The sequence below is a fragment of the Chelonia mydas genome, chromosome 18 (assembly GCF_015237465.2).
Source record: "Chelonia mydas isolate rCheMyd1 chromosome 18, rCheMyd1.pri.v2, whole genome shotgun sequence".
Classification (NCBI taxonomy): Eukaryota; Metazoa; Chordata; order Testudines; family Cheloniidae; genus Chelonia; species Chelonia mydas.
The window spans coordinates 5,517,652-5,588,124 of record NC_051258.2 but is presented as its reverse complement, the minus strand read 5'-3'; the positions used below and the strand labels follow the sequence as shown (position 1 = coordinate 5,588,124).

At 51.6% G+C, this 70,473-nt stretch overlaps 1 protein-coding gene and 1 long non-coding RNA gene across 6 annotated transcripts in view; one reads left to right on the top strand and one right to left on the bottom strand.

Moving 5' to 3' along the window:
* LOC122463288 overlaps window positions 1–8,519 on the top strand; it is an 11,437-nt gene extending 2,918 nt beyond the window's left edge. Inside the window, exon 2 of the long non-coding RNA XR_006286486.1 lies at window positions 5,141–8,519. This is a non-coding gene — a long non-coding RNA (uncharacterized LOC122463288). The remainder of the gene's footprint in view (window positions 1–5,140) is intronic.
* A 13,726-nt stretch (window positions 8,520–22,245) lies between these two features.
* Window positions 22,246–68,276, bottom strand: FBLIM1 (filamin binding LIM protein 1). 5 transcript variants are annotated; one of them, XM_043531875.1, is made up of 9 exons: window positions 68,150–68,276; window positions 46,701–46,815; window positions 43,571–43,865; window positions 40,237–40,412; window positions 35,246–35,372; window positions 34,133–34,299; window positions 32,936–33,114; window positions 31,897–32,014; window positions 22,246–26,282 (listed from the first exon to the last, which is right to left on the bottom strand). In XM_043531875.1, the coding sequence occupies exons 3-9, from the start codon at window positions 43,848–43,850 to the stop codon at window positions 26,169–26,171; spliced, it is 1,161 nt and encodes a 386-aa protein (XP_043387810.1). In that variant the 5' UTR covers window positions 43,851–43,865; window positions 46,701–46,815; window positions 68,150–68,276; the 3' UTR covers window positions 22,246–26,168. The 5 variants fall into 5 exon arrangements, with proteins under 5 accessions (XP_043387810.1, XP_037737189.1, XP_043387809.1 ...); XM_037881261.2 differs by lacking the exon at window positions 68,150–68,276 and adding an exon at window positions 58,995–59,088; XM_043531874.1 differs by lacking the exon at window positions 68,150–68,276 and adding an exon at window positions 58,769–58,944 and having other exon boundaries at window positions 35,246–35,501.
* Between the last annotated feature and the right edge of the window lie 2,197 nt (window positions 68,277–70,473).

Genomic DNA, 70,473 nt, shown 5'->3' with positions numbered 1-70,473 from the left:
ATAATTTGCTGCCGAGTAATATGCTTGCATAACAGACTGCATCGATTTAGCCGTGGTATTGAAACCAGTACTCTTTAAAAGCAAATCACATTACTGTGTATTCAGGTGACATTCATGCTTAGATATATCCCATTCCCGAATCCTCCTGTTCATGCAGGTTCAACCTCTTTATCATTTTTTTAAAGGGGAAATATTGAAAAGCAGGATTTTGTATTTTTACACTGCAATTGTGATACAAACCAGCAAGGCAGAGAAAAGGAAACTTAGAGCTACTATGTTCACCTTTAACTCAGGATGTTTGTGGTCCTTCTCCCCCGCAACAGCAAGATGAAGCTGCCTTAATTTTTGATTTTTTCGCATTCCAGTTTGGACCACAACATGAACATATGTAACAGTCCCCAAGTGGGAGGATGTTTTGAAACAATGCGAGGGGGAAGCACAATGGTTATGCTGAAGCAAAAATGACTGATTGTTAGGGGAGGGTGGATTTTGCAGACACACAACCAGACAAAGGACACATTCTCAGCGCTGTGCTTTTTGTTTTTATGGTGTGTTTGAGGCCTGTAACACTAAGAAGCCTCACTAACTGAGAAGCTGAGATGAATGCAGGTTAGATCATTACAAATTCCTTTTGGGTGGGAAGCTTAGGGGTCAGATTTAGAATCACATGTCAAATTCAGCAAAGCTGGCACTGTGAAATGTGCAATCTCTCGCTGCACTGGTAATTGGCCAGAGGGAAGATTCAGTCTGGAAGGGAGATAGTATTTCTGCCTCTCTTCTCCCTCAGGTTTTCTCTGGCTTTAATTCCAATCCATTGCACCATTATAAACTCCAGCAGTGAGAACTTGCATATTGAACTACTGTTTCAGTGGACTTGCCAGATACCATGGCCTTTCCCCTTTTTAGCCGGCAACACTCACTTCTGATGCTGTGCTGGCACCACTCCTGTAGGTGGAGGAGTAGCCAGTTTGCCACATTCCCCTGTTGCAGTTTCCACCCACAGACCTGAGTTACTGATTCACTGGCATAAGTCACTACTGACTTTATCCCTTTGTGGTATAATTCTGCGAAGCAGATTTCCATTACAAACAGCACCTGAAAGTAAATTATTAAAATGGAAAGAATGTTAAGAATGTGACTTGCTCTCTACTGTTTATTCTTTGTTTGCTTATCACCTTTCTCTCAGCTGATAGAAGCAAGGTAGTTAGTTTCTAGTCCATTTCTCTTGCCAGTTCTGTTCAGTTCTGTTCCATTATCACAGTGGTACTGAAACGTTGGGGTTGCAGAAGCCCCCGGATAACGTTTATTTGTTGCAAAAAATCCTTTTTCTGCTGGATTTTTCTTAAAAAGTTAGTTTAATTTTAAATGTCAATTATTGGATGTTGATTGAAAAGCTCTTTTAAAAACATTTGTGCCAAGTTTCACCAGCCTTTGTCCCTCTGCTAATGACTTAAAGGCCAACTCACGCTGCTGGAACAGTACTAGTAGCAAATGGGGCTCTACACAGACCTAGTGCAATGAATGCAGTCCTGCACAGACCCAGGGGTCTGCAGTCTGCAACACCAACACATTTAATACCACACGGCTGATCCTGTTCCTGTGCAAACCAGTGGAAGTTTTTCCACTGATCACACCCTCAATATTAAGCTGGAGTTAAATATTTGTTATTTTCCTCTGTCTGGAGAGAAATAAACAAGGTTTATCGATTCTTTCCTCTTATGGTTGAACGGGGGTCGGGGGAGAAGGGGGCCCTGCACTGGAAACATCGCCAAAATGACAGTGGCCAATAACAGGTTTGCCTATGTAATGCCTTTAATTTTCTCGTGTTCTAAACTGCCCTTACAATCTCTGCTCCTGATCCTGGATCTGGGCAAGCAAACCCCAATGACTAAAATGGGGCTTTGTGTGGGTGCGGAGGAGGGTCCACCAGCACGTATCCAGTTTCAGGATCAGGGCATCTCTCAGGATCCAGTTGCACTTATCTTTTTCATGGCAAACTATCAGTTCTTGCAAAGGAGTGCTGTGGATGAGAAAGAACGTGCACTTTCAACACTGCCCTTTTGCAAACATTCACAGCAGGCTGTGTAAGTTACACCAGTGTCATAGTCACGGCCCTGTGGACTCTGCAGCATACGCAGACCAAATTCCATGGCCACAGCCCCTAAATTCCACAGCAGCAGCCTTCTCTCGATGCTGCAGCAGAGTTAATTTATTCTAGCACCGTGAAATTCCCATCCCTCCCTCCCCGCTCCACATAAACACGCACAGCTGTGGCCCAGCTGGAACCACTTGGAGATGAGCCCTTTGTGGATGTTTTTCAACTAGGACTGTGTGGATGGGTTTTTTTTTTGTGCTGTGAGCAGCCTAGCCCTGCACCCCGGGCCTCAGCTCCCAAGAGGAAGCTTAAGACTTCCCCTCCTGTTCATCCAGGAAGGGGGAAGCTTGTAGCCAACTTGAGTAGTTCACCTTCCTGGCTGTCTGGACCTTGGCTACTGTATTGTTCTCCGAGGCTGCCTGTCCTGGTGGCTCCCTCTGCACCTTGGACTCAGCTCTGGCTCCCTCCCCGCTGCCTGGCTCCATGGAACTGTGCATGCTCTAAAATCCACTCAGTTTCCCATTCTTGGGGAGGCTGGTGAGCAATAGGCAGGCAAGGAGACACAAAGCAAAGTGACGGGTTCTTCAAATCCCCCAGCAGAAATGCTGACTCCGACAGAAACTTGGGAAAATGTCAGATTCTATAGCTGTAGAAATTCTGGTGGCCACAGAGGTGGATTAAGGTTTACTGGGGCCTCGGGCACAAAGAACATTTGCCCTCCTGACCCAGGGGGGCTGTAACTGGGAGGCCAGGCCTGCCCACTTTTTTACATGGGCACAGTAGCCTGGGGCAGGGGCTGCACTTTGTGGTGGGGTGATCAGCTCCCCTGCAAGGCACAGCCCCTGCTAGTGGCACCAGCCTCTTCCCAGTGGGGGAATGAGGTGGGCCTTAGCCCCCACTCACCTTGGGGCCCCTTCCCTGCTCGTCATCTTCCCCCGAGGCTCCACCCCCTGGCCACGCCAGAAGCCGGAGCCGGGCCGTGGTAAGAGCCACCCAGGGAGCCCGAGCCTCTGTGGTGAGCCCTGAACCCTCCACCTGCCACCTCCCCTCCCCCGCTGCTACACAGGTCTCAGCTCTCCTGCTGCTGCCCCCAAATTGGTTGGGGCCCCATGGGCCCATGTGTTAATCCGCCACTGGGTGTCCATGGGACTCCAACTGAGATGAATGGAGCAGGTCACACCTCTGAGGGCTGTTGCTTCAGGCTGTCCGCTGACTCAGGCAGGTGCCACTGCATTGGTTTACACGACTCAGTTCCTGTTTTCAAGGTAATCTCTGCAATCCGAAGGGCAAGAGAGGCAAACAAAGAAAGCAAGCTCAGGTTCTGGAACCCAGGTCTGCAGCAAAGTGTGAGTGCCACAGCCAATTCCCCAGAATTGCAGAATACACAGAGCCCTGAAAACAGTGTTCAGGATCACAATACTGTACAGTATGCAGCATGCAAAAACGTACACACCAGCTTGTCTTGCTGCGTCTGAGTCATCCCATTGAACAAGGCAGCGAAGAGCTGTGGAGGGGGCCAAGGGGAAGCTCTTGGAGAGCATGGCTAGGCAAGAACAATCAGAAAAGGGAACTGAGCTGGTGTCAGCCCGAGGGACTTTGGAATCCCAGAGGTGGGACCCTGACGGTGCCACCCCAGCCCTTGTCACAATCTCTGGATCCAGGGCTGTGCAGGGGTGACTCCCCTTCGGGGGGAGGGATAGCTCAGTGGTTTGAGCTTTGGCCTGCTAAACCCAGGGTTGTGAGTTCAATCCTTGAGGGGGCCATTTAGGGATATGGGGCAAAAATTGGGGATTGGTCCTGCTTTGAGCAGGGGGTTGGACTAGATGACCTCCTGAGGTCCCTCCCAACCCTGATATTCTGTGATTCCTCTCAGGGGCCCCTGAGCCATGTGTGCTTGGGGAATTAGGCCATTCCGGGAAGGAGCCAGCCCCAGGGACAGAGAAATGCCCAAGCTGGCAGGAGCAGACCCAGAGGCACCCTCAGTAGATGTCGCAGCATGGGCGGGGGAGAGGGGGGAGAGGATGCAGCATTGCAGGGAGATGCTGCAGAGGGGCTGTCAGACACTCAAGATGTCATCAGGCTGGATATCCTCTCCCTAGCGCTGATGGGCTGTTTGCGCCGACCCTTCCTGAAGTTCCTGCCCTACTCAGCCTCACTCCCCCTGCCCGGCATGTTCCCCAGTCCCTCTTCCCCCTTCAATGCGCCCGGCCTCTCCCTTTGTCTCTCTGGTTCGTTAATCCGCCCCTGTCCCTGCCAAAAAAACCCTCAAATCAATAAATAACCCACCAGGTGCCCTGCAAAAAAAAAAAAAAATCATGACACTGATTTTCTGTTTGCAAAATACCATTGCTCGATCTGCTTGTATGCACTGTCCCTTTCCCCGCCACCCATTGTCCCTCTACTCCTCCGCATTTGTACAGCACCTAGCACAATGGGGCCTCGTTTTCAGTTGGTCCCTAGGTACTGCTGTAATATGAATAGTACAGAATAATAATAAAGGGCTTTTCTGAATTGAGGCCTAGGGGAAGCAGCCAGCTTTTCAGAAATACTCAGCAGCACCTACTGGTCCTTATCTAAAGCCAGTGAAGTCAATGGAAAGATTCCCATTAATTTAAAAGAACAATGGAGACCTCTGGGTTATAAGCACCATTGAAAAACAGGCCAATTCATTTCGGGGCATGGTCAGGGTGGGGGTTGGGTGCTGCGTGCTTTTGAAAATCTGGGCCTAAGCGCTTAGGCCGCTGTATGCTTTTTCTGAATCATAATAAAATCTTTAAAAAGGAGCGCCCTCTTTTCATGTGAAGGGAGCCCAGCAGAGGGAAGGGGAACTGCTCCAGACAAGGTAATGAATGGGTCATCCGATGAAGTGAGCTGTAGCTCACGAAAGCTTATGCTCAAATAAATTGGTTAGTCTCTAAGGTGCCACAAGTCCTCCTGTTCTTTTTGCAAATACAGACTAACACGGCTGCTACTCTGAAACCTGCAACAGTAACAGAGTCATAGGTCACACTCAGCTGTGTTCACATATTTTAATTTAATTTTCAGCATTGGATCGATATTACTTCACACTGACAGCTTGCAGCCCAGACACCTGTCTTCCATTAAACCTCCGACGCGGCTCGAGCAAACAAGGAAGCAGATGAAAGAAAAGTACTGGGGAGTGAAGGAGGACTTGGAGTAATGGAATTTCCCTGTCGATGTTAAGTACAGCTCCGTACTGCTGGCAGGTCGCATGGCTTTTGGGTTTTGCCAGATCAAATGCAAATGGTTTGGTCTTTGACGCAACAGAGAGGAGCACTGGGTTGTCCATGTGCTGGTAAAATGTTTGCTAAACCACGTACTCCAGTCCATCACTCCACCCTGATTACTGTGCCATGCTGTATGGATTTCTCTAACGAGGCCCACAGGATTTCTTGTGGGCATGATGCAACGCGGAGCAACTGTGACTATTCTGCCTAGAGGGGTTTGCACATATGCAGTTTCACTGTCATCTCTAATCCTTAGTTCCAGTTTGGGATTCCAAGACACTTCAAAGGCTTATTTTAACACATGCTGCTTCTGCTTCACTTTTCCATCCCTTATGGAACCCGCACTTTAGTTCAATCTTCATGCTGCACAAGAGATGTGAACACTTCCCCCATGAAGGTTACAAAGCTTTTTAATGTAAGGGGAGGAGCGTGAGACGTAGGTCCTAAACCCTTTCATTTTCCCATTGCTGGCATTAAAAAACTTTGTGGGGTGAAAGTCGGAACCTGTTGAAGTCATTGACTTCAACAGGGCCAGGATTTCACCCCTGGATTTCTCTTCCAGACAACAAGAGCTCTGGGGCCTGATCCTCCATAATGCTGCACCCCGTGCCATCATTTACACCCCGGAAAAGAGTGGCAAATCAGAATGGTAGCATTTTGCAAAGCTGTAATAAGGTGCAGGGCAATGGAGAATCTCTAGAGCAGTATGTTTAATTGGCCTTTGTGGATTCCAAAAAGCTCAGACTGTATATTTAGAATACATTTATCAATAGTATATAAAGAGTTAATAATTAATAACTATTAGAAGCATAAAAAGTATGTTTTATAGTTAGAAGCACAGCAGTACAAGGTGCTACACAAATGTAGCTGCATTGGTCCCAGGATTTGAGAGAGACAAATTGGTGGTGGTAATATCTTTTATTGGATCAACTTCTTTTGGAGAAAGAAACAAACTTTGGAGACACACAAAGCTCTTCTTCAGGTCTGGGAAAGGCAACCAGAGTGCCAGAGCACAATACAAGGTAGGATAGATTGTTTATCATAAAGGGGTAACACATGTTGCAGGAGACCATGTAAAATGCAATGCACAGTAGCACCTCTGCACTGCAATCACAGGACAAAGGAGGGTTAATGGGTTACAAATGGTTGTAATGGGTTGTTGCTGAGTCCATGTTTTTTAGAGTGTAGCAGAATTGAGTTTAAGCTCCCAGGCTGGTCTTTTGAAGTTGTTGAGCAGGTTTGCTTTGAAGACGACACTGACCGATCAGAAACGGAGTGATTATTTTGTGAAAAGTGTCTGCTCACGGGTGATAGGGCATTTTTACCTTTTATTGTTTTTCCCGTGTGAGTTCATTTGAGAGCATTCATTCGAGGTGCAAAACCTGCAGACATATCTCCACTGCTATGATGATCAACACCCCCATAACACACCCCTCAAGACCCATGGGTTCTATACATGCCTATCACGACATGTGATGTACCTCCTCCAGGGCCTCAAATGCCCCAACATGCATGTGGGTGAAACCAGACAATCACTAAACTCTCAAATGAACCACACAGAAAAATGGTAAAGACAATTACTTGTGGGTGAGCACTTTTCACAATCCCTCTGTATCGTCCTCAAACACCTTCAAAAGATAAGCCTGGGAGCTTAAATTCATAACTCTGCTAGACTCTAAAACAACATGGACTCAACCAGAGACAGTGGCTTTATGGCTCATTACAACAATTTGTAACCTACTAAACCTCCTTTGCCCTTTGACTGCACAGATGCTAATTGCCCACCTCATTTTAAGTGGTCTCCTGCAACATGTATTGTGGTTAACACTCTCTCCCACCTTGTATTTAGCTGTAACACTCAGGTTACCTTTCCCAGACCTGAAGAAGAGCCCTGTGGAGCTCGAAAGCATGTCTCTTTCACCAACAGAAGCTGGTCCAATAGCAGATATTACCTCCCCCACCTTGTCTCTTTTATGTATGGTTATAAGTCATCGTTATAAGCAACCTACTGACCTGTTGGACTTGCTGATTAACCAAGTATTAAAACATCTATTAATAATAATTTATTACACCTTTACTCACTATTTATAAATGTACATTTAATATAAAGCGTGATCCAGAAAAGACCACTTAAAGGGACACTGTCAACTCGAAGTCTAACTTTTTTTTAAAAAAAGAGTAAAGAATTTAAAGGATTATCCAGTGCTCTACCTGCCTCTGAGTCTTGCCAGGTTTTTGTTTGTTTGTTTGTTTTACAATAATTTTCTAATTCATTCCCCCCCCTCCCTTGTTGCTGTGTGGAAGCCCCACACAAATAAAAAAGGGACTCTGAATGTGCAGGGGCAACAGTGCAACTTGATTCTACAGAGAGAGGTGAAATGCATAAAGAAACCATGCTGGGGGTGAAAGAAGATATTAGAGGGGGGAATTGTCTGTCACAATCATTTTAATTGTTATTTGGAACAACAGAAGGGAAAATGATTGGATAGCGATGTGATAGCTTTGATAATATGCAGAAATCAAACTGACAGCTGTCTGTCTCCTCCATAATTTAATACACAGTACATAAAATATTAGAGAAACGTTCCTAGAAAAATCATTCATCTGCGTACATAACCAGTGCTTTGACTGCAGTTTATGGTTATGTAAATCAGAAGAGAATAACTTATGCTTTCGCTGACCCCTGGTGGCTATGAAAATAATTCAGGGTTGATCAAAACAAAAATGCATTTTCAAAACAAAAAACCTTTTAAAAACAATTAAATAGCACCTTTCCCCCTGGAAAGCTCAGAGAGAAAACTCTAAGCCTACAATCACGGAGGCTGGAACAATTTTTACAGTGGGGGTGCTGAGAGCCATTGAACCAAACTGTAAACCCAGATATGATGGAAACCACTTCCACCAGCACCAGTTCCAGAGGGGCAAGAGCTGGTTTGGAATCTGACATTCTATTCTGTTCGATAGGTTCTTAGCCCACCCTCATTGCCACAGTATCTAAGCATATTCCCATTGTACATTAAGGATATGTCTACACCACACAAAAACCCTCAGCAAGTCTCAGAGCCCAGGTCAACTGCCTTGGGCTCCCAGTGTTCACGCTGCAGTGTAGCCATCCCAGCTCAGGCTGGAGCCTGGGTTCCAATACCCTCCCCCCCTCACTGGGTTTGAGAGGCCAGGCTCCAGCTCAAATGGCTATTTTAAGCCTCACAGCACCAGTCCCGGGAGCCTGAGTCAGTTGACCCAGGCTCTGAGACTCTCTGGCACAGGTCGTTTTTTGCTGTGTAGATGCACCCTATGCTACTAACGTCTGTTCTGTGTGGTTTGTTCTCTCGCACTCTCATAGTCTCCCTGAGGGGGAGAATTGTGTGCACAGTGGAATCTTTTGGTGTGGTACGTTGGGGTTTTTTTTTCAGTGGGCACGCTGCTCTGTGTGATATTGGAGAAGGCAGGCTGGAGGAGTGTGCCTTGCACTTGGAATGGAAGGGGAGGTGGTTCAGGTTGGTTCTTAGTTACTGGGGGAGTTTGTTCGACAGTCTCGAATCAGCCCCCAAGAAAGCACCGTCTCCTGCGCATACAAGCTTTACCCTGATGGTAGAAAGTTCCATCGTACCTGAAGAATGGCACTGTCGACCACAGGTCCTCATCCCAGTGTTTTATGTTCTTTTAAATACGCTGGGCCCAGGTCACTGAGGGCTGGGAGACAGGGGCCTCAAGCTGGACTCGCTATAGGAAGCCAGAGAGAAGAGGACAGGTCCGATGTGCTTGCAGTACCTCCTTACATTGCTAACGAGACATGAAAATCAAGCATCTCCAAAGCCAGGGTGTTTGTGAGCACTCTCCCCACCGTGAGTGAAAGGAAAGTCACTGAGACCAAGCAATCCGCCTTGAGACAGGAATTGGAATGAGGAGATTTATGGTAATGCTTTAGCTTTGACCAGGTTTGGAACATACCAGTGAGCGTAAATGCTTTGGGGCAAGGATTGTCTTTGTTCTGGATTTGTACAGCACCTGGCACAACGGGGCCCTGATTGAAGCTTGTAGGCATGAGCACAGTATATAAATAATAATAATTCATTCTACTAAAAATATGTTCTTTGACATGGCAGCACAATTTACTGCAGCTTACACATGACTCTAATGCCGTCTAGTTACATGTTACCGCAGCTGGACTCTATACATACAATTTCAGAGCACAAATACAAGAGAAAGACTATTTGATTTTGAGTTCTCCAACTGCCCCATTTGCAAGCAATGAATCCAATCAAAGTTCAGCTGGCATCGAAATAAATGTAATTTACTGTTTGTTTCTTGAAAGGCCAGTGTCAGTTAGGAGAACATAGTAGCCTACATACCAGTATCTAATTAAACACATTATTAGCGAGAGGTAGAAAATATGCCCCAGGCTAGAGTTGGTAACAATGTTTCTACTAATTCCTGTGCTTCCCAGGGGACTGTGGTGAGGGCTGCACTATAGATTTATAGAGAAATGATGAGGGATAAACTTTTAAGGCCAGGCTAATAAAAAAAGGAACACCAAACACTCGTGGAATACAATTCTAGCCATAATCCGGGGCAGATGACTAGTTGGTGTAAACTGTCAGCACTCTATTGAAGCGAAAACAGTTCACAGCAGCTGGGAGCTGCCCCATGGACTTACATACAGCCAGGTATCACCACCCTGACTCAGGTGGGTGAGACTTTCTAGTGGAAGAGATCCATAGACCTCAATGGGCCCACTCAGGGAGGTGTCGGGGGGTGGCGGCGATTTCCATAACAAAGTTCCAGGAAGTGTTACCAGATTTGCCTGTTACTTTGGGGTATGCTCATTTATTAGGATTACTCTTCTGGGTGGTGGTGGTGGTGGGGTTCTGTAATTCTGTCAATGTACAGTTTGTGTCTGAGAGGACCGGATTAATCAGTACTTCCAAGCTGTCACCCTCCTAGGCCCCAGGTTCAGCACATCCCTGTCCCCACGTTCACGTTACATTTGTTCTGGTCGTAACCGCCTTGATGAGCAAACCCCACAGGATTTTTGGACGCTGCAGGGATCTTTAGCTTAGGTACAAGGAGCGTTGCTGCAGAGTGAATGAGGAGGCCAAAAAACACTCACAAGGTGGGGGAGAGAGCGAGAGAAGAAACTGGCTTAACCATGAAAGTTATTTATTGCCAGGTAATGACCAAAGGGGAGCCAAACAAACAAAACAGTTATCATATTAAATCTCGTAAATTTGATTATAAAAGTCAGGTTTAGAAAACTCTAACTGATCACACAAGCCAGGGTCAGAAGGCTACACCTAGAGAAAGAGAGAGCTGGGTTCTCACCACTCTGTGAAGCTTGAATTGATCGGGGGTCCCAGGTGGTGCTGGTAGCTGAGGGTCCAGAGTGCTGGAGACAGACAGAGCCCCCAGCCCGATCAGTCAGGAGAAGATGAAGTCCCAATGGAAATGATGCAGATTTTGGATCCAGGCATCAGAACACTTACTTGAGCATGGGTAACGGTTTTTGTAGGGAAAGAACAATGGTTCAAGGAAGAACACGAGATTTGTTTATGGGTAAACTGACGGCTCAAGGGAGTATACCAAAGTTGTTTTGTTCAGGCTAGACAATAGGAACTGATTATTCCTGGCTATGGGCAGTGCTCCTGCCAGGGAGCTCACAATGCAATTAGGCAGCTTCAATATTTTGGATACCAATAAAGGATTTATTACTAGAATTGGTCTGATAACTACTGAGCTGGGTGTGTGCAGGCATGGGTTCATTAACATCTGGAGCAGAAATCCCCCATCATGCAGTGCTTCCCTGCTTCTCTGGTCCCAAAGTTCTGTGCAGTTAGAATCATAGAATCATAGAATAACAGAGTTGGAAGGGACCTCTGGAGGCCATCTAGTCCAACCCCCTGCCCAGAGCAGGACCAATCCCAACTAAATAATCCCAGCCAGGGCTTTGTCAAGCCTGACCTTAAAAACTTCTAAGGAAGGGGATTCCACCACCTCCCTAGGTAATGCATTCCAGTGTTTCACCACCCTCCTAGTGAAAAAGTTTTTCCTAATATCCAACCTAAACCTCCCCCACTGCAACTTGAGACCATTACTCCTTGTCCTGTCATCTGCTATCACTGAGAATAGTCTAGATCCATCCTCTTTGAATCCACCTTTTAGGTAGCTAAAGCAGCTATCAAATCCCCCCTCATTCTTCTCTTCCACAGACTAAACAATCCCACTTCCCTCAGCCTCTCCTCATAACTCATGTGTTCCAGTCCCCTAATCATTTTTGTTGCCCTTCGCTGGACTCTGTCCAATTTCTCCACATCCTTCTTGTAGTGTGGGGCCCAAAACTGGACACAGTACTCCAGATGAGGCCTCACCAATGTCGAATAGAGGGGAAAGATCACGTCCCTCGCTCTGCTGGCAATGCCCCTACTTATACACCCCAAAATGCCATTGGCCTTCTTGGCAACAAGGGCACACTGTTGACTCATATCCAGCTTCTCGTCCACTGTAACCCCTAGGTCCTTCTCTGCAGAACTGCTGCCGAGCCATTCGGTCCCTAGTCTGTAGCGGTGCATGGGGTTCTTCCGTCGTAAGTGCAGGACTCTGCACTTGTCCTTGTTGAACCTCATCAAATTTCTTTAGGCCCAATCCTCCAATTTGTCTAGGTCCCTCTGTATCCTATCCCTACCCTCCAGCGTATCTACCTCTCCTCCCAGTTTAGTGTCATCTGCAAACTTGCTGAGGGTGCAATCCACACCATCCTCCAGATCATTTATGAAGATATTGAACAAAACCAGCCCCAGGACCGACCCTTGGGGCACTCCGGTAGATACCGGCTGCCAGCTAGACATGGAGCCATTGATCACTACCCATTGAGCCCGACAATCTAGCCAACTTTCTACCCACCTTGTAGTGCATCCAGCCAGCCCATACTTCTTTAACTTGCTGACAAGAATACTGTGGGAGACCGTGTCAAAAGCTTTGCTAAAGTCGAGGAATAACATGTCCACTGCTTTCCCTTCATCCACAGAGCCAGTTATCTCATCATAGAAGGCAATTAGGTTAGTCAGGCATGACTTTCCCTTGGTGAATCCATGCTGACTGTTCCTGATCACTTTCCTCTCCTCTAAGTGCTTCAGAATTGATTCCTTGAGGAAATGCTCCATGATTTTTCCGGGGACTGAGGTGAGGCTGACCGACCTGTAGTTCCCAGGATCATCCTTCTTCCCTTTTTTAAACAGGGCACTACATTAGCCTTTTTCCAATCTTCCGGGACTTCCCCCAATCGCCATGAGTTTTCAAAGATAATGGCCAATGGCTCTGCAATCACATCCACCAATTCCTTTAGCACTCTCGGATGCAACGCATCTGGCCCCATGGGCTTGTGCATGTCCAGTTCTTCTAAATAGTCCCGAACCACTTCTTCCTTCACAGAGCGCTGGCCACCTCCTCCCCATGCTGTGCTGCCCAGTGCAGTAGTCTGGGAGCTGACCTTGTTCGTGAAGACAGAAGCAAAAAAAGAATTGAGTACGTTAGCTTTTTCCACATCCTCTGTCACTAGGTTGCCTCCCTCATTTAGTAAGGGGCCCACACTTTCCTTGGCTTTCTTCTTATTGCCAACATACCTGAAGAAACCCTTCTTGTTACTCTTAACATCCCTCGCTAGCTGGAACTCCAGGTGTGATTTAGCCTTGCTGATTCCATTCCTACGTGCCCGAGCAATATTTATATACTCATCCCTGGTCATTTGTCCAATCTTCCACTTCTTGTAAGCCTCTTTTTTGTGTTTAAGATCAGCAAGGATTTCACTGTTAAGCCAAGCTGGTTGCCTGCCATATTTACTATTCTTTCTACACATCGGGATGGTTTGTCCCTGTAACCTCAATAAGGATTCTTTAAAATACAGCCAGTTCTTGCCTTGGAATCTCTGTTCTCCATTCTGTCTGCTAATGGCGATGCCTCCTTGTCCCATCTTCGATGCAAATGAGGTTACCGGAGTTTCCTGAATCCTGTCACGCTTGTCCGGAGGGGTTTAGGTGAGTCTCCCACCGCCTTTTCGTTGCTCTTTGTAAGTCTGTCTTCTGATTGGCTTTGGTTCCAGCGGAGGTGAGGGGGTGCCCTTCATGAGTCAGACAGGCTGGGTACTGTGCCCTGGTTCCCTAAGAACACAGAGCTGACAAGTAACAGAAGGTAGGTCAAGATTAAAAAGAGAACCTGCACGTGAAACAGAAACTGGAGTTGGCCCTTTTTCCCTTTTTAACTTCTTTGCCACAAAGCAGGGGCTTGGTCCTGCTTTGAGCAGGGGGTGGGACTAGATGACCTCCTGAGGTCCCTTCCAACTCTGAGATTCTATGATCTTTCAAAGCCACATTTCTGAGGCTGCTGCCCCACCTGCTCATGTGTCTTCCTGCAAAATCCACGCACACAAGGTTCAACAGCCCTGATATTTTTTTTTTTAAACAATTACAGATCAAAGTTGTCTCAGGTGCTCCCTGCAAAGCTGAAAAGTCCACAGCCCTTGATGTTTTTCTTGGCAAGTCACCGCCCACTTCTCAGTAAGCACCATGCCTTAAGTGACGCAAGCCTTGAACTAACTTTTGTGACTCACACTGCCCGGGCATTATCCTTTCGCTTGTGTTTTGTAACACACTCTGACCTTTTGCCCAGAGCTTTTATGTCCAGAGATGCAGGGACCCGTGCAGCGCTCAGCATGCTCTCAGCAGCAGGGCTGGGATTGCTGGCATGGACAGGGCTCTGGGTAGCTGCTGGCATTTTCACCATTGGGCCAATTAACCTCATTCATAGCGAATCTGAACAACACAGGTATGAAAATCCCAGGAGTCACTAATACCTTGCTCACAGTAGGGTTCTCCCGCTGTCTGGATCCTGTCAGGGCCTTCCCACAGAGCCGGAAGTCCAGGTTACCTCTCTCCTAGGTCTTCCCTTCCTTATTCCTCCCTGAGCCTGACCCACTCTCCAGGTGTAACAAGGTGGGCCTGATAGAGCTCTTGGGCTCCAGCTAACCCCATCTTGGCCAGGGTGGGGTTCAGACCTGCCCATTTCACATTGTTGTATTTTCACTTTTTGCCTTGGTTTATTTTCCCAAAAAGAAAAGGAGGACTTGTGGCACCTTAGAGACTAACCAATTTATTTGAGCATGAGCTTTCGTGAGCTACAGCTCACTTCATCGGATGCATACTGTGGAAATCGCACAAGACATTTTATACACAGACACCATGAAACAATGCCTCCTCCCACCCCACTCTCCTGCTGGTAATAGCTTATCTAAAGTGATCATCAGGTTGGGCCATTTCCAGCACAAATCCAGGTTTTCTCACCCTCCGCCCTCCCACAAACAAACTCACTCTCTTGCTGGTAATAGCCCATCCAAAGTGACCACTGTCTTCACAATGCATATGATAATCAATGTGGGCCATTTCCTGCAGAAATCCAGGTTCTCTCACCCCCTCACCCCCCTTCAAAAACCACACACACAAACTCACTCTCCTGCTGGTAATAGCCTATCCAAAGTGACCACTCTCCCTACAACCTGCATGAAAATCAAAGTGGGCCATTTCCAGCACAAATCCAGGTTTTCTCACTCCCCCACCCCCATACTCACACAAACTCACTCTCCTGCTGGTAATAGCTCATCCGAAGTGACCACTCCCCCTACAATGTGCATGATAATCAAGGTGGGCCATTTCCAGCACAAATCCAGGTTTTCTCACCCCGCCCCCCCAAACACACACACACAAACTCACTCTCCTGCTGGCAATAGCTCATCCAAACTGACCACTCTCCCCACACTGTGCATGGCAATCAAGGTGGGCCACTTCCAGCATAAATCCAAGTTTAACCAGAACGTCTGCGGGGGGGGGGAGGAAAAAACAAGGGGAAATAGGCTACCTTGCATAATGACTTAGCCACTCCCAGTCTCTATTTAAGCCTAAATTAATAGTATCCAATTTGCAAATGAATTCCAATTCAGCAGTTTCTCGCTGGACTCTGGATTTGAAGTTTTTTTGTTGTAAGATAGCGACCTTCATGTCTCTGATTGCGTGACCAGAGAGATTGAAGTGTTCTCCGACTGGTTTATGAATGTTATAATTCTTGACATCTGATTTGTGTCCATTTATTCTTTTACGTAGAGACTGTCCAGTTTGACCAATGTACATGGCAGAGGGGCATTGCTGGCAGTCTCTACGTAAAAGAATAAATGGACACAAATCAGATGTCAAGAATTATAACATTCATAAACCAGTCGGAGAACACTTCAATCTCTCTGGTCACGCAATCAGAGACATGAAGGTCGCTATCTTACAACAAAAAAACTTCAAATCCAGAGTCCAGCGAGAAACTGCTGAATTGGAATTCATTTGCAAATTGGATACTATTAATTTAGGCTTAAATAGAGACTGGGAGTGGCTAAGTCATTATGCAAGGTAGCCTATTTCCCCTTGTTTTTTCCTCCCCCCCCCGCAGACGTTCTGGTTAAACTTGGATTTATGCTGGAAGTGGCCCACCTTGATTGCCATGCACAGTGTGGGGAGAGTGGTCAGTTTGGATGAGCTATTGCCAGCAGGAGAGTGAGTTTGTGTGTGTGTGTTTGGGGGGGCGGGGTGAGAAAACCTGGATTTGTGCTGGAAATGGCCCACCTTGATTATCATGCACATTGTAGGGGGAGTGGTCACTTCGGATGAGCTATTACCAGCAGGAGAGTGAGTTTGTGTGAGTATGGGGGTGGGGGAGTGAGAAAACCTGGATTTGTGCTGGAAATGGCCCACTTTGATTTTCATGCAGGTTGTAGGGAGAGTGGTCACTTTGGATAGGCTATTACCAGCAGGAGAGTGAGTTTGTGTGTGTGGTTTTTGAAGGGGGGTGAGAGAACCTGGATTTCTGCAGGAAATGGCCCACATTGATTATCATATGCATTGTGAAGACAGTGGTCACTTTGGATGGGCTATTACCAGCAAGAGAGTGAGTTTGTTTGTGGGAGGGCGGAGGGTGAGAAAACCTGGATTTGTGCTGGAAATGGCCCAACTTGATGATCACTTTAGATAAGCTATTACCAGCAGGAGAGTGGGGTGGGAGGAGGCATTGTTTCATGGTGTCTGTGTATAAAATGTCTTGTGCGATTTCCACAGCATGCATCCGATGAAGTGAGCTGTAGCTCACGAAAGCTCATGCTCAAATAAATTGGTTAGTCTCTAAGGTGCCACAAGTCCTCCTTTTCTTTTTGTTTATTTTCCCAGTTACTGGTTTTCCTTTTATGTTCATGAGTGAACGGCGGCTTCTGGTGGGGACCTGCAGACAGCTCAGCTGACGCACCTGAGCTTGCTTGCAACCGCTTTCTTGACTGCGAGCAGCTTTTAAAAGTGACTCCTCCCCCAAATCACAGCACTTACAATACGTCTGCAATGGCTGGCGACTCTGCCACTTGGGGAGGGTGGGGAGGGGAAATTTTCTCTGCAAAGCAGCAGTTAGCGTTCTCTCTGTGCCATTAGATCCCTATGGCAGGGGGGCTGTCCTATGATCCTTAGTCCTTCTCTCAGCCCAGTACCATAACCTTTGGGGGGGGGGGCACGTGGGAACACAGGGGCCACAGGCAGAGCAAGCCTTACCACCGCTCTTGACAGATGTGTCAACCTGGCCAGAGGCAGCAATTCTGAACAGCTGAGGCATTTACGTGCAGTGGGGGTAAGGCAGCCTAGTCCCTACCTGTCCTGGCACCACTCTGCGCCCTGGAAGTGGCCAGCTGGTCCGGCTCCTAGGTGGGGGTCCACGGGGCTCCGCACGCTGCCTCTGCCCTGAGCACCGGCTCCGCACTCCCGGCCAATGGGAGCCGGGGGGGCAGTGCCTGCGGGCGAGAGCAGTGCGCGGAGCCTCCTGGCTGCCCTGCCTAGGAGCCGGACCTGCTGGCTGCTTCTAGGGCACAGCACGGAACCAGGACAGGCAGGGAGCTTGTCTTACCCCCGCTGCACCGCTGGACCAGGAGCCGCCCGAGGTAAGCCCGTGCCCCAACCCCGAGCCCCAGCCCTGAGACCCCCAAAACCCAGAGCCCCCCCTGCACCCCAAACCCCTCATTGCTGGCCCCACTCTGGAACTCGCATCCCCAGCCCAGAGCCCATACCCTCTCCCACATCCCAACCCCCTGCCTCAGCCCAGAGCCCCCTCCCATACTCTGAATTTCTTGGCTCCACCCCGCAGTCCATAGCTCCCTCCTGCATCCCAAACCCCTCATCCCCAGATGCTGCACCCCCAGCCGGAGCCCTCACCACCCCCAACCCCCTGCCCCCATCCGGAGCCCCCCTCCTGCACTCCGAACCCATCAGCCACAGCACGGAGCACCCTCCTGCACCCCAAACCTCCTCATCCACCCCAAACCGCCTCATCCCTGGCCCCACCCCAGAGCCCAAAACCCCAGCCAAAGCCCTCACCACCTCCTGCATCCCAACCCACTGCCTCAGCCCAGAGCCCCCTACCGCACCCTGAACTCCTCATTTCTGGCCCCAGCCAGAGCCCTCCCCCCCTCCTACACCCCAACCCCATGAGCCAGCCTGGTGAAAATGAGCGAGGGTGGGGAGAGTGAGCAACAGAGGGAGGAGGGATGGAGTGAGGGGGCGGGGCCTCAGAGAAGGGGCGGGGCATGGGCGGGCCCTCAGAGGAGGGGCAGGGCAAGGGTGTTTGGTTTTGTGCGAGTAGAAAGTTGGCAAGCCTAGCTGCTCTGTTAAACTGCCACATCCCTGCCCAGCAGTGGCTGCATTCCAGGAACGGGTGATACCTCTGTACAGCTAATAGAAGGTGTCCAGACCCTTCAGGATAAAATGCACTATTATTACGGACAACCTGCAGAGCACGATTTACAATACCCTTTGTAGGAGTGCGTGGCTGCTTCTTCCCATTCGTCTTGGAGGGAGGCCATGCCCCCGCACTACACCCTTCTACTGGAGGCTGGACTCCATGCCTGGGTGAACAGTCTTACCCTGAGGCAAAGGGGACAGTGGGGTTTTGTCCTGAAGAGAGACCACGGTCTAGCTGAGGTAGTTATATGGGGCCCTTTAATGGATTTGTCCTCCTAACAGCTCTGGCTCTTCGTGCCACTGTCCAGGTGAGGAACGGAGACGCTTAGGGTACGGCTACACTGCAATAAAACAGGTTTCAGAGTAACAGCCGTGTTAGTCTGTATTCGCAAAAAGAAAAGGAGGACTTGTGGCACCTTAGAGACTAACCAATTTATTTGAGCATAAGCTTTCGTGAGCTACAGCTCACTTCATCCGATAAAGTGAGCTGTAGCTCACGAAAGCTTATGCTCAAATAAATTGGTTAGTCTCTAAGGTGCCACAAGTACTCCTTTTCTTTTTGCAATAAAACACCCGCCGCTGACCGGTGCCAGCTGACGGGGGCTCACGGGGCTTGGGCTGCAGAGCTGTAAAATTGCAGTGTAGATGTTCAGGCTCAAGTCCTGGCTCTGGGACCCTCCCCTCTCACGGGGTCCCAGAGCCTGGGCTCCAGCCCAAGCCAGAACATCTACACTGGAACTTTATAAATCCCCTCCTCCCCGCACAAGCCCAAGTCAGCAGACATGGGCCAGATGCAGGTGTTTATTGCAGTGTAGACCTACTCAGAGAGGCTATGTGGCTGGCTCAAGGGCACAAAGAAGCCTGTGATGGAACAAGGCCATGAATGCAGATCTTTAAAACCCCAGGCTAGCACCCTAACCACTTGGCCATCAGGATTCTGGTTTTTGGCTGAAACCAAAGCCAAACACTAACTTAACAACCCTTGTACATTTTAAAGAATCACTGTAAAAAATCCAAACCGTGAATAAATAAGTAAATAAAAATCAAATAAAGAGAGAGGGCTTTTTCCCATCGTCCATAAAAGCTGTATAAACCCCTGTCAGTTCTCGCCACACTTCCTGGTTGTGCATCAGAACAGGATTGTCAGATGGCTTCTTTCTTTTTCAGTTTGGTTCCAGTGTGGGAACAGAGGAAGCGCACACTAAAAGTGACTGTTTCACCTTCAGTTTTATTTCATTGCTAATTAAAGAATCAATTTCTCCTCTAGTTTATGTCATCATGGTTAAAATAAACGTCCTAAGCCCGCCCTCTCCCCCCCAAAACTATGCCTTTTTCTAGGAAGTTACAAGGAATGCAAGTGGCCAAGTAAACAATGAAAATGACTAAAAACAGAAAGCTAAATCCAGGATCCCTAGTTAGCGCTTGGTTAGAGCTGTGAATGCTGCTTCTTTTATCTTTGTAATTAGAGGGTGGAGCAGATGGTGGAGACTTGGTTTAAAGGGATGTGTGCATTTTAAAAACCCGCAGTCCTGCGTGTTGCCGGGCGACTCCTGAGTAGGGTAATGTTTGTTCAGATGGAGCACGGAAGGAGGAAACCAGTTCTTCAGAAAATGGCCATAAGTTAGAACAAGGTTTGCTCGGTACTTGTTCTCTGTATGAACTATAACAAAGTCAAGCTTAGTAAACTTCAAAAAGGGATTGGCCATTTATAGGGGGACCAAGCATATCCAGAGTTATCACAATGAACCTTGGACGGCATATTCAACTTCATGCTTCAGGGTTTAAGCCAATCTCTGTTAGATTAGGATGAGAGCAGTGGCGTGGCTACTGCAGGGGTTTGCGCCTTCCTCTGACATATCTGGCAATGGCCGCTATGAGAGCCAGGATGCTGGAACAGACAGACCTCGGGTTTGATCCAGTCTGGTGACTCCTGTTCCTAGAGATGATAGATGCTGCCAAAAACATCAGCTGTAAAGTGCTACCAAATATTACTATTGTGGACAGCATGTGGCAAACTGTGGCTGAATACATACAACCCTCCTGATGTACGTATTCAACTGCAGTATCGAACGCAGGACCTTCAGCGCAAGCGCATGCATACATGCACACACAACCGAGGCAAAATAGCCACCAGCTTATGGCTGCAGATGCTTCCCTCCCAGATTGCCAGGGTTGTTACCAGGAAAGCAGGGGCTGGTTCGAGGTAGCCCGGCAGGCTTAAGGCAGGGGACTATATAGAGACAACTATAGCTCAGGGAAATGGCCTCCGTTTTTCATAACTCAAGCCTAATGTGCTGTGCAGAAAAAGGCATTAGACCTTCCTTCTCGGTTCTGACACGCTGCTCTCACTCTCCTGGTCCCCATGTATCAGCTGCTTCCCTCACTGGAGGCCCAACACTACCACACAGCGGAGGCTACACGTTGTCTCCCTTTTGTGCAGAGTAAATACCGGGGATCCCTTCATTCCCAAAGAAAAGTGTGCTCCAGTCTTCCACTGACCTTTGCTTCCAGCACTTGCTGTTCCCCAGCCCCAGCTAGCCCTGGTCTGACACTGCTCATCCTGCTCCAGCTGCCCTGGATATAGCCAGGATTCTGTTCTGGAGGTGGAATGTGTCCAACCAGTAACCCTGTCACTGCCTTTCAGGATCTACAGGACAGTGCTGAGATGCTCTCTTCTCAGCACAGGCTGAGGGTCTGTCAGGTGGCATCTGAACGGTGGGAGACTTCGACTGACGCTGGCTTTGTACGAAGCCCCTTTCACTCCTACATAACGCAACCTTCTTTGCATTAGCCGTTTGTCACCCTGCTTATCTTCCAGCCCCGAGGCTGCACCAAACTCTGCTAACACAGCGCTTGAAAGGGCCATGTCAGATGCAAAGGAGTATACTGGCCCTTCAAGAGTAGAGGGGCCCAGAAGACCCTGTTCCAGGGAGCTGGGATGAACAAAGGCCCAGGAGAAGCAAAAGAGAGGAAGTGAACCTGGGGAATTGGGAGTTGGGGAAAACCCACAGAACACTGCTCCTTTACCAGCCCAGCCTCAAGCCCCCTAGGAGCGGGGGGCAGCCGATCAGGAGGAGGACAGCAAATAGACTGTGTTCTCCCTCAGAACAGGGCAGATGCTGGTGAGAGAAGGAAGCCAGAGCCCGACAGCTAAACTCCAGGAGACAGCTGAGAAGCGCCCCTGTGAAGCACAGGCTGTGGCAAGGGAAGAGCTTTGCATGGCTGGCAGAAGAGCCAGACCAAAGGGAAAACAGGACACCACACACGGCCAGCCCGAGGCTCCCACCCCCGGCCCGTGCAGGGTCGGCCCAAGCCACTCTTCCGAGTCCTTCCTCTTGGGTGGGGCCGGGGTTGCTGCTCACCCTGCCCCCCGCACAGTCCTGTGTCCCGCTAGGGAGTACACCCCGCTTTTTTTGCAAAACGGGACAAATGCCCAGTTTTGCCAAAAAAGTCGGGGCTGCTGGGACAGGGCTTGAGAAAGGGCCTGTCCCAGCCCAAGCGGGTTGTATGGTCACCAGAGCCAGATTTCAATAGCAACCTTTGGGCTGCAGTGATGGACTTCACTGGGGGGCCTGTTGGACACTAAACCAGCCTCCCGCAGTGGGCGGCAGGACTTACAAGAAAGGCAGCGGGGACTCTGACGAGGGAGGCTGCTGCAAAGGGAACTCTGGCCATGAGGGACAGCCCAGGTCAAAGAAGCCTCCTTCTGCTGACGTTGCTGATGAGGGACAGAATGGCAGGAATACCTACAGGACTTCAAGCAGGGACTCCAACCCATAGCCTGGACATGTCAAGCTGTAGCATTTACCTTTGAGCCCGAGAGCAGAAGTTGGAAATGAACTTTACCTGCTAAAACCATAGGGCAGCTGGTAAGAAAGTCCATTGCCAGAAGCATGGGATGTCTGCCACTTGCATACAGAGCAGCTGCTCACATTCTGGAGTCATTTCCTTGCTGCCTGCCTTCCCAACAAGAGTCACGTGTACGAAGGAGATGGAGGAGGTGCACAGATGCAGCTGGGATGGTGGTAGGTTTTTTTTTAAATTATGTTTCAAGAGGAAACTACTTTCCCTGGGATCATTTCAGCAGGGATCATGCTTTTTTTTTTTAAACAAATCCATTCGAAGCAAACCATCGGGCTTCTTACCTCTTTTTCTGAAATAAGCCGCTGCTTGTTGTGACTGGGGAAAGGCAGCTGGGAGGTCACCGTTTGTCTGGAGGAAGAAAGGATTCCCTCTTCAGTGTAGCTTGTTCTTCTCTGCGGTCCTGTCTACATAGCAAAACCATACCACATTGAGGGGAAGGGGAGACTCTGTTAGAACGCTCCAAGGTCCTCACAGCTCTGAGACACGGTTTGACCTTGTCTGTGGCTCTGACCCCAACCCATTTTAATGGTGTTACCAAATCATACAACATGCCTGTAAGATTCAAGGCAGAAAATTTGGTAACACAGGAACCTACAAAAAGCAAGACAACGGCCTGTCAGGCCGAACAATGTTGTCTCACTGTTTCCTTGTGCTCCTCTGTCCGTCCCTGTTATTTCTTAGGCCTTCTCCTCACTGAGAAGAGAAGGGATCACCCAACAACATTAGTTCTCTCATGATTAAGCGCCTATTGGAGCCAAGGCTCTGGAGCTTTTAAGCACACTTCAGCTAGGCCAGACACAGAGTGTTGTCCTCCCCTAGCTTCATCATGGGAAAAGCTCACCAGGGCCTTGTCTCCACTAGCTAGGGGGCATTATCTCGCTGGCAGTGATGACAGAGCCTCATGCTTAGATTCTCAGCTCTTCGGGGCCGGGACCATCTTGTTCAGTGTCTGTACAGTGCCCAGCACAATGGGATTCTGGTCCATGACCGGGGCCCTTGGTGCACCACAGTACAGATACTAACCAGTATCAACAGTTGGTCTAATCTGCAAAGATTATCCATGGCTGTAGCTGGGCCCTCCAACACCGATGCAGCGTACACAGCATCTCTGCCCCATTTCAGATGCTGTGACCCGAATCAGAGCTGCTCCTGTTGATGAGAGCAGGGCTCGGGCAGTCCTGCCCTGACTACTGTGGGCATGGATTCCAGAGAGGGAGTGTCTATAGCACAGTAAGGCTAGCACCTTTCTTAAAAAGGGAGAAAAATGGCTACCTGCACCGGCACTGGAGTGCCTGTAAAACTGTAGAATACAGGTGACCACTGTTTAAACCCTGGTTCCAATCCTGGTATAGACAGGACTTTGGTGCTAATACACTGAGCAAGTACCCAAACCACCGCCCCACTCCCCACTAGCAAAAGAAAGGAAAGAGCGTTGTCCAGGGTCCGAGTGCTCTGGAGCTGCTGGCAGAAGCTCCATCAGTTCCAAATTCTCACTTATTCCTTTTGTACTGTAAAAGCTTGTTGACACAGGGATGCTCAGGAAAGGTAATCCAAAAAAGTGAATTAAGATAAACTGAATTCAGGTCTCTAATTCTGAAAAGAGCGTCCACAGGGTTTTAATGTGGGTTTAACTAATCCCCTTCAAATTCACACCTTTTGTTTATTCGGATTAATTTTCATGAGTGTCCCCAGAAGAAGCCCTAAATTTAATCAGTTTTCAAAAATAAAGCCCCAGGGAAATGAGCATGTACAATTGTTTTCGGTGAGCGGAGACTTTCCCTGCCAATAATTTACAGTTCTTTTGTGGGGCTTCCCCAAACGCCAAAGAACTCCACAGCCATTTCGCTCAGGGAGCACTCCACTGCCTATCAAAGCAACTTAATTTTACAGTGTCACTGCTACTTATGGAAAGTGATCATCACAACCAAGGTCCCAAGCTCTTTTCTCTTGAGGAGTGTTGACAAGGACAGGAGAGACGGCGCCACTGAACGGAACCAGCTAATGGTCCTGCCTAGAATGCTGGATTCTCTTGGCGGTTAAGCCCAGCGCAACAAGTGTGGTCTCCTGGCCTCTCTGTTTAGCCTGAAGCACAAAGCCAAGGGGACCCCACGGGAATGAGGAAGGGCTCTTTAAGAGGCCATGCATAGCACTGCTAAGATTCTTCCTTTCATTTAAGTCTCTTTTCAGATAGCCCCTACTGCTCCCCCTCCATGATGTGCCACTGGTTAAAATCCCGCCACGAAAGGAGAGGAGAGGCTGGTGGAGTTCCATCTTGCACCAGCTGTTCTTGAGTAGCTAGTGCTCAAAATACCCACCAAAGAGCAAACTGTGTGCCTTTGGCGGTGTAACGTGGGACACCGCAGGTAATTTTCCAGGGTGAGGATACCCCCCCAAAGATGGTACATTTCCTGTCCCACCCATTTCAAATGCCACTCGTTTAACGTTGTGCTATATGGATCCATACACTCATGGCAGCACCCACCAACAATCGCCATCCCCAAGCTCTTATCTAGCGCTTTTCATCAGTAAAACTCAAAGCGCTTTACACAGGAGATCAGTCTCATTATCCCCATTTCACAGATGGGGAAACTGAGGAACAAAAAGGCAAAGTTACCCAGCAGGCAAGGGACAGTTCAGACGAGAACCCAGCTCTCCTGATGCCCAGCCCAGTCCAGTGCACTACCCACTCGGAAACACATCCATCAGGCTTACCAGGATCTTTTTGGCCTAGTGGTACTGCTCTCTTCTTTGACTACAGTTGAGAATGGCGTTTTGATTTAAATAGGGAAACAAATGAGCTGCTCCCCTCTGAGAGCACCCCCATTCCCACAAGCCAGAGGGTTTATCCCAGGCGAGGGGAAACGGATGTTAAAATACTGGCAGCCCATCAGCTGCTCTCTCTTAGTTGGGGATCTTGTATCTGGCATCATTTCATGATGCTAGCAAGAAAGACACGTGATTGGCCAGTGGCAGATGAGAGAGAATCCAGCGTCTTGGCTTGTTTTATGGGAAGCTGGTGGGGCTGTGTATTTGTCAACTCCTTAAACAACGCTGAATTCTTTCCACTCCCAGCCCCCAGGTTGTGTCATGACTCACAGTCCGCGTCCATGCACCACAGAGATGAAACTGCACATCCAGTAATCCCCGGAGTCAATTCCAGAACCGTGGCTCCGGCAATTCTACGTGCACAGAGCCAGCGGGTCGTCCGGCGCAGATCTGCAGGCAGCTGCATCTGATATCTGTCACTGAGTCGCTGCAGCATTTCAGGAGACACAGTCTCAATTAGGGGCTGATCCTGCAGCCTTCGCTCCCTCAAGTTAAGACCTGAAGGATCAGGCCTCAGGTTGCCGCTGGTACAGTGTCATTTTCAGAATGCATAGGGGTGTTCAGCTGCTGCTCTACAAACCTCTTTGGCACACTGCTGGGTCATAATTCACAGCACTATCGCAGGGTGCAGTAAAGCAGAAAACTGTGTGTATATATATTTGACCTGGCTCTGTGGGTAAAAGTCACTCACGGGCAGGAGATCAGTAAAAACTTAGGCACCACTTAGGTCTTACGTTAGCCCTATTTTGAGGGTGCACTGGGGTGGCCTTCACGCGGTTTTCGCATCGCTGTCCCACTGTGCGTGCCCTGTTCCCTGCCGTGCTCCCAGAGCTGACAGCACAGTGCTCTCCCCCAGCCCCTCTGCTGTTTAGTAAGATCCCCCCGAGTCTTAACTTAAAGCAGCAGGGGCGTTATTTACACGGTGAGGAGACAGAGCCCTACCTGCTTTGAAACATTATTTTAATCAATCTCCCTTGTCCCATCAGCAGCTGCTGGTTTGGTGGGGTGTCCCCCTCATCCCATGCACTGAGCCATTTGGGGGCAGAGGAAGCCAGCTGGCGTCGCCTTGGAAGATAAGCAGAGCCAGTCTGGAGGGAAAGAGAGAAGAAGAAAGTCCCACTGCCACCTCGCAGGGCCGATTAGGAAGCATGCGTGGTAGGACCTTGCTGCTGAAGCTCAGAGCTGCTAATATAGTCCTACCATAAGAGACACAGTCAGGACAGAAAGTTGGACATTTATGAACGCAGAGGATAAGAACACTGATGCCGTAGTAGAGAGATTTGGCCCATCTCAGCCATGCGACTGCATCCACAGTTTTCTGGGGAAGCCCGCCGGGCTCTCTTAGCAGAACGATTCATTCTTCTGTTTGATGTGACAGGGCTTGCAGAGGATGTGGCTGTCCAAGGGGTAGCAGCCGTTCTCTGCTGGCTCGGTGGACAGGGGAATCCTGCAGTTCTGTGAGGTAGAAAGCACGGCAATCGAAAGTCAGTCAAAAACTCAGTCATTTCTAAAGCCCCAAAGCATCACAGGAATTTCTTTCTGATGCTGGCCACAGGCTACTTCAGTTTTGTCACTTTCATTCACTTGGAACTCCATGAGCGAGCCCCATTGCTTCCAATACACATAGTGCTCCAAGCACCTTCTCCTGCGGACTAGCTATCTCATCCCCCACGTCTGTCAGCTTCATCAGCCTGCTGCATCCTCGTCATGACACCCAGACTGTCAGGCCAATGAGATTCTGCCTGGGCATGAGAATCTGGGCCCAAAACCCCTCCTGCACTGGAGGAATTCAATTAAACCCCGTGGCAGGGAGGCCACAGTGAGGAGGCAACAGATGAGCTGGTCTTGGAACACACCACCTCCAGGGGCGCACTCCACGCGCCCAGCCGGGCACCCGCCACCTCCAGGGGCGCACTCCACCACTAACAGTCACTGAGGAGGGCATAGTCCTTTGGGGGATACAGTTTTTAGAGGAACGTGCCACAAACAGAGAGAGTAGGGTAAGTACGATAGGCAGTAGGACACTGTAGGCCTGATTCTGATCTCACACTTGTGTAACTCCATTGAGTTCAGGGGAGTTACTCCTGCCTCCTTTATCCCAGTGGAGGTGAGAGAGAGGAGAAGCCATTCCCTGTGTCGGCAGGGCTGCTCACAGAAGGGGACTCAGTAACTAACTCACTGGTTGGATAACAATGAAAGACTCTGGAACGAAGACCAGGAATCCCCCAGCAACCTGAGGAAGGAGATTGTCGGCCTGGGTAGAGACCGTCGAATCGTGGAAGTCAACGAATGGCTACGCAGGTGGTGTCGGAGAGAAGGCTTTGGATTCTTTGACCATGGGATGGTGTTCCAAGAAGGAGTGCTAGGCAGAGACGGGCTCCACCTAACGAAGAGAGGGAAGAGCATCTTCGCAAGCAGGCTGGCTAACCTAGTGAGGAGGGCTTTAAACTAGGTTCACCGGGGGAAGGAGACCAAAGCCCTGAGGTAAGTGGGGAAGTGGGATACCGGGAGGAGGCACGAGCAGGAGCGCGTGAGAGGGGAGGGCTCCTGCCTCATACTAAGAAAGAGGGGCGATCAGCAGGTTACCTCAAGTGCCTATATACAAATGCACGAAGCCTGGGAAACAAGCAGGGAGAACTGGAAGTCCTGGCACAGTCAAGGAATTATGAGGTGATTGGAATAACAGAGACTTGGTGGGATAACTCACATGACTGGAACACTGTCATGGATGGATATAAGCTGTTCAGGAAGGACAGGAAGGGCAGAAAAGGTGGGGGAGTTGCACTGTATGTAAGAGAGCAGTATGACTGCTCAGAGCTCAAGTATGAAACTGCAGAAAAACCTGAGAGTCTCTGGATTAAGTTTAGAAGTGTGAGCAACAAGGGTGATGTCGTGGTGGGAGTCTACTATAGACCACCGGACCAGGGGGATGAGGTGGACGAGGCTTTCTTCCGGCAACTCGCAGAAGTTACTAGATCGCAGGCCCTGGTTCTCATGGGAGACATCAATCACCCTGATATCTGCTGGGAGAGCAATACAGCGGTGCACAGGCAATCCAGGAAGTTTTTGGAAAATGTAGGGGACAATTTCCTGGTGCAAGTGCTGGAGGAACCAACTAGGGGCAGAGCTTTTCTTGACCTGCTGCTCACAAACCGGGAAGAATTAGTAGGGGAAGCAAAAGTGGATGGGAACCTGGGAGGCAGTGACCATGAAATGGTCGAGTTCAGGATCCTAACACAAGGAAGAAAGGAGAGTAGCAGAATACAGACCCTGGACTTCAGAAAAGCAGACTTTGACTCCCTCAGGGAACTGATGGGCAAGATCCCCTGGGAGAATAACATGAGGAGGAAAGGAGTCCAGGAGAGCTTGCTGTATTTTAAAGAATCCTTATTGAGGTTACAGGGACAAACCATCCCGATGTGTAGAAAGAATAGTAAATACGGCAGGCGACCAGTTTGGCTTAACAGTGAAATCCTTGCTGCTCTTAAATACAAAAAAGAAGCTTACAAGAAGTGGAAAATTGGACAAATGACCAGGGATGAGTATAAAAATATTGCTCGGGCTTGCAGGAGTGAAATCAGGAAGGCCAAATCACACCTGGAGTTGCAGCTAGCAAGAGATGTTAAGAGTAACAAGAAGGGTTTCTTCAGGTATGTTAGCAACAAGAAGAAAGTCAAGGAAAGTGTGGGCCCCTTACTGAATGAGGGAGGCAACCTAGTGACAGAGGATGTGGAAAAAGCTAATGTACTCAATGCTTTTTTTGCCTCTGTCTTCACGAACAAGGTCAGCTCCCAGACTACTGCACTGGGCAGCACAGCATGGGGAGGAGGTGACCAGCCCCCTGTGGAGAAAGAAGTGGTTCGGGACTATTTAGAAAAGCTGGACGACCACAAGTCCATGGGGCCGGATGCGCTGCATCCAAGAGTGCTAAAGGAGTTGGCGGATGTGATTGCAGAGCCATTGGCCATTATCTTTGAAAACTCATGGTGATCGGGGGAGGTCCCAGATGACTGGAAAAAGGCTAATGTAGTGACCATCTTTAAAAAAGGGAAGGAGGAGGATCCTGGGAACTACAGGCCAGTCAGTCTCACCTCAGTCCCTGGAAAAATCATGGAGCAGGTCCTCAAAGAATCAATTCTGAAGCACTTAGAGGAGAGGAAAGTGATCAGGAACAGTCAGCATGGATTCACCAAGGGCAAGTCATGCCTGACTAATCTAATTGCCTTCTATGACGACATAACTGGCTCTGTGGATGAAAGGAAAGCAGTGGACGTGGTCTTCCTTGACTTTAGCAAAGCTTTTGACATGGTCTCCCACAGTATTCTTGCCAGCAAGTTAAAGAAGTATGGGCTGGATGAATGGACTATAAGGTGGATAGAAAGCTGGCTAGATTGTCGGGCTCAATGGGTAGTGATCAATGGCTCCATGTCTAGTTGGCAACCGGTATCAAGTGGAGTGCCCCAGGGGTCGGTCCTGGGGCCAGTTTTGTTCAATATCTTCATAAATGATCTGGAGGATGGTGTGGATTGCACCCTCAGCAAGTTTGCAGATGACACTAAACTGGGAGGAGTGGTAGATACGCTGGAGGGTAGGAATAGGATACAGAGGGACCTAGACAAATTGGAGGATTGGGCCTAAAGAAATCTGATGAGGTTCAACAAGGACAAGTGTAGAGTCCTGCATTTAGGATGGAAGAATCCCATGCACCGCTACAGACTAGGGACCGAATGGCTCGGCAGCAGTTCTGCAGAGAAGGACCTAGGGGTAACAGTGGACGAGAAGCTGGATATGAGTCAACAGTGTGCCCTTGTTGCCAAGAAGGCCAATGGCATTTTGGGATGTATAAGTAGGGGCATTGCCAGCAGATTGAGGGACGTGATCGTTCCCCTCTATTCGACACTGGTGAGGTCTCATCTGCAGTACTGTGTCCAGTTTTGGGCCCCACACTACAAGAAGGATGTGGAAAAATTGGAAAAAGTCCAGCAGAGGGCAACAAAAATGATTAGGGGACTGGAACACATGACTTACGAGGAGAGGCTGAGGGAACTGGGGATGTTTAGTCTTCAGAAGAGAAGAATGAGGGGGGATTTGATAGCTGCTTTCAACTACCTGAAAGGGGGTTCCAAAGAGGATGGCTCTAGACTGTTCTCAGTGGTAGCAGATGACAGAACAAGGAGTAATGATCTCTAGTTGCAGTGGGGGAGGTTTAGGCTGGATATTAGGAAAAACTTTTTCTCTAGGAGGGTGGTGAAACACTGGAATGCGTTACCTAGGGAGGTGGTGGAATCTCCTTCCCTAGAAGTTTTTCAGGTCAGGCTTGACAAAGCCCTGGCTGGGATGATTTAGTCGGGGATCGGTCCTGCTTTGAGCAGGGGGTTGGACTAGATGACCTCCTGAGGTCCCTTCCAACCCTGATATTCTATGATTCTATGAACCATTCCAGAGCTCTGTATCTGCCACAGGGAATTGCTATTGAGATTACAACTTCCCAGGAAACAGATCCCCTGATCCTGTCTGTACAGTCCCACCCATCCGTGGATCTTTACACTCGGGGAACGTAAAAGCATCCAGGGCTGCTGGCCCGGCAGTGTTACAGGGTCCAGCGTAAGTGTTTTTTCCCCGATTCCCCCCATTCGGCAAAGGAAGGGATTTTTTGTAGTGAAGGATGATGATGTGAGGCCTGTGGCCTTTCTCCAGCTGCGAGGTCAGACCCTGCCCAGCTCCATGTGGAATGGCAGGGACTAGACACCGCTGCATGTTCACAAACCCCAAGAGAAGGCCTCAGCAAAACAACCAGGACTGAGATGGATTTCAAGGCGGGTGCAGCTGGGCCTTTCAGCCTCTGAGCGGCCTACAGGATCCTGACTTATTTAGTGACCTACACCCTACCAACATGGTGGAGGAAACGACACATCCTAAAATCCCCTCCATAGATCCGCTTGCATGTTTGATCCCTTGCCCCCATGCCTCTGTACGAAACTCAGCACTCCAGTCCATGCCTATCTGGTCCAGAGCTGGACTCAGGAGACACTCTGTGGTGACAGCGGGCAGCCCAGGCTGGGTGAGTCGGTCTGGGACCGAGAGAGAACCACAGGGCTGATCTCTGTCCAGCAGCCTCAATTAGCCCTTTCTCTTCATTACAGCTGAGTCCCGTCTCATTCCTAACATTGCACCCCCTTCTGTTAGACTGTGAGCAACTGAGGGCAGGGATCTGCCTTGTTAGTGAAGTCAGCTCTGGAGGCTAGGCTCACTGTCTGCATCTCTGCTCCAGGGAGGAGAACGCCCGACAGGTCAGACTGTCAGTCACGCTGGGAACCAGAAAGAAAATTCACAGGGAAGAACCAAATTCTTTCTTTTGGTGCCACATCAAGGAGGGAGAAAAATTATTCTCCTTAACCTCTGAGGGTAGGACAAGAAGCAATGGGCTTAAATTGCAGCAAGGGCGGTTTAGGTTGGACATTAGGAAAAACTTCCTAACTGTCAGGGTGGTGAAGCACTGAAATAAGCTGCCTAGGGAGGTTATGGAGTCTCCATCATTGGAGATTTTTAAAAGCAGGTTAGACAAAACACCAGTCAGGGATGGTCTAGATAATACTTAGTCCTGCCATGAGTGCAGGGGACTGGACTAGATGACCTCTCGAGGTCCTTCCTGTCCTATGACTCTATGGTTTATTACTGGACCAACTGGCTGTGGTAACAGCATCTGTGGTATTACTGCACTAAGTGGTCGTGCGGAGGCTGGTAACAGCTATTTTCCATTGTGCAGGGATTACAGAATCCCAGATATCGGAGAGAGGAACATTACCTCCATCCCTTTGACGGGGCGGCGCATTCCAAAGTTTGTCCAGCCCTGCGTCAAGCATCTCACGTGATGGAGCTGCCACTGCTTCCCTTGCAGAAGACTCCAGAGGATCACTGGTCTCACTGCTAGGATCTCTTTCCTGGCTAGGAAAACCTAACTGTAAACCCTGTCATAGCTCTCCGAGAACCCAGGGAGAGAACCTGTGTTTGTGGAATAAAGTTCTGTTTGCTGCAGATAAAAAATCCGCAGCATCCCAGTAGGACCTACCTCACACCGATAGCAGCTTTCATGGAAGCTTCGCCCCATGCATTCTATCCGGTAGGCATCTTTCCCCTCCTGTGGGATGATGGGTGTCTCACAGACGCTGCAGATGGAGGCGTACTTCCTGATGAAACAAACAGCCAACCCCTTATGCCACAGCAGTTGCCATGCCAATTAGCTGTAGCAATTCAGAGCACAATTTAAAGCTAGATCCATGTTACTTTACGCTGCTTCTGTATTATTGCATGTGAAACGGAAATGGCAGAGCCTCTTTCCGCACTGGTTAAGGATGAGACAGACTGGAATGAGCTGGGTGCCAGGTCAAGCTAGCCAGTAAATCACTTGTGGCCCTGTCTCTGCTCTCCTTTACGCTAGCTTTACAGTGGTGTAACTCCAATGACGACAACAGCGGCGTGAATGAGAGGAGAGGCAGACCCTGGGTGTTTAGGAATACTGCAGTGTGAACTAGCCGGGGGTGAATAGTGGGGACACTGAACCAAAAAAAAAAAAAGTCAGTCCTGTACACAAGACACAAAGTGAAGGACGCAATCCTGCAAACCATCCCTCCAACAGAGGGCCGTTACTCACCCTGGTGGAATCGCAGGGCCCTTTGCAAAGGGGATGTAAAATGCTACCACTGGGCTGAATGGAAGATTCTGATTGGCTGTCACTCACCCCCACTTTGCCCAGGGGAATAACGACTCCCTGAGATGCACAGTGGGGAAGGATCGGGTCTATTGCACCTGCAAGCTCGGCATCCAACCCTGCTTCCATTGACTTCAGTAGGAGAAAGAGCAGCATACTGAGGAAGCACTCTTGATGGCAAGGAGCGCTGTTGAAGCTCAGGGGATTAATTGGGTGAGTAAAGGCTACTTGCCGGAGGGAAGGTTTGCAGGATCGGGCCCTTCAGGTTGTCTCACGTGCACAAGATTTACCTTTTGAACAGAATCAGGCCCTCTGAGCTGAAGAGGAGGCTAGCTTAGGTGCAGAGTGATTTCGCTCTAGCTTTCTACCCCTCTGACATGCCACTTATAACATATCACACCTGTAGAAATCATCCACGCAGTGCACCTCGTTCTGGTCATTCATGGCAAAACTCTCGTCCCCTATGCTCCGGCCGCACACGGAGCACATGAAACACTCGGGGTGGTACCCATGCCCCAAGGCGCGGACGATGTGCTCCAGGATCAGACCCTGGCACTTGGCACATTTCTCCAGCGTGTCCTGCGGAAAGGAGAGAGGCAGATAAAGTGCAGAAACCGGAAGTGGATGGTACCATTCGCCCCTTGCTGCATCCCCAATGCAGCCCTCGCCTATGCAGTGAGGGAGGTCTTCCAGGCCAAAGAGCTGGGAGGAACCAGAGTTCAATGCCGTGCGTGGTCTCAGAGACCTTCCCAGCACAGTGGTAGAGCCATTCATGCCTCTATGCTAGAAGCTGCCTGCTAAGCCCCATGGCCCTATGGGCACCGTAGCCAATGGAAGACTGCAGCATTTGCTGCTTCGGAATGAACAAATGGCCTTCTGGCCTGTAACAGTGAGAATCCCTGGCCTTCCTGTAGCACTTTTCAGGTAGGTATTTCCAAGCCCCTTCCGAAACATTCATAAATTAAGTACATATTGGCTCCATTTTGCAGGTTAAAGTTCAGGCCCGGACATGAAGATCCAGATTGCCAAAAGCGGCCTGGGTCAGGGCTGGCCAATGGCACGAACCTTCAGCCTGATTTTCAGAGCGCTGAAGCTGAAGACACACTGAAAACCAAATCCGGGGTGCCTCAAGCTGAGCTGCCAGAACTGGAGGTACGTGGCACGAGAGGCCACTTTTGGAAACGCTGACCTACACAACTTGCTGTAGGTGGCACTGAGCCGGGGTCAGAGCTGGGGATGGAACATGGCAGGCCTGACTCCCAGTCCCCAGCTCTCAGCACCAGGCACGTTCCCTGCTTTAGATCTGCTTGGGACTGATCCTCAGACTAATCTACCCCTCACGACTCCTCCTGAAGAGCCTGGGAGTTGAGGCCACCCCTGTACAGACCTGTGTCTGAGCCAGTATCGGTGGCATTACAAAGGTGGGTCTTCCCAGGGTAGGGCACTTCTGTATCTGAGGGACCCTTGCAGGTCGGCTAGTCTTGCTGAACTCTGAACCCCTCCTACTTTCCCAGGGGCTCCCTCGGAAGCCGGATTTGACTCCCGAGAACAGAATGACATTGGCCTCTTGGGACGACCAGGAGCCAGTTGCGCTGACCTTGTAGCAAGAGTTGCACAGTGGCCGGCCCTCTTTCTGGTAGTAGCGCTGCCCCGCTAGCTGGCCGTGGCACGTCCGGCACGTGAAGCAGTCTGCGTGGTACTGTTTGTTCATGGCTTCTATGGTCGGGGTCCGGGGGGCAATGGCTTTGTGACAAAAGGCACAGACTGGAAAAAAGAACCAAGTCACTTTACTATGGCCAAGGAGCTCCCACTGGACAGTAAATCACCAGGCACCTGCCAGCCAACCAAACTCTGCAGAGAGCTCACCGAGGGGGCCATACTGGCACCATGGGGATAAAGCCAGGCTGCAGGGCTGGTCTTGTATATTTTGTAGAGGGGGGGAGGATCACCTAGGAATGCACCAGTGTCTTCAATCCCCCACCTCCTCCTCTCCTCCAATCACGGGCCCCAGCACCAGCCAAGCTCCTCCCCCACCAGTACTCCCCCCATTGTGAGGTTCCTGCTACTCCCCTTCCCATCCCCAGGCTCCCAATGCCCCCTCCCCCAGCAGCCTTGCGGCCACTCCCAGCCCTGATGCTGCTGGTTCCAGTGCTTGCTGGGCAAAGACTGGGCACACTGCCCCCTGCACAGGGTTATAATTAACATTTGCCTTCGAGTAGCACCCAGAGGCCAGAGTCGGGGCCCTGCTGTGAGGGTGCTATACAAACACGTCGGCCCATTCTCCCTGCAGCTTCCCATTCACACCGATGGCCTGGATTCTGCCTGAGAAACTCCTCTGCTTAAATGTTCCGTGTCTGGGGACAGGAGAGTGCTGCTGGGAGCTAGCAAAAACCGATCCTTCCATTACCGCACGATCTGTCCTTGCTAACAACCAGGTGAATGCAGCCCCACTGAAGTCAGAATTGAGCCCTTTAGGGACAGTTGGGATCTGGTAGACGGAGCATGAAGCTGGGGATCCTGGCAACCTGGTGTTGACTCTGGCGCTGACTCACTGCGTGGGCTTGGTTAAGTCACTTATCACCATACCTCAGTTTCCCCATCTGCAAAATGGGGATAGTAAAGCACACGGAGCTTTGCAAAGCATCATAGGATCTATGGAGGTCAAGCGCTGTCAAGGAGCGAGGTATTATTAATGGACTCTGGCAGTTACCTGTGGAAATGTCTCTTTCCAGGTGCCCATTCACGTTCTGTTTTGGCGCCTGGTGCTCATCCACTTGCTCCAGACTGGTCGGCTGGATTTTATGCTGCCTCGGTTCTGCTGGGAACGTGGAGGAGGCCTGATGAAGAGGAAAAGAGGCATTCTGAGCTGGGGCGGGCATCTTGCTGAGGCTTTGCGAGGGCTCCCTTGTGCTTTGGTGCAAACCCAGCTGGTCTAAGGCTTGGCTAATGACTGCAGCATTCTGGACCTGTGACAGCAGGTGGAGGACAATGGGGTTTGAATCATGCTGGCTCTGAAGACTGCCAGTCAGACACGCCAGCAAGGCTCCGGGGACATAGTGAAGGGCTCGAAAATTCATCCCATTTTATAGGAAAACCTCTTCCTGGAGAATAGCGACATTTACACTTGTAATGACAGTGACCTTTGGCAAGAGCTTTGGGATCTGCTGATGACAGTGCTAGCTACGAGCCAGGCGCTGTTACTGCCATTTACTATAGTAACACACAGCAGTGCCATCGGGCCGGGCACTGCACATACACACAGGGAGAGACCGTTCCTGCCCCAGAGAGCGCAAAGTCTAAATAGCCAAGACAGACAAAGGGTAGCAGAAAGCAAGTATCATTACCCCCCATTTACAGCTGGGGGAACTGAGGCACGGTGCAGGTTTTTTTTTTTTTTTAAATGACTTGCCAAAGATTGCACAGGAAGGCCAGTTGTTGAACCCAGCTCTCCTGAGTCCCAGCCCTGCCCTCGCCACAAGACCATCCTTCCTCTCATCTCAAAAAGTCACTGAGTCCCAGTGGCCACAGATTTGCATTGACAGTACAAATAACTACCATAAACAGACAGAACTTTCTCTTCCTTGGGGTAACCCCACTGACTTCACTGGAATTACACCAGGGTGGCTGGAACCCTTCCTGTCTGGCTCTGTGTTTTATTTCTGCCGTTTATAACAATGCCAGCTCCTTTATGACCGACACTATATATTTTTGAAGCGCTCTTGGAACCTCTGCTGAGATCTGCCAGCCCAGGCTTGTGGCTGCTTCTCAGAGTTCGTACACCGGGACATCGCTGCATCTTGTCTGCATGTTCGGACGTGCTGTGATGAAACTCCATTGGGTCAGAGAATCGTACCGTAGGGCTGGATGGAACCTCGAGAGGTCAGCTGGGCCAGCCCTCTGGGCAAGGCAGGATTAAGTAAAATTAGACCATCCCTGACAGGCATTAGCAGTACTGGGTTTACAATGGCGCCAAGCCCACATTCAGAAGGGGCCCTGGCACCCAGACCGTGGCCCTGCCCCCCTTGGCCTCTTCCCCTGAAGGCCCCGCCCAGTCCTCTCCACCCCCTCCCTCTTGGCTCCCTGCTTGCTCCTTTCTGCCCCCTTTCCCCCTGTGCGAGCGGCGGGCAGGGCCTTGGGGGGAAAAGGCCAAGTGGGGGCAGGTCCTCGTGGCAGAGCGGGGCCACAGTCCAGGTGCCAGGGCCCACAAACAATGAATCTGACCCTGGGCATTAGTCTAGTTTATTCATAAACCCTCCAATGATGGGGACTCCACAACCTCCCTAGGTAACCTGTCCCAGTGCTGGAGTTCTGAAGGGTTCCGAATATCTAATCTAAATCTCCCTTCCTGCAGATTAAGCCCCCATCACCTCTTGTCCTACTCTTGGTAGAGGTGAAGAACAATTGATCCCCATCTTTCTAACAGCCTGTAACCTATTAGAAGACTGGTATCAGGTCCCCCCTCAGCCTTCTCACCTCTAGACCAAACACACCAAGTGTTTCAACCTTTCTTCATAGGTCAGGTTTGCTAAACCTCTCATCATTTCTGTTGCTCTCCTCTGGACTCTCCAATTTGTCCACAGCTTTCCTAAAATCATGATACAACAATGTTCTGTGGGCTCAGGCGTTTACTGGTCACTGCTCCAGCAGAGGGGACCTGGTGTGGAGGGATGGAGACAAGGCCAGTGCTGAGAGCAGAAGGCGCAGGGTGAGCAGGAGAGAGAGACAAGCTTGGCTCAGGCAGTCCACAGGGCCTCGCGAATGCAGCATGCAAACAGCAAACCATGCAGCGGCCTAGTTGGCAATCTCGGTGTATGTGCAGGAGCTGATCCCAGCTGGACTATAAGGTGGATAGAAAGCAGGCTAGATTGTTGGGCTCAACGGGTAGTGATCAATGGCTCCATGTCTAGTTGGCAGCCGGTATCAAGTGGAGTGCCCCAAGGGTTGGTCCTGGGGCTGGTTTTGTTCAATATCTTCATTAATGATCTGGAGGATGGTGTGGATTGCACCCTCAGCAAGTTTGCAGATGACACTAAACTGGGAGGAGAGGTAGATACGCTGGAGGGTAGGGATAGGATACAGAGGGACTAGACAAATTGGAGGATTGGGCCAAAAGAAATCTGATGAGGTTCAGCAAGGATAAGTGCAGGGTCCTGCACTTAGGACGGAAGAACCCAATGCACAGCTACAGACTAGGGACCGAATGGCTCGGCAGCAGTTCTGCAGAGAAGGACCTAGGGGTGACAGTGGACGAGAAGCTGGGTATGAGTCAACAGTGTGCCCTTGTTGCCAAGAAGGCCAATGGCATTTTGGGATGTATAAGTAGGGGCATTGCCAGCAGATCGAGGGACGTGATTGTTCCCCTCTATTCGACATTGGTGAGGCCTCATCTGGAGTACTGTGTCCGGTTTTGGGCCCCACACTACAAGAAGGATGTGGAAAAATTGGAAAAAGTCCAGTGGAGGGCAACAAAAATGATTAGGGGACTGGAACACATGACTTATGAGGAGAGGCTGAGGGAACTGGGGATGTTTAGTCTGCGGAAAAGAAGAATGAGGGGGGATCTGATAGCTGCTTTCAACTACCTGAAAGGGGGTTCCAAAGAGGATGGCTCTAGACTGTTCTCAGTGGTAGCAGATGACAGAACAAGGAGTAATGATCTCTAGTTGCAGCGGGGGAGATTTAGGTTGGATATTAGGAAAAACTTTTTCTCTAGGAGGGTGGTGAAACACTGGAATGAGTTACCTAGGGAGGTGGTGGAATCTCCTTCCTTAGAAGTTTTTAAGGTCATGCTTGACAAAGCCCTGGCTGGGATGATTTAATTGGGGATCGGTCCTGCTTTGAGCAGGGGGTTGGACTAGATGACCTCCCGAGGTCCCTTCCAACCCTGATATTCTATGATTCTATGATCCACCGTGAGATAGGAATCCAGGAGCTTGGGATGGCAGAAGCAGTATGTTCACTGGCTGGAGAGAAAGAGCCGGCTGCTCTCTGCCTCGGGTGCCCAGGAGAGGGGCAGGTGATTGCTTAGCCACACAAAGAGAGATGGCAGAGAGCGCCCCATGACAGAATCACACTAAACAGCCGCATCCTTCAGGCACTGTTATTTTTGGGCAATTTCACTGCCGAAGACGGGGAGGGAAGGGGGGAAGGACATGAATATGCAGCTGACTGGACCTGTATGGGGGAATAAATGGCTCCCCCATTAGCAGGGATACGCTCAGGTCTTCAGAGCCAGGGAGTTTAATGAGCAGCACAAGACCCATATCTTCCAATGAGAGATGGTTGCTATTACCCTGCGGGCGAAGGCTGGGTCTGCCAAATCAGCACAGCTGCAAGGCAAATCTTGTGGGGTTTATCAGAGGAACAAGTGGGTCATCTCTGGTAAGATGTTAGGCTGGGAGGGATCTGGACAAAATTTGTGACTTGAATTTAGTGCTGATGAAAGCGAGGGACTGGATTAAGCCAAGAACAGCGCAGGTTGGACTTCCCTCAGTCATAGAATACCAGGGTTGGAAGGGACCTCAGGAGGTCATCGAGTCCCACCCCCTGCTCAAAGCAGGACCGATCCCCAATTTTTGCTCTAAATCCCTAACTGGCTCCCTCAAGGATTGAACTCACAATCCTGGGTTTAGCAGGCCAATGCTCAAACCACTGAGCTATCCCGCCCTCCAACCCGACCCAGTCCCCTACTGTTCCACCCACAGCTCTGCCGACGCCCCCGAGTACCAACCGCAGCGCAGGCAGCTATGCTGGGCCTTGATCCCCGGCAATGCTGCACGCTCCTGGGGGTAGTACGTCCTCCCCAGAGAGCGGGCAGCACAAAGCCGCGATGCAGCGCTCTCCCTTCAGCGTGAAGACACCTTTGTGGCGCTTGGTTCCAAAGGGTCTGGGCTGAGGTGACTGGAGGCTCCTCCCCCTACTGCAGAATTTGGGCTGATTTAGCTGAACGTGAGTGAAACCACCAGAAGGTCGGCTTTCTGGTGCTTCTGTTTTGTGGACACACACGCGGGCTTCTCCACAGAGCATCTGCCATTAAACCACAGGCTGGGCCAGCGTCAGGCCTTTGGCAGTGCGAAGAGAGGGGCCCAGGCTCTCTGGACCTCTGCAAAGCCGGCGGGTGAAGCTTAGGGGCCTGATTCTCCACAGATAGCTCTGGCACTAACCCGGCGTAACAAGGCCCAGCCACGAGGTTCAGATCTCATCTCCACCCCCATGGAGAGCAGACTCAGCACTAGGGTAGCTAGGAGTTGTAACAGATTAGACAGAACAGCTGTTCAAACATACACAAGGGAGAAGGGGGAATTCCTCCCTGAGCCTCCCAGCCAATCAGCTTACACACCGAAGCATCTCTAGTGTAATGACTCACACGCCATTGCCATATGCTCCTAGCAGCTCACAATATTTGTGCATCTCACAGTCCACAGCATGTGTCCTCACAATGCCTCGGTGTGGCAGGGCAGGACTATTATCCCCATTCTACAGATGGGGTACCTGGGGCCCATAGAGGCTAAGTGACTTGCCCCAGGTCACCCAAGAAGTCTGTGGCAGAGCAGGGGCTTGTCCCCAGGTCTCCCAAGTGAGTGATGTGACCACCAACCGGCCCTCCCGCTGGGTTCTCAATGTTGTTCTGTGGGCACCAGGACTAAAAACATCCAGGTGAGCCATGACACGAAACCGCCTCCTCCAACCTTCCATCAATACCTGCCGGCTCACAGGTAAGCTCATGTGCAGCTTCTGCAGATCAGGGCAAAGCGTCTCCACCGACGGGGCGTTAAGTTCATCGGACAGAAGATACGGCGGAGGAGACGGCAGGGGGCTCTCTGGGTCCGAGCCTGTGGAAACGTCAGGGAGGACAGGACGAGGAAAGGAGGAGAAACCTGAAACAAGCAAGGACAATGCTGGAGTCTGGCATGAAGTAGGGTGTATAAGGAACTCACATGCTGAGCGAGAGGGTCCTGAGGGTCTAACTCAGACTGAATCACACCAGGTTAAACAGGGCCAGACTGTCAGCCCGGGAGATTAAAATCCCTTACCTACCCCTGGGGCTGGCAGGCGTGTGTGTTCATAGTGTGTGTGTGTCCCAGCCCTGCCCCACTCATCTCCTGGCTGGCCTGCCCAATCTCCCCCTTCCTCCCACCTTGGCCTTAGACACACGGATGCTTCCACAGGGGCAGGCAGATGGCCTCCACTTCCATGCAGCAGAGGGGAAAGCCGTGTTTGGAAGCCCCCCTTGACCCAGGCCTTGGTGCTGGTCAAGTTTCCCAGGATTCTTGGATGGTCCTAAAGTGTCTCGCATTCAACAGTCTCCAGGCAGCAGCGACACCAAGGGTGCCCTGGGTGATGAAACCACTTCTAACCCAGAGCTGAAGGGCCCATTCTTATCTCTGCTGGGATGAAATTAACAAAGTTGATCATTACTAAGGGAGAGTCCTGCTCTTGTAAAAGCACCCCCCCCCCCAGGAGCATTAGTGGTGTTGGATAATTGGCTTGAGAAAAGTAAGGAAGTAAGTTCCCCTGCATAGAGCATGTGTTCACCACAGCTCCGCTCCTGCTGCCCGTCAAAGCTAGGAGCCAGCATCTAGAAAACAAGGCTCCTCTGCTGGGATCAAGAGGAAACAAATGCTCATTAAAGCATAAAAGAAATCACTCCAGGAAAGGGTGCAAGCGTTTCTGCAGCCCTAGGCTGGCCATGGCTGGGCACCAGGTTTTCTGGTTACTTATGCCGGATTGGCGCCGCCAGGTGTGGGTTTGATCTTGTTCATCGGTCAGGGTTTGGTTTTGTAAAGGCTGGGTGGGATCCCAGTCCCTTTGCCCCTCAACTGAGGTAAGTCAGGGCAGCTCCAGTGAAGGAATCAGAACTAGTCCCCGCCAGTGATGGCTCTGGCGCCCCGGACATTTCGCTGGGGCATCGAGGGGTTTTTGGGATTAGCTGATCTCTCCTCTGTGTCCGAAGCAGCATTAGCCCCAGCATCACTGAACCTGCACCATCAATACTGCAGCCTTGTAGTGTGTCCTCAGCACGTGCTCTTGGCAATGCACATGCCACCCTCGGAGAGGACATATGCCAGGCCACTGCTGAGGGCTAATGGAGGTGATCCTACAGCTCCAGCAGTGGCGGCCTGTGCTCCAGCTAACTGAGCTCTCCTTTAGATCAAGCAGGAGAGGCCTGCGTGTCCTGGTTCTGGTCCCACTGCCCCACATGGCCGCTTTGTGGACAGGTCTTGAAAAACCTACTTCCCAAAGCCAGGGGGAATTTTGGACAGGTGCTTGCAGGCTGCTGGCAGGGGACCGAGCTGCTAGGAGCGTGGCAGGAGCAGGATGGGAGGAACGTGAGCAGCCCGCGTACCTAGCTGGGAGGTGGAGCTGCTGGGCTGACTTCGTGGGGTAGTGACTGGTGGGCATGTTTCTCAGATTGTGTGCGGCAGGTGTGTCGTGTGTGCCCATGGGTTGTTTAACAAGAGTGCCCAGCTGTGCCCAGTCGGGAGGGGCCTCGCATTCCCAGGGCGCTCGGAACAGGAACTTCAGCGATACGTTTGCCCTGGGGAGACATGGGTGAACGAACCCCACCGGTTTCTGTGCTGGTGCCCACTGCATTTTTACCTGGAGATACTGAGGGGGAAGGGGTGTGCTGTGCTGAGCTGGGCTTTGATCGTGCATTCCCACTCCCGTGCTGCATGGGGCCATGGCTTGTTTGGGGGAAACGAAGGCCTTCCCCCAAAGAATCCACTATTTTATTCAAAGGAAAATGTCTCTCGAGCTTGGGAGCACAGGTAGGTTGAGGGGGGGCAAAGTCTAATTGTTAGCTTCCTTCTCAGCAAAGGCCCTAATAAATCTCCTCTCCTGCTGTTTGTTTGACTTGCAACCAACACACAACCTGCCCACAAAGCAAACTGCCTTTACCATGCAGCAGGCAGCCCGGCTGGTGGCTGCAAACAGTGCTGATAACCGATCAGTGACAGAAAGCAGATGGCAGCCAGGACGATGGGTGCGACTGGGAAGGCTCATTGTCAGTCACCAGCTGGGGGCTGGGTGTGAGGGAGATGGGCTGGGGACCCTGAACTCATGCATTTCAATGTTCAAGGAAATTAAACCCCCTTTCCCTCTGGCAGCCCTGATCCTGGTCCCAGGGGAGTTCTGTGGCTGTTCAGAGTCTGTCTGCATGGCAGCTAGGAGCGGGCTTCCCACCCGGCTACACAGACAAGTGCCAGCACACTAAAAACAGCAGCGTGGCTGCCACAGCAGAGGCAGAGGCTTGGGCGAGCCGCCCGAGGACGTACCCGGCCGAGTGGGACCAAACTTGGGAAGCCACGGCTAGCATGTCCCGTGAGTGCTGAGGGCCGGATGCAAAACCCCCTGAAGTCAACGGGAAGGCTCGGGGCTCAGCCCCTCCACCTTGTTCTCTGCCCCAGCGATCTGCACTGACACACCGAAGGGGAATGGGTCTCGCCTCCGTTTTCCGTTCCCTCTTCCAAGCAGGTGTCTTGCCCCTTCCTGTTCGGCTCGCTAGCCCCCCAGCCCAAATGGTGGTTTGCCCCCTAGGACTCCTAGGAGCTAATTCACTTCCACTGCTGGGGCTGCCAGCTGGCCAGCCTCCCTGCTCCTGTCCTGCACTCCCGACACAACCTGCTTGCAAGCTCGAAGCAAGGAACAGCAGCAGGGGGATGACGGGTCACACTGGGAGCACAGGCCAGGGGAATAGACTCGGGCTCAGGCAGGAACTTGCCCCACACAAGACCACCACCTGTCCTGCCTCCCAGCGGCGGCTCACTCCCCGCACCCCCCCGGCACAGAGCTTCCCAGGCCCTCAGGCAGGAAACCATCCTGCTGGGAACGAGGCCATTTCCCAAGACTCTGAACTCAACCTTCCTGAATGCAGGGTTGTTTGGAACCCAGCTCTGGATCCCAGCTGTGCAGCGGGAGCCCGTTTCTAGTCAATGACGACCCACTCTCCCTCTGAAGCCTTCACAGGCCCTGTGCAGCTTGCTACATGAACACACTGCACTGCACTGCAGTCTGTCCACTGCATTCATCTTACCTCCATTGGACAAGCCCGCCACTCCAGACGGGTGCCCAGCACTGTCCAGCGTCCCGCTGCTCTGCTTGCCGGCCTGGCGGCTGCTGTTGGACAATTTCTGTGGTGGTGACACGTGGGGCTGGTGGGTCCCATCAGATTTTGTAGCCTCCTTTGGATGGTCTGAGCTCGGCTGATGCACCTCTGGCTTTACACCTCCCTGGATGACCGTGTCCCTCCTGGGAGGGGCCAGGGTAATGTATACAGAGGAAGCAATCCTCTTCTCCACCTTCCCAGACAGCATCTTCAATCGGGGACTCTGCAAGGAACAGAGGCAATGAAAACAAAGCCAGGAATGGCTCTCTCTACTTCTCCAGATGCTCTCTGGTCTCTCTCTTCCAGGGGAGCATTCCACACGGCCCAGCCTAACTCCCACACCACGTGAACCCAGAGCCGCCCCCAGACAAGCCCCTCCCATGCTGAGCTCCTCCTGTTCCCAGCAACCTAAGGCATGTGTGCAGGGGTAGCTGCTGGAGGCAATGCCCAGCTGCTCCTGAGGTGATGGAATGATTTCCTCTTTGGTGGGTGCACACACAGCGCTATTACGCTGCACACACCCTGGCGTTCAAAGTCTTCTTTCCTGGAAAGGAAAATCAGAAAAAACAAACAACCAACCCGTGCAGAACGAGATCCAATAAACTAGCCTGTGACTCCAAAGGGAGTCTAGCAAAATGTTAGAATAGCAAAGTGCTGCCAGGGTCCCGGAGTAGGGTCTCTCAACAAACCAGGTGCAAAGACCACATTCCTCACTGTCCCCGTCTCCCTTCTCTATAGACAGTTGTTATTACTGAGAAAGAAGCTTGGTCATGAAAGCAGGGTAAGGGCCGGTTTCTGTTCCGCACCCATTTTCAAGCAGGTCCCCCTGCCTCAGTTTCCCCACCTGTAAAATGGAGATGATGACACCGATCTACTTCACAGGGCAGCACGAGACTTAATTCGTGTAAATCCCTTTGAGATACTCAGAGGGAAAGTGTTAGAGAGATGGACAAGCTATTATTATAATTGATGTTCCTTTCTACAGCCCTGAAACTCAAAGGCCTCTGAATGCCTAATACGCAGGCACCAAGGCCCCATGACCTCATAAACAAGGGGAGTGGATGTCTCAGGGCATTTGTACTAGGCCCCACTGTGGGGTTTGTTTGTTTTTTGGTACTGCAAAGTCACTAGTTCAAATCCAGCTGAGCTCAGTATTGACCAGAAATTAGTAATGTAAGATATGCACGTTGGACCCAAGGATACAGTGGGCTTACTGTTGAGAGTAAAAATTAAATATTGAGCAGCACCCTCATTCACTGTGCACTGTCCATCCTGCTCTCATTTACTCCAGTGGGCTTGGATCAGGCCCTAAATGAGTCAAGTGTCCTATGGAAATAAGTATCTATTACTAGAGGCTGTAGCATGATGCATTTGCACAAGGAGCAGAGTTAAGGTTATGTGGGCAGCCTTCACATTGGCATTTCTTGACTTCTAAGTGCTTCACTCTGCAATCTTAATGGTCTTTTAATGCAGATTTACGTAAGGAATAGTAACGACACTTAGTAGTTACATTGTGCTTTTCCTCTTTAGATCTTTAGAAAGCGGACACGTTACAAAGGAGGACAAGTATCATTACCCCTGCTTCCCAGGTGGGGAAACTGAGGCACAGAGCTGGGAAGTGACTTGCCCAAGTTCACCCAGCAGGTCAGTGTCAGAGCAAGGAACAGAACCCAGGTGTCCTGAACCATGCTGCCATCCCAAAAGGGACACAAGTTCTTAAACTTGCTCAGAAGGATGGTACTGAGGGCCCTGGCTCCCATTGACAAGGGGAGCATTCTAAAGCAGGGGGGCCTTGACATGAACAGCCCATCCTTGGGATTATGCTGCCCTGAGAGCCAGCAGCTTCAGTCCTGCCGATATCAGCGTCCCTGGTGAGAGGTGGGGCAGCAGATGGCTCTTCAATTAGACTAATCCGTATTGTTGTAAATTACCGTGAGACCCAGCATCCCCCTCACTGGGCAGGGGCTGCGGAAGAAACTTACACAGTGAGCTTTTCAGCACAGTATTTGGGGATAAAGCCACCGCCATCGTCGGAAGCCATTGAGCTAAATCCCCCTTGCATGCTGTGCTGGAAATCGATCCCCATGCGTTAACGAGAGGATAAGCCATCGCATCTAATCGGAGGCAACTGAAACCAGCAAGGCTGCGTGATGGAGGGGAAGGCAGAGCCATGGCAACATGGGGAGGCCCGCGCTTATGAAAACCGATTTCTCAGCCAGGTTAATTCAGTGCACTGATACAGTAAGTGCACAGAAAGGGCGAGGGAATTTTTCTTTAGATCTCCAAAGGAAATTCAGCCCTTGGAAGATCAAATAGCGAGCAGGCAATGTGATGAAAGGCTCCTTTGTTGACTGGGCTGATAGCCTGGCTACAGTGTAGGAGCTCTTTCACCCACACAAGCCTCCTCTTCCAGTGATCTTCAGGAGCACATGGGTGGCCCCAAGTGCTGGAACAGGTAAGCTGGAGACTTTGCATCTCTAGAGCACCTTTCACCTGAGCAGCAAAATGTGATTCACAAGAGAGAGGCAGCAGAGGCCAAGGGCTAAAAGGCAAGATGTCAAGAGAGCTGGACTCTCTTCCCAGCTCTGGACTCTCTGTGTGACCTTGGGCAAGTCCCTTCCCCCTGCCCCACCCATCTATGCCTCAGTTTCCACATTTGTAAAATGGGGGAATGATACTTACCATCTCATGGAGGGAGACCTGTGAGGCTCAATTCACTAGTGTTTTTTTGGATACTGCTTTGAGATCCCCAGTGAAGAGCACTAGGGAAATGCAGCGTCTCGTAAGACCACCTTGTACCTCTCATATGGCATTATTAACATGGAGACGCAAGACAGAGAATCAGTGTCTTGCCAGTAGTCAAGGTGAATGCCTAGGTACCTGCTTCTTCTGGTTTTCCCTCTGCTTTGCATGGCTGGAGTGGCCGAAGACAGCAAAAGTCGGGGCCAGAACCTGGCCTACATATTTCAAAAATACAGCTAGCCACCTTAGCCAACTCAGACGGAGGTTCTGCTAACCACACGGAGCAGGAATTTGAAATACATTTTTAGTTTCTTACCAAGTTTACTTTCCTCTGACAAGTTGGCAAAATCCCTCTCCTGCAGCAGCTGCCTTCCCAGCAGGCACTAGGAGCAGTGAGGTCAGTAGGGGCTGCGATCAGCCCAGAACAGAGCCTGTCAGGGAAAAGGCACAGCCAGTTATAATCAGTGCTGGGCAGATGTGAACAGAAATCCCAGCCCTGATGCTTATGAACCATGTAAGCTGCCTCAGAAGAGATGGACCTAATGTTAAAGGGACTGGTGTACTCTAGAATCCTATTTCAAAATGGATGACATCCCACATGCAGAATTAAAGGGACATTCAGTTCTGTATAAAGAGAGTTATAATAGTTTCAGGATTTAGTTATTTTACTTTATTAATTTCAATAATAAGGGGAGTGGGTGGGACTTGTAGATGACTTACGGAAATAGTTTTTAATTGGAATTTTTGCCTTTATTATGGAAAAAGAAAAAGAAAGCCCAAAACAGTTTTGTTCTGGAGGGTCTGTTGGACATCTCAAAGGCTGGACTTTAATTTGAGGAGTAGAGGGATCACATTTTTAACCACAGCTTCCTTTCTCCAAAGTGCTAATTGGGCATATACACGAAACAAATGTTAGCGAAAACAGAGTGTGTTTTAAAGAGTCGTATGAGAAGTCCTCTTTTCTCAAGAACTTTCTTCACTCTTACAATGTCCTCATTTCACTCCAACTCCAGTAGGGTGACCAGACAGCAAGGGGGAACAATCGGTAATAGGTGCCTATATATATATATATAAAAAAAAGCCCCAAATATCGGGTCTGTCCATATAAAATCAGGACATCAGGTCCCCCTATACTCCAGCCACCATGAAGACGTCTAGGCTAAACATGGATAGACTTTCTAACGTTAAACACAAATGGGGGTGCCGGGGCCTTAAATAAAACCCAGTCGAGGTTTCTTCATCCCCTGTAAAGAAGCAGAGCATAGGCACAAGCCCTTTGCAGGTCAAATTCGAATGTAAACCTTCCTCATTAGAACTGACTCAGAACAACTGGAGCTGAGAAGAAGAAAGGGCAGCCCAGGAGAGATGGACAGTCTAATCTCACTTGTAACACGATGCTCCTCAGCAGCAGCGAGGACCCTCTGAGCCAAGGCCATAGCAGGCTCGTTAATCTGGAGGAGCCCCAGCCTTCACCCGAGGCAGACGGGATGCTCCAGTGAGCGCGCACGGCTCACGCACGGCTTCAAGCAGAGCCAAGCACAAAAGAGCAGCCCACCAGCATCCCAGATGGGAAGTAAACTGGGAAGTGCTGGTTCCATGGCATGGCGCTCAGGGCGGGACGTGGGGGGTTGATTCTAGTCTGAGCCATCTCAGGCATCGTCAAGTTGTTTTAAAGCTTTGCCTGTTTATCTGGATCATGTCCCTTTAAGGCAGAATCCCCCTCCCCCTCTTCACCATGCCTGGGGAACCTCTGAGCAGCAGGTGACTATACAGACCATACGTGCTGCGGAGCCATGCATGTGCAAGCCATGTGTCACACCGGGCCACGGCAGGAGGCCCCTAGCTCTGCACTTGGCTCCTTTCATGGGCTTTAAACAAGCCCTTTGTCCACCAGTGTTTTATATTTTAATATCACCTCTCATGTTTCCTCTCCTTTATCTTCACTCAAAAGAAAAAAAAACCCAAGACAACATAATCCCCCTGTTCCTTTCCTGCACGTATTGAAGAACTGTTGGGACAGGGCCCGGTTTGGCAGATCTGTTTCAGGAAGCAGGATGAGCTGGAATCAGGATAGGCGGATTGGGACCATAGAGCCTACCAGCACTCTCTGGAGGAACTAGGGCACCGATCCTGCAAATACTTACGCCCCAGAGTAACTGAACACCTGTGAACAGGCGCATTTATCTGTGGCTGCGGGATCAAGGTGTAATTAAACAGAGAACGATGTGTACTTTCTTGGCATCTCACACTGGAGAATCTCAGATCCTTTCACAAACTAATTAGCTAGGCCTCCCTCCCGCCCAACTCGCTGAAGTCAGAATGTATTTTTTACCTTTTACAGATGGGGAAACAGGCCTAGAGAAGGGATGCGACTTGGGCAAGATCACACTGCCGTCAGCAGCAAGGCTGGGAGTGAAACTCAGGAAGTCTCACTGCCAGGCCCCTGCTCTAACCGCTAGACCACACACACCCTCCCTGGGTAAAAAGGCACAGGGCAGCTGTGGAGCTGTCCACCTGAACTCCCAGCCCTTGCCGGGAGAGCTGTGAGGAGCAGACTGCGGGGGTTGAGGTGGCCATGCGACCAGGCCCACAGAAGAGGGAACTGCCCCATTGCGCTGCCTTAACAGGAAAGATCCAGTGCCCTTGGCACGGCCCTTAGAATCCCCTGCCCGTCTCTAGCAGCTTCCGTCCATGCATCTCACAGCACCCTGACGCACGAATTAAACCACCGTGCCCCTGGGAGACGGGCAAACAGCACCACCCGTATTTCACAGAGGGGGACACCGACAGAGAGAGGAAGCCACTTGCCCGCGATCCCACAGGGGGACTGGTGGACAAGCCTCCTTAAAACATTCCCAGTAAGTCCGGGGCTGTTCCCAGGCCAGGAAGTCATTTTCCAGGTAGAGAAAACAGGGCAGAAACCGCCACGCTCCGCACTTACAATCCCCCTGTGGCTGTGGTGGGAAAGATGAAAGGCTCGGGGTCTGTACAGCCTTCCGGCCCAGAGGCCCAGGGTCAGGGATTAGTGGAACTGCAGGCTGTTAGCTCTCTTACCTAGCCGCCTGGGGGGGCCTGGATAAAACCTGCAGCTTGGCTCTGCCTCCTTCTCTGGATGGGGAGTGAGCCAAGCCTGCGCACGTACGCTGGCATCCATCCTGGCCACCTCTCCATGGATTCTCTGGTTCACACATGTGGAGCCAAGCTCCCATGGCCTGGCTCGCATTCTGGATCAGAAAGCCGAGCCAGCTCCTCGGCTCACAGCTGGCTTGGCTCCAAGGTACCTTCAGGTCTCTATTTCCCTACCCCCTCTCCCGCCACGCCCTGGTGGGGCGTATCCAGGACCTCAGCTCCCCCCTCTTCCCTGCAGGGTCCTCTGCGGCCAGCCGAAGATGGGTGTCTTTGGAGTATTGGCAGGAAGACCCTGTGTATTGTGGGCGCCTTTCCCAAAAGCTAATTGTAAGGGGAGCAGCTAGAGGGGAAAAACCTATTGGAGCTGTGGGACTCCAGCCTCCTCCCACCCCTGCTCGCCCCAGCCCATCAGCAAGGCCAGAGATTGAGTACTTCCCTGAAGGATCCAAGAGGAGTTTCCCGCATCTCCCTCACTCCCCGGTGCCTGGAGAATGACCCTCCGCTCCCAACGTGTCTCGCCCCTCATAGCCACTCTGATGGGCAAAAGGAGAGCTCTGCGTATTGGTACCATGCCCATCGCCATGCGGCTGAGTGACTGTCCATATCCACTAAACCCTCAGGTTCTTTGCCAGCCACGGGCCGATCAGCACCAGCTATGGTATCTCTGGACAGACACTGGTCTGCCATGAACTGGGCCAAAACCAGTCACTCATTTCACATAGGGGCCACCACGCAACCATCAGATGGTGAAGACTTTCAGTCACTACCCACCCAAGCTAGACTTGAACCAGTGACCTAGAGGTGCACTGATCCAAGGAGCAAATCCCCTGAACGCTGGACCCTAAGTTTGCTGGCCTGGGAACAGTTAAACTGTGTTACAGAAGCTCCATTTCACAGCTACATGCGGTAAAATTCATCAGCCCTTTGTTCTGATGCCAGGATCCTTTAGCCACAGGGGGACAGATGGCAGGGAGGGAGGGTGGTTCGGACTCACGGGATTATCTTTGATCAGACAGCTAGTCATCTCTGCTAGTCTGTAGCAAGTCCCACAGTGGGATCAAGAATTAATAAAAAGACGGGGAAAGGTCTGTCTGGCCTTTACCAAGCAGCATCATAAAGAGGACAGGTTGATGTATTCCCCCTCAGCCCAAAGCTTATTACAGTTACTGAATTAGATGGCCGTTTTATAGGATAAGTGAGGGGCCAAAGAGACAGTGTCCAGACCCATGCTAGCACTGGACTCCAGTTCAGGGCCTGAGGCCCAAGGCTAGGGGTCAGGTTCATGCTCAATGGCACAGACCTTCTCAGCAGCTGATGCAACTCAGCCTAAAATGGCTGAATGGCTAAAATCCTTCCCAGATGCATTGTAGTCACAGAACTGGAAAACGGGTCTTTTTGGCTCCAACCTAGACACCAGATAAGAGTGGGCTTGGAGCCAAGGATTTGACTCCAAATGCACACATTGAAATTCCACAGGGATGTGGATGCAAGGTTCCAGGTTTGGTTCATCACTAGTTTTAGAGGCCTGAATTTTCAGGGGTCCCTCCAATTTCGGTGGCCCAACTTCAGACACTTCTTACCCAATTTCCAGAGCGTCTGAGGACCAACAGCCGAGTCACTGGGAGCTGCAGCTGGTGAACACCTCTGAAAGTCAGACCTAGGTGTCTCATGCTGGGCACCCCAGATCTAAGGCCCCTTTACACTGCTTGACTGCAGTAAAGGGGCCTTAAACTGGAAGTAAGTTATGCTCCTATTTAAAGGGTGCTTGTAAAGAGGGTGCTGTGGAATGATTACCAGCCTCCCCAAATTTAGTAAATGATCCAGAGATGACAAAGGCTTTTTCAGATTTGTTTGAAGATAATCACAACGCGCACACGCACACATACATCATGTGTTTTTATACACAACATAATCCAGGGATTTTTTTAAAGCCAAATTCCCTCCTTCTTGGCTCAATGTATGCCCCTGCTTAAAAGCAAGGAAACAAACGTGCCCACTGCACTCCTGCCCCTTTGCAGCCAACACATCAGCTCTATTCCCTGCAGTCGGAACGGGTGGGAAGGGAATTTAGGCCAGTTTGTTTTTATTCACATGCCACAGGAATTTCTCTCAGGGGAAATGATTAAATTGAGTTTCTTAAGAAGGAAACACACACATTTCCTTAAACACTGGGGAAGAGAGTCTCTGCTTGGCAGATGTCGACAGCTGTGCAGACGGCTCAACCTCTGCGCCGCTTGGATGCTGCCAGGTACTTTGATCCTAGCACAGCAAGCCAAGCTTTTCTTGAGGGTCAGTTGGATCTCCGTCATATGGGCGAACGCTACACTCAGAGTACATCTACACTGCACCGTAAGCCTGGGCGCTGACGCAGGTTTGACCGTTTTGCTGTCCTCCTTCTCCCATCTGACTGGCCCGTGCACAGGACTGGGAGACAGGAACTCTGAGTTCTAATCCCAGCTGTGCCACAGCAGTTTTGGGTCAACCACTTTGCCAACATTTGCTAGGGTAGCCACCGATTCCTGGTGTCCAACAGGAGACACTTGGGGCTGATTTTTCAGAGGCACGCCCATTAGCTCTAGCTGGAGGGCTGGCTGCTCACCAGCCCTAAGGAGCCTCAAGTCAGGCATCCCAGAAGTGAAGCACCAAGAGTCACTGGACTTGTTTGAAAGTTGGGGCCTTCACCTTTGGGTGGGCCCCACCCTGGCTGCCCACAGCACCCGCTGAAAGCAACCAGAATTGATGGCTCGCAGCGCTAGGGTTTGCTGGAAAATAAACAACCACCCATCTTACATAACGTGCTGAGGTTTCCAAAATTGTTTTTGTTTTGCTTGGGAATGAAAATGAGATCTTCCAAGTTCTGGGTCACAAAAACAAGAGTGAGACACCCCAGAAGAGCCAACAGCCCCATATTTAGGGCGCTCATCTGGGATATAGCAAACCCAGGTGCAAGAAGACTCTGCCTTCCCCCAGGGTCTCACTGAGCGCATCTAGGGTGACAGATAGCAAGTGTAAAAAATCAGGACAGGGGGTGTGTGTGTGTGGGGGGGGTAATAGGTGCCTATATAGAAAAAGCCTCCAAAATCAGGATTGTCCCTATAAAATTGGGACATCTGGTCACCCTAAGCACATCTGACATGCACGGTGCGCTGCTTAATATGCCCATCACCCCCCACAGGAGGGATTCCCCGCATTTACTAAGAGGAGGGCTGAGACACAGAGGGTATGTCTAAACAGCAACTAGACACTTGCAGCTGGCCTATGCTAGCCGACTCGGGCTCGTGGGCTGTTCCATGGCTGTGTAAACATCTGGGCTCAGGCTGGAGTAGGGTCCTAGGGTCTTTTTTGGCTGGCCTGGCCCCCAGGAATCACCTTCCCCTCAGCGGCAGGAGAGCGAGCCAGCCCCACGAGATGGGGAACTAGCATGGGACACAGGGCACGCACAACTCCCGCTCCAAAGAGCCATCTGGCTGTGTGGACAGAGCTCCAAACCAATCTCTAGCTCAGGGGTGGGCAAACTTTTTGGCCAGAGGGCCACATCGGGGTTGCGAAACGGTATGGAGGGCCGGGTAGGGAAGGCTGTGCCTCCCCAAACAGCCTGGCCCCTGCCCCCTATCCGCCCCCCTCCCACTTCCCACCCCCTGACTGCCCCCCTCAGAACCCCTGACCCCCCCCCCCTCAGAACCCCTGACCCATCCAACCCCCCCAGCTCCTTGTCCCCTGACCACCCCCTCCTGGGACCCCCCGCCCCTAACTGCCCCCCTGGGGCCCCACCCCCTATCCAACCCCCCCTGCTCCTTGTCCCCTATCCACACCCCCACCTCCGACAGGCCCCCCGAGACCCCCGACCCATCCAACTCCCCCACACTCCTTGTCCCCTGACCGCCCCCTCCCGTGACCCCCATCCCTAACTGCCCCCCCAGGACCCCACCCCCTGTCCAACCCCCCCTGCTCCCTGTCCCCCCACCCCCTATCCAACCCACTCCCCCCACGAACCTCTGCCCCATCCAACCACCGCCTGTCCCCTGACTGCCCCCCAGGACCTCCTGCACCTTATCCAACCCCCGCCCCCTCCCCTTACCTTGCTGCTCAGGGCGGCAGGACATGCCTATTGGAAAGCCTGGGAGGTGGATGGGCGCAAACCGCGCTGCCCATGCGGCGGCATACCTGGGGGGAGGGGGGACAGCAGGGGAGGGGCTGGGGGCTAGTCTCCCTGGCCGGGAGCTCAGGGGCCAGGCAGGACAGTCCCGCAGGCCGGATATGGCCCATGGGCCGTAGTTTGCCCACCTCTGCTCCAGCTATTGGAGACCAGGATGAGACTAAGTGAGGAGCAGATTATCTCACGTCAGCTGCTGGCCACTGCTGGAAGCAGCACCCGGGGCTAGATGGACCTTGGTTCTGATCCAGCCCGACAACAGCCATGTTCCTGTAACCGCACCCAGGCTTCCAGCTCAGTAAAAGAGGCACAAGCCCCCATCTCCCCTCTTCCTGGCCGCTGGGTTTCATTTAGGCTCTTACCAGACCTGACCAACCTCGGGCTCCACTGCTGGGCGTCTCAGGCCAGCTGCTTCGGACAGACAAGCAATCAACCCTTGGAAATTCTTTCTATCTTTTGTAAATTTTCAATTTGGGGGGAAGAATTTCGGATTAGTTCATGTTACCCATTAAATATGTGGTTTTATTTCTTTTTAGTACATTTACGTTAAAAAAAATACCTCAAACGATGGAATAGAAACCCCTACGCCCTGCCCTGCTCTCCTCTCTCTGCCCCACATCCAGCTCCACTCCCTGCCCCCAGAGTTCCCCAGGAGGGAGTTGTCATTGCAGCCTGGAGGGGGCAGGAGTGCATGGACCGGGCACCCCTGTCCCCGTGGAGGTGGCACAGGCTCCCCCTGCCCCCATCCAGCTCATTACCAGGCCAGGCTGCAGGGGGCTCAGGCCACAAGCTTCTCCTTTCCGAGCCCCTAAAAGCCACTATGCTCCGTCACAGGATGAGCCTATGCTAAGCCCGGAAACCACGGCAGGGGCATCAGATGCAGGAAGCAGCTGGTGGTGCCGCTGGTCCTTCTGATGGTCTAGCAGGTTCCTGATTGACATAATCCTTTTGGTGCGTCCACACCTAGTGTGCTTTGCAACCATGGCTGAACCAGTGCATTCTGGGAGTCCTGAAGCTCCTATCCCATAGGGCCTAGCACTAGGGTGGCCACTCACTGATTCCCAGACTACAGGACATTCGGGCACCTGCCTACCCCAACCACCATGTGGAGCACCTTTATGTCATAACAACTGTTCTGTTCACCAATCAGTTCTAGCACCGAGGACACAGGATGGAGCGCTGGATTTTAAAACTCTTTTTAACCTTGTTTGGCTCCTCCCTTACTGACTGCCCAAGTTACGTTGGAAAGCACTTCATCTGGAACCATGTTTATACAGTGCCCAGCCCAGCCCCCAGGGGCCAAAACTGCATCTGGCATTTATTCTCAAAGGAAACCGAGAGTCCGTGTGCTACAGAGGAATGGAACAAAACACTCGGGCCTCCCCAGACTTTTCTGCTTTGCCTTTCAGGAATAAACAGGGCACAAGTGATGATTTTGCCTGACTGTGGTCGGCTGCTCCAATAATACTGGACTAGCCCCTGCAGCTAGAGCAGAAAGAGCCTGTGTACTCATCCCCACTGATACCAGGGATAAATACTTGTGCTCAGCCTCAGAGGGGAGTCAGGCAATACAAGTCGACATCCTTGTGGGAGGTCCTGTGTGCTCGTGATCCTCAGCGTTAAAAACCTACCATTGCCCCTCTCCACCCACAGTCTGTCTACCCATGTTCTCATACTGGCACCCATCACCACAGCATCAGGATGCCTAAGCATCTGTGTGTGACTGGAAACAGACCTGCCCCCCAAATTCTTATTCTGAATCCCTCCCCTCCAACCACCATGCCACATTCCCTGCTGCTGGAATACCAGCACCTCACAGAGGATATACCATGTGCACAGGAGAGGTACCAGCGAGGGGCACAATTTATCACACAAACCCCCAATAACTTGGGAAGGATGACCCAGCAGCTTGGGTACTAGCCTGGGACTTGAGAGACTAGTGTTCAATTCCTTGCTCTGCTACAGACTGCCTGTGTGACCAAGACAGTGGGAGTTAAGCATCTAAATCTCTAAGTTTCAATAAGTTTCAAAGGGGGATGGGCTGTTGCCAGCAGGAGAGTGAGTTTGTATGGGGGGGGGGGGGGGCGGGAAGGGTGAGAAAACCTGGATTTGTGCTGGAAATGGCTCCACTTGATGATCACTTTAGATAAGCTGTTGCCAGCGGGGGAGTGGGGTGGGAGGAAGTTTTGTTTCATGGTCTCTGTGTGTATATAATGTCTTCTGCAGTTTCCACGATATGCTATGCATCCGATGAAGTGAGCTGTAGCTCACGAAAGCTCATGCTCAAATAAACTGGTTAGTCTCTAAGGTGCCACAAGTACTCCTTTTCTTTTTACTAAATCTCTTAGTGGATCTGTACCTTAGTTTCCCCTCTCTACAATGAAGATAACAGTCATAGAATCATAGAATATCAGGGTTGGAAGGGACCTCAGGAGGTCATCTAGTCCAACCCCCTGCTCCAATCAGGACCAATCCCCAATTTTTGCCCCAGATCCCTAAATGGCCCCCTTAAGGATTGAACTCACAATCCTGGGTTTAGCAGGCCAATGCTCAAACCACTGAGCTATCCCTCCCCCTGTGTGCCTGGTCTTCCAGTGATGTGTGAGGATAAACCCCCTAAACAGGGGGAGGTGCTCAGATACCAAGGCAATGGGCACCAGATATGTATCTTATCTAGAGATTAGTTACACAGTGGTTGTGTGTTCAAGGCTCCTGTGACTAAGCACCTGATTAAGGTGGGGAAAGAAGGGTGTGGTTCTTACCTAGGGGAGAGTCAGTGGAAAGCAAACTAAGGTTATTGAAGACTATCTCATGGCCAGCCTCCACCCAGCTACTTCTTAAACCTAGCTTTGGTGGCCATCAGATTTCTCCCTAACAAGCCAAGTTGCCCCTTGGCTACTGAACGGCTAGGCTGGCTGGACAGAGTATGCAGGGCACCACAGCAAAACTCAGGGATGAATATGAACCACATGCTGGCTACATTCCTCATTGCAGAGCTCACGGCTTCTTCAGGCTTCACAGTCCCCTCCTCCCGGGGGAATCGGATAGCAGCCAGGCCGGGGGTCATAAGGTTATCAGCTCCCTTAAAGGGTGGAGGGAGAGAGCCTGCAGAGCCCAGCCTAATGGCTCACTGCAGCTGCTGTTTGGATGGGGTGTAATGCAGGCATTGGATGGGTTATCGGTCTCCAACCCAACAGGGACTCCCAATTAACAACAGAGGGGTGTCTTCCCTTAGGAGGCTTCACTGGCAAGAGAGCTGGCTCTGCTGGGGTCCCCCTAGCCTTGGAAGGAAGCCGGTCTTCTGTCCACTAGCCAGTGCCTATTGTGCCCCAGGAGCAGTTATTACAGCACAGCCGGTGCTTTTCACCCCCTTCAGCCTGCCCAGTTATCAGTTCTTAGCATTTACAGCCAAGCTCAGACGCACAGGCCCCCAAGAGCCCACCGTCGGCACACGCTTCACAACATTTGCAGCAGCAGGTCTGGAGGTTAGAGCAGGGGACTGGGAGTCAGGACTCCCCGGTTCTATTCCTGCCTCTGACGCTAACTCACCACGTACCCTTGGGAAAGAGATTAGACAGCTCTTCTGTTGGTTTCCCCAGCTGCCAAATGGGGCTAGATCAGGGGTTCTCAAACTGGGGTGACCCCTCCAGGGGTCATGAGGTTATTATGGGGGGGGGCATGAGCTGTCAGCCTCCACCCCAAACCCCGCTTTGCCTCCAGCATTTATAATGGTGTTAAATATATTAAAAAGTGTTTTTAATTTATAAGGGGGGGGGGTCGCACTCAGAGACTTGTTATGTGAAAGGGGTCACCAGTACAAACGTTTGAGAATCACTGGGCCAGGACCTTCCTTCCAGTGCGCTGAGAGCTGTGGCTCATTTGCAAAGCACATTGGCCTTTGGGCGAGAGGCTGGCAAAGGGTTTCTGTACATGGCTCTTGGTGAGGAAACTGCCGAACAAGGCTGAGATCTCCTCCACAGCCCAAGCTCCTTCCGCAACCCCTCCAATGCAGGCTGGAATGGGACATCTGAGCCCCCCTGAGACGCAGCATCTAGCTAATCTAACAGCACATTTAAAACAGCTGTCCCATATCCCAGCACTGCCTAGCCACTGTTGGGGATTACAGATGGCTCCTATCTCTGCCTCACCAATGTGTGTGCTGGGGGGAAATGGATTGGATCATCTTTGAGCTGCACCCAAGCAGTGACCCCATAATATCACCTACAGTGCCTCCTGTGGGGAGAGGTGGGGAGCCCCCTACACTCCCCCATCGCTCCCTCCAGCACCTCCCGCTAGGAGAGAACAGCCACCTAGAGACAGGGCCCCCCTTTGCCACCCAGCCACCCCCCACCCCAAGTCCTGGGGCGCTTAGACAGGAGCCTGTCCCCTCCCCTCCCACACAGTCACTCCAGCAATATCCCCTGGGGCAATGAGCAGATCTGAAAAACAAAGGGTTAGACCAGAGGTCGGCCACCTTTCAGAACTGGGGTGCCAGTCTTCATTTATTCACGCTAATTTAAGGTTTTGCGTGCCAATGATACATTTTAACGTTTTAGAAGGTCTCTTTCTATAAGTCTATGACACAGAACTAAACTATTGTTGTATGTAAAGTAAATAAGGTTTTTAAGACGTTTAAGAAGCTTCATTTAAAATTCAATTAAAATGCAGAGCCCGCCGGAGCGGTGGCCGGGACCCGGGCAGTGTGAGCGCCACTGAAAATCAGCTCGGCCCGCGGGCCATAGGTTGCCTACCCCCGGGTTAGACAAACGGCTCCTACAATAAACACAGCTCGAGGGGGGCTACACAGCCCCCTGGCGGGTATCCCCCAACTCCGCCTGGCCCGGCCCCTTTCCTAGAGTCTAGACGGGAGGCCGCGTTCCCCCGGGGCCGCCCGGCTCCGACCAGCCCCACCCCGTGGCCTCTCCATCTGCCCGCTGCGCTCCTCGCCCGCCGGCTGGGTCCCAGCTCGGGGTGCCAGGCTGCCCTGCGGCTCCGGCTCCGGCTCCGGCTCGGGGCGCGCCCCTGCCAGCGCCGGGAGGCAGCCGAGGGGCAGCAAAGCCCCGCCCCAGCCAGCCAGCCCGGCTCCCCCTGCTCCCCCTCACCTGGGCCGGCGGCGGCTGCCCGAGGTCCCTCCTGGCTGCGCGGCGGCGTGCGCCAGCCCCGGCCCCTGCGCGGCGCACGGCTGCCCGCGGCCCCTGGCGCTCCTGCCCGGCCGCGCCTCCCGCAGGGGGTCGGGGAGCCGCGGCAGAGCCGCCCCACTGACATCATCGCCCCTTCCTCCCCCCCGCAGCCTGCCCCTCGCACGCCGCCCCGCAGCCGCCGCGTTACCATAAAAGGTGAACGGCTGCGTGGGGAATTGCGCAGCCCCGCAGGAAACCAGCCGGCCCTTCCTTCACCTGCCCACCCGCGGCGCGGCCCCCCCCGGCCCCTGCACCGCCCCCCCCAGCGCGCTCCTTCCCTCCCACCGCTCCTCGGGCTGCCTCGCCACCGGGGTCCTTTGTTTCGCTCTTTGGATCCGTTTCATTTTAAATCCCTGAGGTTTGGGGGCTTCGTGGCTGGGCTGGACAGGGAGCGGAAAAGAAAAGGGTCCATGCAAGCTCCAAGGGTTATTCACTGGGGCAGAGCTGGGGGTAAGGGGGAGGGGCACTACCCCCCCCCCCATAGAAGATCGAAGGGCAGATCTACATGAGAAAGTTGCACAAAGGTGTGATTTTAAACCGCTTCAGTTCAGTTGGTGCCAGAGGCTCCCTGGACAGGTATTTCAGTTTTAAGGAGGCTGATGTCGGTTTGTCTTTTAAGTCAATTCCTAATTGGTCTGATAGTTCTACACTCCGAAATTATAAAAAGAACAGGACTACTTACAGATAGCAGGATACAGACTGACATGGCTGCTACTCTGAAACTCTGAAATTATGTGGGGCTAAGTGACAGACATACAGTCCCTGCAGTTATTCCATCCTTTGTGCACGTCCACACTACGCTCCTTGTGCCTGCGGTGCACGTCCTCACTAGGAGCGTTGGTGTTGATGCGGAGAGCAGTGCACTTGGGTAGCTATCCCACGGGGTAACTCACCACCACGGTAGCACAGGGTGTTTTGAGAAGGTTTTACAATGCCTCATGGGGCCGAAACAAGCCACGCAGGGGTGACTGGGAGCATGGGTTCAACTTCCCATAATGAAGTGTTCTCCATCCCATAATTTCATCTGCATCCCATAATGTTTCACACCTCTGTTCAAAATCACCCATACAAACCCTTCTTGCTGTCTGCCATCTGGGACAGAAGCACGGATCCCGCACAACTCTGCACTATTGTGATGAACATTGTGAGTCCAGGGTGCCTGATCCTGCAGTATTTGCAGAGCTGCAAGAGGAGCTGCAGGAACATGATGATTTCTTGGAGGCTAGATTGCTGTGGGACATAGAAAGAAACCATTCGAGTTTGTTGGCGGCATTCACAGAGCAGCCTCAGATGGTGGAGTGCTGGTTCCGGGCCTGAGAAACAAGCACTGGCTGGGGGGAATCACATTGTCGTCCAGGATAACGAGCCGTGGTTGCAGAACTTGAGGATGTGCAAGGTCGCATTCCTGGATCTGCATGCAGAGCTCGCCCCAGCCCTCCAGCGCAGGAATGCCAAAATGAGAGCTGCACTGACAGTAGAAAAACAAGGGGCAAGCGCACTGTGGAAACTCGCAATGCCAGATTAGCGACTGACCGGTAGCAATTAATTTGGAGTCGGGAAATCCACCGCCGGGGCTGTTGTGATGCAAGTGTGCAGGGCCATGGATCGCCTCCTGCTGCACAGGGTTGCGACTCTGGGCTCTGTGCAGGGCATGGATGGTTTTGCAGCAATGAGGTTCCCAAACTGCAGTGGGGTGATAGCTGGCATGCAGATCCCTGTTTTAGCACCAGACCACCTTGCCACAGAGTGCGTCAACAGAAAGGGCTACTTTTCCATGGTAATGCAAGCGCTGGTGGAGCACGAGGGAGGCTTTACTAACATCAATGGGGGCTGGTCAGGGAAGGTGAGAGATGCACCTGCTTTAAGAACACAAGACTGTTCAGAGAGCTGCAAGCAGGGACTTTCTTTCCTGTCTGGAGGATTACCACTGGCAAGGTTGAAATGCCAATAGTGATCCTAGGAGACCCAGCCTACCCCTTGCTCCCACAGCTCATACGAGCCACCTCAACAGCACCAAGGAGAGATTCAACGACAGCCTGAGCGGGTGCAGAATGACAGTTGAAAGAAAAGGAGTACTTGTGGCACCTTAGAGACTAACCCATTTATTTGAGCATAAGCTTTCGTGAGCTACAGCTCACTTCATCGGATGAAGTTGAATGTGCCTTTGGTTGTCTGAAGGGTTGCTAGCGCTGTCTACTCACGAGGTTGACGTCCGCGAAAAAAAAGTCCAAAGCTTGCTGGATCCTGCATAATAGCTGTGAAGCAAAGGGGGAAAAGTTTCCACTGGGGGGGCGGGGGGGAGAAGGGGAAGGTGGAGGTGAAGTGGCTGTCTGCTGATTTTGACCAGCCAGACACAAGAAGAGCTCAGTGCAGAGCTATAGGGTGCAGGGAGTCAGAGTAGTGTGTGTTGCTGTCAAGTGCTCTGCCTGGTCATGCTCTTTTGCAGCCCTGTGTGAACCCTTGGGTGAGTGCTGTGTGTGCAGTAAGAGAACATTGCCAGTACCCCCATTGATGCTATCTGTGAATGAGGTCAGAGCCAGCCAGCAGAGTCTGTGAATTAATAAAGATGAATTATGTTTCCAAAACCACATTTTTATTGCATAACAATGTGGATAGAAAAACATTTATAACTTAATGAATGAAGGGAAAAAGAACAGTCATTTCCATTTCAGATGCACATACACCAACCATGGCTTTCACAGGTCAGTCTATGTGTGGCTGTGACGGTCTGTACTCTCCCCCAGGGTGGAGTGGTAGGAGTAGTGCAGCAGCCCTGGACGCCCCATGGAATGTGGGGGTGTGGGGGGGATATAGGGAGGTCCCGATATGCAGTTCTGTGATGGGCTGCAGCATGGGCGGTGGGTATTGTAGGCAGGGAGAGGCTGTGCCTCATCAAACAGCCTAGTGTGGCCCTGCCCACGCTCTGCCCCCAGGCCAGGTCTCCTCCTGCAGTTCCCAGTGCTCTGCCCTGGCTGACCCCAGGCTGGCTGGCCTGCCTCCCGCAGGGACTCAGGGCGGCTGGTGCTGGGGCCACGCTGCCCGGCACACCGGGGCTGGAGATGGCCCAACCGCCAAGCGCTCCAGGGCTGGCTGCCATGGCTACACAGCACAGAGCACCAGAGCTGGGGCCAGGGCCTGTGGTGGGGGTGCTCTGGGCTTCTGCAGGGGAGGGGGCAGAAGGGGAGCGGTCGGGAGCTAGCCTCCCCCAACAGTGAGGTCACTGTCCACCCATGGGCTGCAGAAGGAGGCGAGCACAGGATTGTTGAACCTGCAGGTCCACCAGAGTCAGCAGCATGTCTGTCTGCTGCCTGAGAAGCGCAAGTATCCCTCTTCTTTCTCCTCTCCGCTCTGCCCCGTCCATGTTGTCTGCAAGGGTGAATCTCCAAGCCCTTTGCTCGTTATTTGAAGCAGTGGAGACTTGCAGGATCTCTTGGGACATATCATCTTTAGTCCTCTTCCTTCTTCTCCTTAGCTGGCTCAGCCATTCTGCTGGGGTGGCCTTGACAGAGTCTCCATCCGCATTTCCAGCTGCTGAAGATACAATACACAGAGGTACCGTTGTCGGTGGATTCATGACAGAAGTTGAAACTTAGGTTACTGAATCACTCCCTTTGAGCCACAGAAGGTGTAAGCACTACACTCTCACTTCTCCTTGGGATTGACACAGCACCAGCCCTGGTGAGTACGGCCCTGGGGCAGGCGGTGAATCAAGGAAATGAGGGGGGATAGCTCATAGGGCAATTGAAAATACTGGCACCGTTTTCAACAGGTGCTGGTGATTTTAACTAATGTCCTCAGGAGTGAGTTAATGGAAGCTGAATGGGATCAGCTCCTGCAGGCATCAGAGGGCCGCCCAGGTTCATGGGCGACTAGTTTCTGTGCTGCAGCGGTTCCCACTGAAGTAATCACTGAGTGGTGAGGGAAGGTTCCTACCATGGCAGGAAAAATAAGGCAAAAACCTGCAACTGAGGATAGCAGACTACGGGCAGGAAAGTGTCATCAGGGTATCGACAGAGGCTTCACAGGACATATAAACACAGTGTTTGGCGAGGGCCTAACTCGAAAGGGTGAGAAGCAGAGCGCAACTCTGCCTCTCTTGGTTGTATGACAGACCCAGACCAGTGGGGTACAGTGAATGACCAGAGCAGGGGCTGCCCTAGAGCAATCAGGAACCTGCTAGAACCAATTAAGACAGGCAAGCTAATCAAGACACCTGGAGCCAATTAAGAATTTTCTAGAATCAATTATGGCAGGCAGGCTAATCAGGACACCTGGTTTAAAAGGACCTCCCATCAGTTAGTAGGGGAGTGTACAAGGAGCAGGGAGTGAGAAGGTGGGCTGCTGGAGAACTGAGGAGTACAAGTGTGATCAGGCTTCAGGAGGAAAATCCTGCAGTGAGGATAAAGAAGGTGCTGGGGGAAGGCCATGGGGAAATAGCCCTGGGAGTTGTAGCTGTCACACAGCTGATACAGGAGACATTGTAGACAGCTGCTATCCACAGGGCCCTGGGCTGGAACCTGGTGTAGAGGGTGGGTCCGGGTTCCCCCCCCAACTCCTGATCGGACACAGGAGGAGTTGACCTGTTCTGTGAGAAACACCAGAAGGGAAGGACTAAATTGGAAAGGGATCTGGCCTGTCCCGGACCACTAGGTGGGACACAGAGACTGGGGATTGTTCTCTGTTTCCCCCATGCTGGCCAGTGATGAGGTTAGCTGAGTGGGTGGCAGATTTGAGCCACTAGCAAAAGTGGCCAAACTGAGGGCTGCCATGAATCTCTGAGGCAAGTGAATCTGCCAATAAGCGCAGGACCCACCAAGGCAGAGGAGGAACTCTGTCACAGTTGTTTCACTCTTTCTTCCAGCATAAGTAAAAAAAGCAAGTCACCAGATGTGTCCTGCTGCTGTGGGGGTTCAAAGCAAACAGCCTGCTTACCAGAGGTTCCCTCCTCAGCATCATGCTTCCCTCTGCTGGACTGTAAGGACGGGCTGGATTGCGCTGGAGCCAACCCCCCCCCATCCTGACTTGTTGCACAGCTGGATCCCTGGTCACCTGTACCCCATACTCCTCCTCGCTGTTCACGGTGGGGGCCTCTGTCTCTGGCTCCTCTGAAGTATCCACAGGGCTCTTGTAGCCCTTCTCCTCTGTGCCCTGAGCAATCTGCGTGTAGCTGTCCACGTTTCTACGTCTGGATCGGAGCTGTGCCTGCACCACCTCTCCTCCCCTCAGACACAGGAGATCCAACCCCTCCGGTGTACTCCACGCTCAGTGTGTATCTGGCATGGTCAGCTGAGGGGTGGTTCCCTGGCCAGCTGGCCGCAGGCAGCAGAGTTCACAAGGGTGACCAGAGCTGTCAGGGTGTGGCATTCCTGGAGGCCACTAACAGTCAATGTAAGTAATACTGTGTCTACACTGACGCTGCATCGACCTAACTACATTGACCGTGACTCTACACTGCTCAGGGAGCTGGTGCTATTAAGTCAGCAAGACGGGACAGTTACATCAGTGGGCGTGAAATGTAAGTGTAGATGCGCGCACGCACACACGGTGACACTGACGTAAGCTGCCTTGGATCGACGTACCCATGCAGTGTAGATCAGATCAATAATTAAATAAGGCACGTTTTTAAAACCAAAAATTAGAGCCTTTTGCACATCAGCTAAATGATGCTTCAAAAAAGATTTCAGGTAAAGTTGTGTGTGTCGTCAGTTTTCTATCTGAGATGACCCCCAGTCCCTTTAAGTGCTTAACTTTTTACAGACCATCATCCATCAGAATGATCTCAAAGCAAGGCATCAGGAATTCAGTCTCATCACCCTGGTGTAGTAGGTCTGTAGTAACTTGTTTACAGAAAGGGAAACTGAGGCACAGATACAGTGACAGTCTGGATCCGTGGCAGAGCCAAAAAAGCCCCAGATCTTTCCATTGACCAGCAGGCCATGTTCCATCCCCCTCCTCAACCATGTTCAGCCCTCATTGTTCATCCTTTACCTCCCCAGGGAACTTTTCCTCTCTGCTCATGCCTAGAAGATGTTTGCAGCCAGTGGGGTCTGCTAGTTATCAGAGCTGTGAGTCGGGAGTCTTGGCTTCCGTTCCTGGCCCTGCCCTGCCTCTCTTGCTGTGTGATGTTAGGCTCTAGGAACAGAACTTTGGCTAACAACAGATGCCAGATAGGCTCTGGTCTCATGGCAGAACAGGGAAGGCCCCTTGGGGCAGACACAATGCAGAGAGCACGCTCAGCCACTCCTAACAGGAGTCATTAAATCATCAGCTCAAGCTAATGTCCTACCACACTTCTAATGTTTGGTCTAATTAATCCACCTTCTGTCATGATTGAGGGCTCCCTGGGGGAGGCGAGGTTGACACTGGCTAATTTTCTAGCCTTAGACAGACTTTACCTCTCTGTCCCTCAAGTTCCTCCCCATCAGTAAGAAGAGACCTCATAGTCCTTGCCTTCCATGCAGTGTGTCAGAAGGGTTCATTCATTCATGAATGCCTGAAAAAAGGCTTTGAATTAGTCTGTCCTCCAGCTGAGGGTCAGCATGGTCCTTCTGTGCAAACAGACTGTGTGGGATAACAAGCTCCCTTGTTTAGGAAGGGGTGTGGACCAGCTGATAGGGTCCTGGCCTGGCCTTTAGAAGACCTAAAGCCTAATCCCAGCTCTGCTACTGACCTGCTGTGTGACCTTGGGTGAGTCACTTCACCTCTGTTTCCTCTCCTGCCCATTCTCTGTCTTGTGGGTTTAGGCTGTAACGTCTTTGGGGCTGGGAGTGTTGCTAACTATAGGAACGCCTTTACTGTGGAGTTAGCTCAGGTGATGGGCACCTGGGTGAGCCTAGCCTGGATGTGGGCAGCCACAGTGCAAAGCCCCAGGTGAGCTCAGCATGTTGGTTTAGAGGTTTGGTTGTTTACTCTTTGCCCTGCTCTGCTGTGCAAGATCGGGTCTCAGCCACGCTTGGAGGGGAGATATTGGACTCAAGGGACCATGGTTCTGACCTGGAATTGGCAGTTCCTCTCTAACGGGGCTGGCTTAGCAAGCGTACCCGGTGCCGTACATGATGTTATCCTCACATCAGTAACGTGCAGCACCGCAAAATGATTCACAGTGAGAGGCAGCCCAAAGGAAGTGACTCAGTGAGGAGGCGGTAGGGGAGGGGTGACCATTCCAGATAGGAGTAGCCCAAGGAAGAGTGACCCTAGCTGCAGAGGGTCATGGGAAAGATGAGCGAGTCCACGGAGAGGGACGGCTTTAAATGAGATCTGCAGGAAGCCAAGAGAAGGTGGTGGAGGAGGTGGCTAGGGATGGACTGGAAGCCAGGGAAGGTGACGGAGGATGATGGGGAGGCGATGGACAGAAAACCAGGGAAGGTAATGGAGGGTGAATTGGTAGGAAGCCAGTAAAGGGGTCAGAGGATGGGTGCTCCAGGGGCACCACTGGCTAGGACATGGTCCTTATAAAGCAGCGTTAGCTGGGACAATGCAGAGGTTGAGTCTGAGAGCTACCTGGAGTACAATATTTCGGTGCTCAGGTATTATGGTGAGGAGCGTGGTATAACAACCCAGAACAGGAGGGGAGGGAGCAGGTGGCGAGAGGTCTAGAAAGCCGGAGCAGGTGGCTGAGGACGAGGGGACAGATGGGTAATGGGGCACTCCGGTCCTGCTTGCTGGGACAAGGCTGGCTGCAGGCAGCATTTGGGGCTCTTGGAAATTTAGATTCGGTTCCTTAAATACCGATACAATATACCATCCGCATGTCCCCTGCAGAGCTGCCAATTTCCTATCAACACTTCTCTGGTCTGACCAGACAGCCGCTCTGGGACAGTGTCTCTACAGCGTGTTGGCGAATGTGTGTATGCTAAAAGCCCATCTGACGTCCCTCACCCCAGGCTGCCGTGTGAGCAGCCACCCTTCAGAGCCCCAGTCTGCAGCCAGCTGGGGTCCCGGCAGCCTGCAGTCACACACCGACTAGTGAGAGGCAACATCCCTCATGAATCAAAGGCGCTTCCTCCAGCTAGGCGCATCCTGGCAGCTCATTCTTGTGCTGCCAGGAGTTTTTTTTACCCTCACAGGCCAAACCCTTCAGTCCTTACTCTGTGTCAAGCTTCCTCCTGACAGCACCGGGAGATTTGCTCAAGGCCAAAGTGCTGGATTTGGCCCTATGTTTGCAATAGCCTCTCTGAAGCAGATGATGATGGGAGAGACAGTCTGGGCTGCTGGTTAGACACGAGGTGTGGGTTCATACCAAACGGACACAGGAGCATTTTAAGGGAGCTCAGATGGTAGTGCCCCTCCCCTTCCCAGAGCAGTCTCCCTTTAAGAACCAGTTATAATTGGGGGGTGGGGTGGGAGTGGGCGGAGGGCTTCCCCGCTGGGCTGACTGGGGAGGCTGCTTGAGTGTTTGCATCTGTCCTCAGACAGCCCTGCTAACAGCTAAGCCACAACCACATGCAAGGAAGAGGGGAAACCCAGCAGCCACGTCGAAGCCTGTGCAGGGGGGAGAGATCGCTGTGCCCAGCATCATGGTAGCTGTGTCCATGTAAACCCACAGCCCCAAGTGCCTCCTGTGTGCCTCTCAGACACCCCCTGGGGTTAGCGCTCCTGACCTGGGAACTCAGGCAGCCGGTCCCTGTGCAAGTTCGATTGCTTCGTCTCCTTTGAGGAGACACTGTTTTCCTCTGAGCTGCTGGAGGCACCCGCACCCCTGCAAGACCCAGCATGCGGCCTGCGTCACTGGGCTTAAGCTTCCCATGGAGCAGGAGCGGTCTTTGGAGTGCGCTGGCAGGGAGGAGAATGTGCCTACTCCAGCAAGCCGGGAAAGGGTAAAACACAAAAGGCAAGTTCTGGGCTCCCTCAGTCTCTGGCTGTAGCAGGCCCCACCCTGCGAGCTGGTGCAGCTGGGCCCCAAAGTCCAGCCCTCAGCTACCCCTGCACCCTGATTAGGGGGTGGATCACTCTGCCCACCTGGTTACAGCCCTGGTCCTTCAGAACGGGCTCCAAGGCCAGCCCTGCTCTGGCCCATGCTCAGGTGAGGGCTGTTGCTACGTGGTGTGCTGCTCCCCATGCCACGTCTGCCCCTGCACCCCCTAGGCCCCGCTGCCTGAGCGGCCCCTGGGTGGGAGAAAACTCTCGGGTCGGATTCCAGCTAGTGAAGTCCGTGGGAGTTTTGCCATTGACTTCACAGGGACCAGGATTTCATCCCCTCTGGTCAGCTGGTCTCAGGGAGGTCATGCTAGGAGGCAAGGAAAATGCATTCAATGGCTAAAGCCTAGTCTGACCCAGTGCTGCAGCTGCCCTCCTCTTCCTCACCTCTCTAATCCAGTGATCCCTGCCGTTCAGCCAGCCAGGAGCCTCCCTCCAGCTGCATCTCTGAGCTGGGCAGGCCTGGACGTCTCTCTTGCTCCCAGCGTTAGGCTGGGTCCCCTGCAGCCTGCCCGGATGAACATGCTTGAGAGGGAGCTGAAGCTACCCCAGTGTAGTGAGGTGAGTCTGGGGTAGGAGCTCTGTCATCCGGCCAAGGAGATTATGCTTCTGGCAGGAAAACACGCTGTTCCCTGCCCTGCCTCCCTGTCGAAGACCATGGCACCCCAGCCCGCTCTTCCAAGAGGAAAGATCCCTGACGAGGAGGCAGAGGATGGGGGTAGGCAGGGGCTGTGAACGTGGCAGGGCTGTGTTTGTACGCGTGAGGGACACAAGGAAAGCAGGCGTTACACATGGAACCCTTGGAGACATGCATCAGCGTAGGGCCCGGCAGCGTTAGCTGCAGGCATGATCTGCAGAAGCCAAGTCAAGCTAGAGGTGCTGGATTTCTTGCTGCAAAGGAAATGAAGAGTCATCTAGGTTTCCCTTTTCTCTCCTGACCACTGGATGCTGCCCCAGCAGTAACTGCAGTAAATGAAGTGAGCTAGGAGTGGGTGTAGTTGAGTGGGGGGTGACGGAATTAACAATGGGAAAAGAGAGGCCATAGATCGTGCCTTGAAATACAGGATCATGAAGTGTTGTTTCTACAGCTCCCCTGGCTCGGCCTGTGCCCAGCAAAGGAGACAGCTGAGCTACATGTAGGTTTATTCTTCGTATTCAGTGAATGGACCCTGGCTTCATTCACGAGCAGCTCAGCTTCATAAGGGCTGAGGTCTGGACTAGGCTTTTGGCTGTTATAACACCACTTCTCAGATTGCTGGTTAATGTCAGAGGAAGGATGGGTCAGTGGTCACAACAGGTTTAGTTCCCTGCTTTGCCACAGACTTCCTGTATGATCCTGGGCAACTCACTTAATCTGTGGGCCTCAGTTCCCCTCTGGGGATAATAGTCGCGCCCTGCCTCACAGGCTACATCCATTGCAGACTGTGGCACTCAGATCCATGGCAAGGGGGGGTCAGGACCTCAGGTAGATAGAACTAAGGCGGCTGCACGTACTAATGCAGCCAATCCACAAACAGATGTCAGAGTAACAGCCGTGTTAGTCTGTATTCGCAAAGAGAAAAGGAGGACTTGTGGCACCTTAGAGACTAACCAATTTATTTGAGCATAAGCTTTCGTGAGCTACAGCTCACTTCATTGGATGCATACTGTGGAAAGTATAGAAGATCTTTTTATACCCACAAAGCATGGAAAAAATGGGTGTTTACCACTACAAAAGGTTTTCTCTCCCCCCCCACCCCACTCTCCTGCTGGTAATAGTTTATCTAAAGTGATTACTCTCCTTACAAGGTGTATGATAATCAAGGTGGGCCATTTCCAGCACAAATCCAGGGTTTAACAAGAACGTCTCGGGGGGGGGGGGTAGGAAAAAACAAGGGGAAATAGGTTACCTTGCATAATGACTTAGCCACTCCCAGTCTCTATTCAAGCCTAAGTTAATTGTATCCAATTTGCAAATGAATTCCAATTCAGCAGTCTCTCGCTGGAGTCTGGTTTTGAAGTTTTTTTGTTGTAATATCACAACTTTCATGTCTGTAATCGCGTGACCAGAGAGATTGAAGTGTTCTCCGACTGGTTTATGAATGTTATAATTCTTGACATCTGATTTGTGTCCATTTATTCTTTTATGTAGAGACTGTCCAGTTTGACCAATGTACATGGCAGAGGGGCATTGCTGGCACATGATGGCATATAACAGAGGTTCCAAACCACAACCAGGAACAAGCCTCCCTGTCCTCGAGCACGTTTGTGAAGGGGCTGCCCTCCCGTTTGTGGCAGTGTTCATGAAGTGGAGTTATGACACTGCCAAAACCTTTGGTCTCCTGACAAATCCCCTGGTGAGCTGTGTACAGTGCACCCTAATCTGCTCTCACACCTGCTGGGGCCAGCTCAGAGCAGTCTCCCTGGCTGTCAGTTTACACTGTGGTAACTGAACTGGACCCAGCATGGCTCCCCCTCCCCCCTTTGCATTGTTCCTGCAGCGTCTCCTGGTTGGTTTTCTTTGCTGTGGTTTTGACAGGATGCAGCTCGAGGGGAGCTGAACTGTGTCAGCTGTTGACACTAGATTAGTCACCTCTATGGCTCTGGTGGCCAGAATCAGCTCTGTCTGGTTGGGAGCAGCCAGTTCCCACGGGGCTCTTGATTCTTGTCTCTGGTGACAGTGATGAGGTCAGGGGAAGCTTGCTAAACCTCCAAAGATTTGGTTCTGAAGG

Excerpts from the sequence above, each read along its gene's own strand:
- FBLIM1 (XM_043531874.1), bottom strand. The coding sequence starts at position 43,850 with ATGCTGTCTGGGAAGGTGGAGAAGAGGATTGCTTCCTCTGTATACATT. Across the intron at positions 35,502-40,236 it reads GCTTACCTGTGAGCCGGCAG|GTCCAGAATGCTGCAGTCAT; the intron begins GTATTGATGGAA and ends CTGCTGTCACAG. Across the intron at positions 34,300-35,245 it reads GGAAAGAGACATTTCCACAG|TCTGTGCCTTTTGTCACAAA; the intron begins GTAACTGCCAGA and ends TCTTTTTTCCAG.